The following is a 71,708-nucleotide window of genomic DNA, read 5'->3' as shown; positions in this document are numbered from 1 at the left end:
TTATGAGCTAAGAAGAGGATTGTGTGTTTGTATGCCAGTCTGCTTTACAGTGAAGTTCGCCCACTGTAGGCCTCTGTCTGTCGGCCTCTGTGTTCTGCCAGAACACAGATGCCAGTTTGTATGCCAGTCTGCTTTACAGTGAAGTTCCCCCGCTGTAAGCTCTGTGTCTGTCGGCCCTGCAAAAGAAGAGGATGACGTGCCTGTATGCTCACACCCGACTGCTTTGCAGTGGAGACCTCCAGCCCGTAAATTCTCTGTCTGTCTATGGGAGAAGAAGAGGATTTTGAGCCAAGAAGAGGATTGTGTGTCTGTATGCCAGAGGATTACGTGTCTGTATATTCACCTGTCTGCTTTGCAGTGAAGTTCCCCGGCTGAGAGCTCTGTGTCCGTTGGCCCTGCCAGTGAAGAGGTTACATGCCTGAATACTCACCTGTCTACTTCGCAGTGAAACCTCCAGCCTGCAAAAAGGAATGAAGTGCTTCAAATTCCCCCTGACTGACTCCTGGAGAAGTTGGCAACAGAGCAGCCCTGACCCTACATTCTTTTGAATAATTTTATCCTTATTATAAAGCCTTGTTTTACCAAATTCTTCTTGTCTGTCCTCCTTGCTCCGTCCTCCTCAGGCTCCCCAAGGGTGGTACGGGTCTCGAGGGACGGGTGCAGGTCAGATTGGCCCGCCCCGACCTGTGATACTATTCTGAATAATCAGTTTATCCAAAGGTTTCGCTTTTCCTGTAGCACTGACACAATTTACTACAGCTGATTTTTTTTCAATTCCACTTCCATTGCACCTGCCTGATCTGGTCACCAAGGCCATTCACTTTCAAGTTTGCAATTCTGGTTCTTTGACCCATTTTTCCTTTTTCATGGAGTTTTCCACTTAAATGCCTCTAGAGGCCATGTCGGAGGCCTGGGTTGAGCAAGATGTTGACATACGTCCACTGTAAGGGCTCAGAAGCTTTTCTGATGAAGGAACCCCTATTGCCAACAAACGTTTTAAAACATGAGGCTTCATTCTCAATGCATTGCAGCATTGTGATGCAGTCCAGAACATAGTCTTTGAGTTGTAACCAAAGCTCATATTTTAAAATGTTGTCATATTATTGCTGCTTTTGTCAAACAACTGCTGCAGTCAACTCCATCCTAGGCATTGTTATCTGCTTCAGAGGTGCAACTCTGAATGTAACCATTACGAATGGACAGTGTTTTTCTTGCTCATTTGTGAGTACTAGATAAAAAACAGTTATTAACAGTTAATATCCATTTTCACTTGCATCTGCAAAATTATGTAATTGAGCAGACTTAGTTGTTCCAAAATTGTCTGGCTTGATGCATCTAATTACACTGAAGTTTGGCTATTGTTTGTCCTTTTGCCACATGAACCATTTTTGTGCTTGATTTTCCTGCATGTTCTGATCCTGGCCTAGCCTGGATGCCAGCCTGAACTCCGCCCACAACATTTTTTGGTCGGGAAGTTCGGTCTGGACTCGATCCATTGAGGAGAAATTATGATCAGGCAAAAAATGATAGGGCCAATCAAATTGCCAGGGCGGGCTTTATAGGATGATGGACAGATGATCTGCAGGGACGTAATCATCACGTTATCAAAGAGCGCTTGTCAAAGATGGCTGCAGCTGGAGAATTGAGATGTATAGATTCCAAACAGAGAACTGCAATCAAGGCATTTGTCGATCGGAAAGATATTTTTGGCGTCCTTCCTACATGATTCTGGAAAAGTGTAACTTATCAGCTGGCTCTGACGGTCGTTAAGAAGATGGGACGTAATAAAAAGCCTGTGGTCGTTGTGGTTTCTCCTTTGGTGGCACTCATGGAGAAGTAAATAAAAGAAGCAACACTTGTTATTTAACTTCTAAAATAAATAAAGTAAGGCTACGTTCTGTATTTGAAAACTGCGCTATGCAAAGGAGTTGAATTACTGCATTGCTCTGACTGGTTGTAGGTCTACCGACTATGCAATTGAGTGCAGAGGTTGTTTTTTTTTCCTGGTTCGGTTAAGACATGCCTCATAATCAAAGCCTAATAGAGCGGTTTCAGACTCATATTCTCTCTTGAATATGAGTATGACGGAGTCAGGCTAATCCTAGCCTAATTTGTCTTTGCACAGTTGTCTCAAAATGAGTTTCGCTGGAAGAACACAGGGTGCTACAAGACTGTCACGATTTGGTCTTGTTTCTGTCACTTTTTCTTCTTCTTCTTCTTTCCGTTTCATGGCCGTTCACTCCTTTGGAGTATTACCGCCATCTACTGTATACCTTACGCACATGATTAATGGATTTGATTAGGAAGCAAAAAAAAAAAAAAAACCCTACCATCCTACAGTATCAGAGCCTGTGCATTACCTGACGCTGCGTGTTCAGCTCCTCCAGCTTCCACAGTGAGCTCTTCAACCTCCAGAATGATCAGAGCTACTTGCTCTTCCACCTCAGGCTCTAGATCCTGTGATCTAGCTCTGTATAGCTCTAAAAATGTAATCACTGCCTTAAACCTCTCTCTTTCACTCAAACCCTTTCCCAATAGGTCCATGATACTCACAGGCCTGTTCTTTATATTACTCAAAAGACCCCATACGCTGTTCTTCATATTTACTACACTTAAAAAACACATGTTCTACTGTTTCAACAACATTCATCACACATACCATTTCCATGCTTTCCCATTAATGCAAGTGTTGATTTTAACCATGTATGACCCATCCTAAATCTATAAGTCATGTCTTCCATAGCACAATTATTTTATCCCTACTGATTTTACAATACTATAATTCCACCTACGTGCACTGCTACTTACCCATCTTTGTTGCCATATTCTTATTATTTCTAATTACTTCTATATAATAACTTCATTTTTTCTAAAGGTATCTTAATATCTACCATGTCTTTCCTTAATGCTTCTAATTCTAATCTGTTTCCTACTATGCCAATATACCCAACAAAAGTATACAATTATACCCTCTATGTTCAGCCTATATAATAATGTATACATTTTGACTATCAGGTCTTCTCTGTCAGTTTTTGTTGACAATATACTTTTAAGTGCTGATGCAGAATCTGAGCAAATTACAGTTGCCATCCTATTTGGCTTAGTCTGCTCTAACCACTGCAATCCCACTATAATAGCAATTAGGGCTGATGAATTTACAGACGTTTTGTCACTCAACCTTAGACTTATTTTTGTCTCAAATTTTGGAATATATACTCCTACTCCCACTTTTTGTTCGATTGGGTCTTTAGATCCATCTGTATAGAGCTGTAAACAAGAATAAAATTTTTTTCTCATAAAACCATTGATTTCATAACCATTAGTATATCTTCCTTCTGCTTTCTCCCGATCCCCTAGCAGTCTCATTTCAACATTAGGCTCAGGAATATTCCATATTGATACCCCTTTTAATGGCATATTGGGACAAATAACTACATTTTCTAATTTTCTAACTACACGTTCCTTTAACCATTGTTTATACTTCCATTCAAAACTATTCCCATTATTCTTTTTATATTCCCAAAAGTCATTTAAAATTGCTTGTGTGCAATGACTCGGTAACACTTTACAGTAAGGGTACATGAATTATCATGAATTCATGTATAAATTAATGCATGAATTATGCATTCATTAATGCATTATTTGTCATAAATCATCAGGAACTAACACAAATTCAACGTTTTTCATTCATGACTTCATGAATGAACAACACCTTAATTAAAACATTAACTAAGATGAGCACATCATCATGAATTATGATTTATTACACATGATCATGATGTTTTCTTTGTCTAGGTCAGTCACCACTTTAGTTAAGGGGCCACACACATGATGAAGTCATTAATAGATTAATGCTTAGTTAATGATGACTATTGGACAGACACCATAATAGACCAATCACAGCTAATAGCACACACATTCATCAAATACAGAAGTCATCATTAACTAAGCATTATCTATCAATGACTTCATCATGTGTGTGGCCCCTTAACTAAAGTGGTGACTAGGTCCTTTGAAACAATGATGAACAATGCACTATTGAAAGGTGGCATAAATGTGAACAAAGAAAACATCATGATCATGCGTAATAAATCATAATTCATGATGATGTGCTCATCTTAGTTAATGTTTTAATTAAGGTGTTGTTCATTCATGAAGTCATGAATGAAAAATATTGAACTTGTGTTAGTTCCTGATGATTCATGAGATATTAATGCATGAATGAATGCATAATTCATGCGTTAACTTATACATGAATTTATGATAATTCATGTACCCTTACCGTAAAGTGTTACCAATGACTCCTATTACAAGCCTGCAAATTAACCCAGTACATCATTGTAAGCTTTTCCCTTCTTAAATCTAGTGGCATCTCCTCCATTTCAACCCTGATATAAGTCTCTAGGAAAGCACGACTTGATCATCAGGTTCATGAGAGGAGCGAAGAGACTGAATCCTCCTCGCCCTCCTCTCGTTCCCTCTTGGGTCCTCTCAGTGGTTTTAAATGCCCTGCAGAGGCCTCCCTTTGAGTCTGTACAATCAGTCAAGCTTAAATATCTGTCTATTAAGACAGCACTCCTGGTTGCACTGGCCTCCATCAAGAGGGTAGAGGACCTGCACGCATTTTCTGTTGACAAAGCGTGCCTGGAATTCGGGCCGGCTTATTCTCACGTGATCCTGAGACCCCGGCCTGGATATGTGCCCAACGTTCCCACCACTCCCTTCCGGGACCAGGTGGTGAACCTGCAAGTGCCGGCCCTGGAGGAGGCAGACCCAGCCTTGGCACTACTCTGTCCAGTACGTGCCCTCTGTGCTTACGTAGACAGAACACGGTGCTTCAGGACCTCAGACCAGCTCTTTGTTTGTTATGGTGGGAGACTGAAGGGAAAGGCTCTTTCAAAGCAGAGGTTGTCTCACTGGATAGTGAATGCCATTGCTTTGGCTTACCCGCAGCAAGGCCAACCATGCCCCTTGGTGTGATAGGACACTCCACCCGGAGTGTGGCTTCCTCTTGGGCTCTAGCGCATGGCGCCTTGCTAACAGATACCTGCAGAACTGCAGGCTGGGCGACACCCAACACATCCGCCTGATTCTAGAATCTCCGAGAGCAGCCTGTGTCCTCCCATGTACTCGCTTCAACCAGCCGGTACTAGGACCCGCTCAGGTGTAAGTAAGTAAGTAATAATTCTACTACTTACGCAAGTAGCACTCCATGGACTGGATACGTGCGATATTCTCCTCAGGTGAGCTTTCCTCTTAGAAACCCTGAGTTCCTCCAGCACTGTTGACGTTATTGCCTGTGCATTGGCTAGGTGCCTTCCGTGTGCATGGTTCCTCCTCTGAGTAACCCCCACATGTGTATTTCCACTGTAAGCCTCCTTGAGTATGTGTCTTTCCCCCGGCAAGCCACCTTACCACTCCCGGAGTTGAAAGTTGCCACCCCACGGGCTGGTTACTCCAGTGTCCATATGAAGCCCCCAATCGGGCCATATGTGTAGCCCTAAGTCCTTCCTGGGAGTAGGCATACTGTGGCATATTTCCTCTGAGATATGCCCCCCAGTGTTCCTTGGTATTCCTGTGTTAAGTAGGACTCCTTCGTTCATGCCAGTATCACGGCAGGGAGATCAGACTTTCGCAGGGCACTGGAAGACGGCTGTGAAGGTGGCGTGATTACACGGGGACCCCATTCTCGTCATCCAACATTACTCGGAGTGACTACGAAAGGGAACGTCTCGGTTGCGGATGTAACCCTCGTTCCCCGAGTAGGGAACGGAGAGGTTACGTCTCCCTGCCACTTCTACTGTACCTCTGGATAGACGCCTGAGTTCAGTCTCGGCTCCTCAGCGGAGACATAACTGCCTTTGCAGGCGTTGTGCTTTTATACCCATGAGGTGGGGCTGAGATACGCTATGCAAATTCTGCAGACCTATGGCATTTCATTGCCATTGGCTTGTTTTATAATACTCAGAGATGATAGGTTTTCTTGACGAAACCCCCATTCTCGTCATCTGACGTAACGTCTCCGTTCTCTACTCGGGGAACAAGGGTTACATCCGTAACTGAGACTTTTTGTGTCTTTGAAAGTTACTTATTAATACCTATGTATTAACAATGAGATCATGCTGGATCATTACATATTTCCCATTACATTAATAAACGTATTAACACTGATTATTTTGAGGTAGTTGCCAAAGCACATGAAATGTTCATCTTCAGAAGAGTTTACAGAATCTTGATCATTTTTTTAAAACTATAAAGTATTAGAGCAATAAAGTTAGCTATCAAATATGACATTTCAGTTCAAATTGTATCCATTAAATACTTATCTAATATCTTTTGATTCAAGTGATTTGAAATGAAGTGTGGATTTTTTTTCTAGAGTTTTTTTTTATCCTTTTCATTGACTGTAAAATACAAAAACACAACAAAGTTGACAATCTATTCCAAAATACATTTAAAATAGGTTTGATTTAATTAGGTCTGTTTTGGTTCTATTTTCAAAAATAACTGGAAGGTAAAGTCATCCCATTTTAAGTATTGTTGAGTGACTCAAAAAGTAAATTTTTATTTTGCAAATCATAAGAAACAAAACTGAAACTTAGCTGGCACATACTGTACAGTATCAGTTTCTGTCCAAAGGTCAACACCTCACGCTTTACCAGTCAAAGTAACAGAGATAGTGGACTATAGCAGAATAAAAACTTACGAATAAATATACAATTTGTATTATCACTATGATTTTTTTCATGTAAGCAGTAGTAATTTGAGGGATGAGCTTGCTAGACTGAATGTCTCATTCAGTCTTGGCTGATTGAAATTGAATGAAAACTGTCCAAAGACTATGAATATGTATCACTGCAGCCGTCACAACTGATCCAGTTTGTGACAGCCCAAATCACAGCAATGCAAGTTAAAGCTATTTTTTCACCCTCTATTGGACAACATGTTACAGAAGTACAGATAATGCCACCATGAAATGTAATACTCTACATTTCTGTAAGTACATTTGTAATTATTTGTTTCTAGTCTTAAAGGAGAACTCCGGCGCAAAATTAACCTTTGGTCTAATTACACATTGCTACCTAGTCAACCGTTATCTGAGATTTGTTTTCATGATTGCCGAATGTAAATAGTTTTATCTCTAAAAACAGTTTAGCCTATAACGCTAGTATAATGCTAGTATATAGGGCATAGAGTAATGAAAAATAAAAATCGCTTGTTATCACCACTAACAAGGCTCAAAATAGCCCCACACTAACACGACAGCATAATAAGGGTCCCTACATTCAAACCGAAGCATTGAGAACTTTGTCAGTGTCCAAACAGTTTAATAAGAAGATATTTTATACACACAGTCAACTTATTAACATCATATTAACAGATAAAAGATAAATATAACTTCCTTATATGTGATATCAGGCAATTTTAATTTTTCAAGAGGTGAAAAAGAAACAAACAGAAGAAAATGACAGAGCGTTTTAGAAGAAACAACATGGTAACATCCATCCATCCTTGTCATAGGTAGTGGGTAGACAGCGACAGTTAAATTATACAGTATTTTTCAAATTTCCAAACCATTGTTTATTCTATTTAACTCATAATATATCATAAGGTATCTGTAAACTACGAGGTATTATAGAAATACATTTGTGACGCGAATTTATTTCCAACAGCTCAGTATATATATATATATATATATATATATATATATATATATATATATATATATATAAACCCTTAGACCTAATAGGACTACACATTTATGATAATTTGAAATGTAAAAAAAAGAGAAACAAAAATAAATATAAAAGTAAAGAACTTTTGCAGAAAATATTCTCTATTAGCTATACAGCATTATTACATTCCCTTATATTTAAAGCAGCACTATGCAGGTTTTTTTTACCTTAACTGAATAGCTTCGGACTTATTGCAATGGTTATATCATAACTATTTTCGGGTTGAATTTTGGGCGCCTATGAGCAGAAAAAATGCACTTGCAACTTTGAGCCAGTGGTGCGCCGGCCGCAGCATCAGGAAGTGACGCGTGGTATCAGGTCTCGCGATGTAACGAATTGGCAACGGCATGAAAGATCTGCTAAAATTAGCATAACCCGGTGCCGTTCGAGGTGTTTGGTGGTGTTCGAGGCGCATACAATACAGACTGCCGACAGTTCAACAGGGCGCAGCTCTTAAAGGGGCCACGCCTTATTTCCACTCGTTACAGCTTCCATCCTACTGAACAGGTACCGGTATACAGGGGGAGGGGATCAGGCCATGAGAGCAGAGACATCTTTGAATGAGTGCTATTTACGACAATACAAGTACTCCACAGCGACTCTAGGGGTCACAGTTTGACAAAGTTTGACAAAAACGGAAATTCTTCATAGTGCTGCTTTAATGGTTGCTTTATTTTACAGTACGTATACTTACATTGTAGTTACCTAAGAAAGTAATGGTATACGTTACTGTAACTACATGGGTTATGGTTAGGTTTAGGGGTAGGTTCAGGGTTAATATCTAGTTATTTCCCAGTTTTTGTAATTACTCAAATAAGTACATAGTATGGGAAGCATGACTGTACAACAAAGTGCTACCGATTTAATAAATGGCAATATGTTACAGGTTCAGTAATCATGTACACTCAACACTTATTCCTATTTAGTTTCAGTTGGTTTATTTATATCAAAGATGCTTGTTTGTTGTACCAGTTCAGCCAGATGAGAAATATAGTGATGAAACTCACTGAGAGAAAGATAAGATACATCCCAAAAAGCAAGCGGTCAATGACTTCACTCAAATGGACCCACTCATCTACGCTCTCATCAGTTTTAAAATGTTTATCGACCTGCTGACGGATGGATAGTAACTCGTGGCTTATCCTTCTCAGTTCCTGAAGTGTAGGATTTGTGTTATGGACCGCTTCTCTCAGAGGGGTGTCATCTACAGGATCACAGTGTTTGGTCTCAGTACTGTGCTCTACAGGCACAAGAGAAGTTATTGAAATAAATACATTTTTATACATAAATGGATTACTCTTATGGCTCATTTACACAGAGATTCGGGATGGTAAACCCTGATCTGGCTTGCCTTTCCACTGCCAACAGTACCCTTACTTAATTGACGTAGTCTATACTAAAAAGAAATGATCTACGTAATTTTTGCCCGAAGAAGAATGCGTTCTTATTCTTGCTTCTCGGCATGTGGCTGTATGTCACAATAAGACAAGCAGCAACATAAGGCGTTTCTCAATACTAAGTATGCAAAGTTCGGACTTGCCAAGTTAGGGTTAGTCCCTGTCTCTTTTAGTTAAATTATAGTTTTATCAATAATAGCCATTATAAAAGTAAAGGTACAAGAAGCTATAAAATAAGAAATAAAGCAAAAAATTCAGTCAAACATACAAAGTCAGCACTCTAGTAGTCTAATGTTACAACGGTAAAGTTAAATAGCCTAAATATATAAAGTTATGAAACTTCACTTAGCCCTCAGCCATAACGGTTGGCCAGGGAGCCAATTATAGATTCACGAGACCAAAGATCGCCAATTACTTCTTGGTGCTCGTCTTAACTGAGGGTCGGTAGTGGCCCAGTGGTTCATGTAGGTTGTCTAAAAACTGGAAGGTTGGTGGTTCAATCCCGGTTCCACCTGGTCATGAGCAAGACACCCAAGCATAGCTGCTCCTTGTATGGCTGACACCACCGTCGGTGAATGAATGGATGAATGTGAGGCAAAATGAAAATGCAGTCCATTTACCATTCTACACTAGATGAATTATGCAATCACAATGACTAGCCGAGGAAAGGCTGTTCCATGCGGGGGACATGAGCGCTGAGCGCCCGGTGATCGCCTGGATTGGATCTCACAACCTGGATCAACAGTAGATTTGATCTAGGTTGTGAAATGTAGCCAAATATTTGAGCTTTAAACAACTACATTCAACTACAACCAATCAACGTTCTCCAGTGAGTCTAGCTCCACCCTTTTGGTACTGTACTACTGTAGCCAACAGGTACCGAGAAAGTAGTACGGTACGGTTCGGCATTCTGGTACGATTCACAACTTTTAACTGTAGAAACGGAAATAATTGCGTACCGTACTGTACTGTACAGTACCGCTTGGTGGAAACAAGCCATTAATGACATTTGGAAATGATTAATTCAAAACAATTGAATAAAACTTCAGCCTGTGGTGTCACCACAGTAGATCATCCGTACATTTATCTGGCAGGTTTTAAATTTATAAACAACACTAGACAGACATTTAATTTTGCATGTAGGACTTACCTTCAGGACCACAGTTTTGGTCACTGGGTTTCTTGCTTAAAAAAACAAGTTTAGCAAGGTAGTTGAGGAAAAACACCTTGGCCCATCGAGGTAACGGTCCATAGTTACTGGAGCCACACTGAATATTTATGATAAGAATTGTCTCCAGAAGACTGGCCACCATCAGTGCCAAGCAGAGAGAGAAAAACACATCTGGAAAGAGATTTAATGTAAAAGAGAGGAAATGTAATGTTGGCAAGAGAGGAAATATGCTTTAAACCTGTCATAACTAACAATGACTGTGACAAGTATCAAGACATTTTTGGGCCAGATTTATAAAACAGGGCACATTTCTGTGAGACTGAAATCCCAGAAAAGCGCAGACGGGTGTGGAAAGTTTTGCGAGCGATCTACTGACAATGTACAAATTAAAAATGCGGTCAGCTCGTTTCCACAATGACCATCACAATCTACCAAGAGTAGAGCAAACTTTGCCACGCCCTTTATATGGTCATATTTGACATATTTGGACATCGGATTGTAAAAGGATATTTTATGATCATTCCACAATTCAAATGGTTAAATCTGGATACACACTGGATTTGATCCAACAAACTTTAAACATGAAAATGATATGCAATAACAAACTAACCCCAACCACAATAGTCAATTACTATTTGTCAGTATTTACATGTAAAATTATAAAATTAAAATTATAAAATTATAAGTGTAACCATTATTTCTCACTGCATGTCCGTAGTAAGTCCTGACAGTATTTTTAATGCTAAAAAAGAGGTTTGCACGGGTGTAAACTTAACTTGAGCATTTTCTTTCAGTGCAGCCAGAATAAGTACTCGCCTAGTTATGAAAAAGTGTAACACTACAAAAAAAGCTCCTATACAAACTTATGAGAGGTAAGCTGTTTCCTGTGACGGGCAGCAGGTCGTTCATTAGCAGCAGGAACACAGTGTAACCCAAGATGAGGGTCATTTTGAAGGAAGATCGATCCACATTCTGAGTTGGTAGAAGAAAGCTGAATAGATCTACAGCAATGAGGAAACAGCTGGGAATCAGGAGGTTCACCACGTACATGGTCGGTCGACGCCTGAGAACGATCTGAATCATAAAATATAAAAACTGTAATAAATGTTCCAATAACAATGATTTTTCCTAATTTATATGCGTTCATACATAGTAAATGAGTGCATCATAAGATGTTTTTAGCTCTTCAGGACGTAATGCAGGTTTTTCAGCTTGCATGGTGACTAGCTCCCACTCTCCTTTAGTTTGCATTGCATCTAGGGAATATTTAAGTGTTTCCTCCACTGGTTCAATAAAAGACAATTGAACATCCGCCGCTGTAGAAAAGACCAAACAAATGAGGGGTCACAAATGTTTACTGAAAATCTACCCTCCAGTCAAGCCAACTTACCAAAGAGCGTGTAAGAATTAAAAGTAAATGTGCAGTTCTGAATATCGAACGGAAATGTGTAGATGTCCATGTTGCAGGAACTGATCACATGAATTGGAAGACCATCCGTTACTATACCAGTATTTTGGACATAGAGGTAATATGTTTCTGGGACTTTATTTTCATCCACGCTTTTGAGTAAAAAAAACAAAGAAACAGCAGCATTAGGAAAGGGTATATGCAAATGTTACAGGGCATTCCTTCTATCCATCACATTTATTAAAGCTTTTGAGTAGGCTTTTAAGTCAGATGTACTAAAGTGCAAAAAGTCTCGTAACATTTCATGATACATTTCATTAGCAATAATCAGCATTGACATACAGTTAATCAAATATAATAGTTTGATACTTTTGAACTCACAATTCATTGATGACAATATCGGGCCTCCACAGTTGTTTTCTTGGCAGTGAGATTCTGTCTGTTCCACATTCATCGGGATCCCAGCTCAAACCTTCAATATTCCAAACCTATAAAACAAAGTATCATTATAATAAAGGCTACACGAAATTGTGAGGGATCTCACTTCTTTAGATGAATAAACAAACGCTGCAGAAGGTCTTACCATAAACACCCAAATGTACGACTCAAATAATTGAGCTTTTTCATCCTGAAAGAAAATAATAAAATAAGAATGTACATCATTTCCAACCCCACGATTGTCTAAAGACATGCACCTTAACATTTATTTCTTAATTGATTAAATTCTAAAATATCATTCACAAACCAGCTCAATATGACAGCAAAGTGGCGAGCAGGAAAAGTAAGTGTTCTTTAAATGACCGTTACTGACTGTAAACTGTAATTTTATTTAATTATATAAATTATAATTTCTAAATTTTAGGGAATCCTTAGGGTTCAACTTGGCCAACTTTTTGAAATACACAACTTCACTCAGCCCTGTCTTCACAAAGGCACACTGGCTTTATGTTTCCTATTAATACAGATTTGGAGCTCTATTTTGTTCCTGCTAAGATCTGCTTGTATTTCTGCCCACTTTCAGATTCTTACCTCTGTTTTTTTTTTTGGTCTTATCGCAACACATTTGATTGTCTGTGATTAAACAAACTTACCACATCTAAAATTCCATACAGCGTGAAGGTCGCACTGATGTTTGTGGGAGTTTTTAGGTGAATAACTGGCCTAATCTCAGTTTTGCCAAAGACGTTCTCCTTCAGGGCTGTTAAAAGAGCATCTGTAGTCGGTTCGGAGCAGTTAATAGTCCCTGCAGGTTTCATTAATAGTGCTGTAAGAAGAAATTAATTTATTAAACAAAATAACTAGAGGTAGTAATAAGTGTTTTCAGTTCAGTGAAATAAGAATATAAATATCAATTGAACAACTTTTTGTCTGAATTAAAGACCGAAACTTAACGACCGAAATTTAATGTTTATTATAATGCTTGACAGATCATCAACTGATCACTTAACAATCAATTTATCACTTAAAATGTATTATTTATTCATCCAAAATAAGGGTTAGTTTGGACTGCTCAGTTCTTTGTCCCTTGCGAAGTCTTGTTTTGCACATGCTTCATTATCAGTGATTCCTTGTTTCCTTACCCGTTTCAATAAAGTGGATTGATCTGACTGCCTCCACCCAGTCATTACAGTTAGCAATGATGACAGAACTTTCAGTTTTGTGTGAAAAAACTCTTTAACTTATGATTCATGTATTTTCACTCATACAGTATTACAATCTACACAAGCAACAACAGTATTTAACCTTTAAGCATTACATAACTTTGTTAATTACCTTGTTAACTAAAGTGATGTGAAAATTATTTAATGTGTGTACAGCTTAATTATTTTTAATTATAATCTCATTTCTTACACTGCGTTAGGAGACTGTAGATAATGATGAGCCAGGATTGTGGAAGACAAGCTGTGGATTCAGAAGCCTGTAATGGTAAAGTTTTTTGTCAGATTAGCAAGTTCTTTTTACCACATCTAATAAAAACAAAAATGGCAACGTGTGATTTTACCCGAAATGTCACTACATTTAGCATTATAATGTTACTTTTATAAAATGTGATGAGAATTTTCATAAGATTTGTGAATATATGATGTCTAGTAATAGACATTTGAGCTCAATGAGTAGCATTTTACACTACAGTGTACATATTACATGTGATGTGTAACATGTTCATATATCATAACAAACATCTAAATGTGTAAACTGCTTCTGGAAATGATTACATATTAAATACATTAAACATCTTCATTTCAAATGTGATGGCAACACAAGATGAACCACAGTATATTATTAATTATTGAATCAATTAAATAAATCTCATAAACCTGACATTTACACAGTTTACATTCAGTAATGCATTAAGATTTTGAAGACTATGTCTTACCCACGAAGCCATCACGTTCTTAAGAATGTGAAAACGGTTGGCAATGCGAATGCTATAAAATTAAATGAATTAAACTTACAGTTTTATATCTGTGAGTCTGTGATTTAAATACTGTATCAAACTTTATACCAACACTGATTTGCCTAGATATTTTTGTGCATCCCATAAGTCCGAGAAGCCAACAATATGCAAAGCAAAGCATATGTCGTGTAAATCCCACTTTACAAATATGGTGGTTTCTGTGGTGCTTCCATGAAGACAAAGGGAATAACTGATTTTAAGGATTTATTTACAACTTTTATTAAAACAATAAAGAACAAATCAATAATAAGTTTTCTCCTATACAGCAACTGACAATATATCTATAAAATACACAAACACACAACATAAATTCACAAAAAACACTAAAGGTGATCTGAGCGTTTTTTCTTTTTTCTTCCTTTGCTATCTCTACAAGGGTGTAGCACAAAGGATTTGACGAGTGAATCCATAACCTGTCTTGTAAACTTTACTTTTTAGTTGTCAGGTTATATTTTAAGAGAACTCAAATACACACACACGCACACAAAAAGAAGTTTCCATTCCAATAACGTGAATTCGATCCTTTTCACGGTCAAAAGACAGTCTAGCACCAACCCCTTCTTCTTCAACTTATTACACATACAACGTAAAACTAGTAAAGTCCTATGATACCAGACAAATAACACAATATTCTTTTATCAAAAAACATAACTCTCAATAAAAAATATTACAAAACGATTAATGTAGCCTAGTTATGGCTCTAAAACTCCAGCCCCCAATCGTATATGTCGAAAGTGTAACAATTATCTGTTATGAGGATAGCAGATGAACCCAAGCGCTGACAGTAGACAACTCACACAATGTTTATTGTAACAGAAAACAGGGGAAAACAAAACCCACGAGGGGGCAAAACAGAGGTAATACAAATGAGATATAACTAAACTAGATAACACTTGGCAAGAACTAGACTATTACCTGACAGCAACTACAACACAAAGTACTTAAACAAAACTCTCTACTAAGACAAGGTACTCACGGAGAGAATCTCACAAAGTACAGTATGAAACAATGGACCAGCACAGGACAGTAGGGGATTAAATAGGGGAACACTAATGACGAGGACAGGTGAAGCGGACTAGACAATAATGACAAGAAGAGGATAACATGGGGGCGGGGTTATGTAACGAGAGACAACACAAGCACATGGCCCAAACAAAAGACCATGTGCTTGTACACAAAACATGGGTCTGTCATGATCCAGCCTCAAGACTTGGGGAAATGGATGACAAGAAGGCCGGATCGTGACATTATCTAAAGTGTCATAAAACTTTTCTTTTAAACAGTTATTTTAGAAAATTATAATTTTCAATGACATTTCCATTTGCAGTCTTTATGTCTTATTCTCTTTCTGCTTCTTGCAATAAGCAGAGTTTTGTTATCGGCCTTGAAATGTATAACACTATCAAAAACAATAGCATAATAGCCTACAGATGTTTCAGAATGAAATATGCCAAATACTGGCCAGTAGGAACACGGCAGATGCTGTTTAGTTAACCTTTCACAAAGTCATCATAAAAACATTAATTGAAGCAGTGTTTCTAGTAGTCCACACCATTTTCGTTTTTCTTCTGTGGATGTCCTCAGCTCCTGATTGGTCAAGTTCAGATAGATCGACAAATCGGCTCATTCAACAGCACACACCTCATGAATGCAAGCCGACAGCTCCCGATCTTTTTCGACATGCTTAAAAATTATCGGGAGGTCGAGAGGTGCTCGGCTCGGCTCGTATCTTCCTCGCACACCGTGACATGAGAGCATAACCGATTTACACGCGATTTCTCCCAAGTGAAAAAAAAATCATCTGTGAGCTCGTAAAAGAGCAAAAAATCACACCGTGTACGCCTGCCTTTAGTGTTTGCATAGAGGGAGGATTATCTGACCACACACAATCTCTTGGCAGATCTGCCCTTTTCTGTTTGTTGATTTAGGCATTTAATCTTCTGTACACTGTGCATTTAGAAATCAGATTCCGTTTGACTGAACTGGCAGCAGCAACCCAAAATGTGTTTTGCAGTTTTGTAAGGATTTGATTTCTGCCACTATGACCTGTGTTTTTATGTATATCCTTCAGAATCAAAGACGTTACATTCTGCTTTTTATCAAGAATTGCTGGATGCTTTCGCAGATTCTGGCATTGCGGACTGATTTAAATGACCACCTATTCATATTATACCATTTTGCACCAGTGGGTCCAGTTTGGACAGTGGACTACTTCTTTTGACATGGTTACTGCTTTGCAAAGATTTGAATAGATCAGGGAATGTCTTTCTTTGACTGTAACGAATCAAACTCAGTTCAACATTTCTACATGTTCTACTAAAATATTTTTTTTTGTTTTGATTATTTTCAGTTTGACTTATGGTAGCTTGAATTTCACGTCTCTTGTTTGATAGGTGTTGGAGTATTTCCTTCAGCCTTAACATCCAAGCAATTGCTCTCTTCAATCTGTACCATTCTGAATAAAACTCAATCAGTTTATCCAAAGGTTTCGCTTTTCCTGTACCACTGACACAATTTACTACAGCTGATTTTTTTCAATTCCACTTCCATTGCACCTGTATGATCTGGTTGCCAAGGCTATTCACTTTCATGTTTATAGAGGAATACTGGTCCTTTGACCCAATTTTCCTTTTTTCATGAAGTTTTCCACTTTGATGCCTCTAGAGGTCATGTATGCTGGGTTTGCATGAATGCACGAGCCTCTGAAAAAGTTTCAGTGGAACCACACTTTTGCCATCGAACTGTCTCAGGCAAGCCAGCAGTGACTGCGCGCGTGCGCTCGCTTGTAAGCTGCGCGGACATGGCGACCGAGTCTACATCCATTCCGAGAAAAGAGATCCTTGTTCCCGGAGGGCTGCCTCGGCGACCTTCGTGAAGACGCGAGGACACAGGGCTTGCCCGAAAGGGAGAACCGCTTACTGGTATGCCTGCCCGTTGAAAGCAAACCGTAGGAACGGTCTGTCGAGGGAGAATGGAGACATGGAAGTACGCGTCCTTCAGGTCGATCGCTGCAAACCAATCCTGGGGCCACACACATTCGAAATGCGTTTGGCGGAGAGCAGCCTGAACGGCAGCCTGTGAAGGGAGCGGTTCAGCATGCGTAGGTCCAGGATTGGCCATAACCCACCGGTTTTCTTCGGGACAAAGGGCTGTAGAAGCTGGAACTCATTTTGGCTGGAGGGTCAGTCCCAGTTGCACTCTTCGCCAGCAGCGTAGCAATCTCCGCTCTCATGATAGGGGCATTGCCACCGACCATAGTGGAGGGGACACCCCTGAAGTGGGGAGGAGACTGCGCGAAATGAATCGCGTAGCCGAGCCTGATCGTCCGAGCGACCCAGCGGGACAGGTTGGGAAGCTCTAGCCAGGCTCCCAATGACTGTACCAGTGGGGTAATACGAACCACAGACTTCCCATCAGTGGTGGAATGACTGGCCCAAACGTGGATAGCATAGCGGCCCGGTGAGGGGGCACAGTCATTGACAGAGGAGGCCAGGAAAGGTAGAATGTTCCACGGGAATGTTCTACTCTGTCAGGGGCTGGCGACAGAGGGGAATGAGAGCGGCACGGTCCGGGGACGGCGCTCACAGTCATCCGGCTCTGGGACAGAGGAGGACGAGGGGTGCATGGCTTGGAGACGCCGCACAGTGTCGTTCAAGAACTCTGTGTGCTCAGAGACGGGAGAGTCAGTTCTTTGGGAGAATTAGGGTTCTCCCCTGGCCCTCCTCCAGGGGAAGGAGTGGCCTGCTACCAGCTCCTGGTAAGAACTGAGTCCCATTTCTGAGCAGCCCATCTCAAGAGTGCCGCTTAACCCGGCATATAGCGGGGGGCGGGGCTCAGAACGGGCGGTGTGGGAACCGCAGGAGGGCGCCTTTGGCTGTGGACAGACTGAGGGATCTGAGCGACAGCGAGACCTTCGGGGCAGAATCTGCTCTTGGCCGGTTGAGAACTGTTGGGCAAAGCACTCAACCGCACCACCGAAGAGGCTGACCTGGGATAGGGGGGTGTCAAGCAGAAGGGTCCGCTCGACATCCTTCACATCGGACAGGTTCAGCCACAGAATGGTGGGCATCACCTGATCCAGGGAGCGTACGACCACTTTCATCACTCGGTCATGTTTTGAACATTCCTATTCGAAGAGTACATACCCTGCTCCATCACCGCTGTTCTGGAGGATGGGGAGACTGAGTTACTTGTATTGCTGAGGGCCTCCTCACTTGAAGCTCACCATACTCTGCTCCACCACGGTTGTCCTGAAGAGTCTTGTGTCTACTTGAGAGTGTTTTAGAGTAATTTATATTCAATAAAGCAAAATCTGTCCTTTTTACCTTGTTGTCCTGCCGCGTGTTGTCCCTTTTGGTGTAGCTCCTCAGAGTGGTAGTTGTTGGGGGTGTTGTGTTGGAGGGCCCGTAACATTTCCCTGTTTTACCGGAATCTATTTCTGAGTGAACATTTTTGGAAGTTCTATGTTGTCTTCACTCTCTAATCCACTTATTTCCAGGTCTGACAGAATGTGACTATGAACAGGTTTTTCTTGTCCCGTCTTTCTGCCTTTCAAGTTTAAACTTCCTTGATCAATGAAAGCATATGCTTTTACTAATTTGTCGCTTTTCTTTGACTTGATCTTGACTGGAACTGTAGCAAGAGTGCATTCACTGTTTCCGGCCCCAGTGTACCCACAAGTTTCATGTTCTATGGAAGTTGTTCTCCTGCTAGTTTTGTTCTCATCACAACTTCTGGATGTGGGGCTTTTCTCCTTTGTAATGTGCAAAACACAGAAATCCAAATTTAACCCTTTTGTCCAGCGATCTTTGTCTTAGCAGTGACTGAAACATCAAATTCCACGCTCTATGATGAATTCAAATTCAGAAATTGCCCCCTTAAGAAGCATTATAACATGTTTTAGGCAGTGATATCAGATACTCATTGGCTCTTGCCTGCTTCATCACAGATTGCAACATTTGAAATTGGGAAATGAGTGCATTCATGGTGGGAAGCAGGATTAACATTTTTTTATTAATAACTTCTATTCTGCTCTGTGCCTCATACAAAAATGAAAGCTTTAACATAGTACTTCTAATACTTGTGCTATAAAAGATAGGTACTTACACATCTCTTCCACTCACCTCCATCCTCCCCACCAACACCAGGATGGTCCTTTCCTGTACCTCACAGGGGGTCGGCTGCGCCCCCTGCCTTCATCTTCAGGCAGGAAATGCAGATTCCGGACCCTCGGATTGCGGGCTATGGATGGGGCCTATGCCAAAGAACTTTAAATCATAACATTGCTTGCTGGGTTGTTAATAAATGGTTAAGTATTTCTGGTAGAGCTATTATATACCACCAGAGAGGACTGCGAGTGCAACGCATCGTCATTTGAACAACTTTTAATACTGCTTTTCGACATTTTTGCAACAAATAAATTATTATGAATGCACTTGTCTGTCAGGGCTCAGGTTTGGTCTGTCTCTTTTGTCTGTGCTCCCTGACCAGTGGCTTGTTCATCATGATTTTGGACTCTTGCTCTGAATTCTTATATATATCCCTGGATCCTTCTAAGTTTGATAACCTGAGCTGTCATCTTTAATGACCCTCACCTTACTCTGACTATTGCAGCTGCTCGCCTGGTATCTGACCAAAGCCTGGACTTTGACCTTTCTTTCCATTGTGCCCTTGGATTACTGATCTAGAATTTAGCAGCTCGCCATAAAACTTTTTGATTGTGCTTCCAACTGCATTTGGGTCCTTCATTTCAGTGAATCCTGACACTTGTCGGTCTGTTATGCTTTTTTCATAACTGTATGTAGTTTAAATAAATGGTTAGGGTAGAAGTAGGATTAGCGGCTCAAAAAATCTTTTTAATGATATATTGTTACTAAATTTATTTTCCTACACAGACATTTTATTATTTTTATAGCCCTTTCAATATGGGTATGTTTAGGTTTGGGAGTTATGGTTAAGGGATCTTCTTACATTGATTTATAAAATGGTAAAAGGGAAATTAACAGTTATATTCAAGATATTATGTTAATTTAATAATGCTACGTTTAAATGTTGCTGATACGTCCATATTATATGCTTCAGAATCTATCAAAACATACAAAAAAGTTTTGTCTTTGAAAGTTACATATTAATTCCTATGTATTACCAATGAGATCATGCTGGATATTTACATATTTCCCATTACATTAATAAACGTATTAACACTGATTATATTGAGATAGTTGCCAGAATCCTACAGAATCCTGATATATATTTTTAACTATAAAGTAATAAAGTTGCCTATCAAATAAGACATTTAATTTCAAATTTTATCCATTAAATACTTATCTAATAAATCCGTGGACTCAAGTGACAAGAGCACATGGCTCAACATAACAAAACACCCATGTGCATCACAAGACAGGACAGACATGTGACAGATAGTGGACTATAGCAGAATAAAAACTTACAAATGGTTATAAAATTTGTATTATCATTGTGATTTTTATATGTAAGCAGTATTAATATGAGGTATGAGCTTGCTAATGTCTCATTCAGTCTTGGCTGATTGAAATTGATTGAACACTGTCCAAAGACATGAATATGTATCACTGCAGCTGTCACAACTGATCCAGTTTGTGACGGCACAAATCACAGAAATGCAATGTTACAGAAGTACAGATAATGTCAACATGAAATGTAATAATGTACATTTTTATAAATACATTTGTAATTATTGTTTCCAGTCTTAATGTTTATGATTATATAAAGCATAAATTGATAAATAGTTAAGTTAACAAATTAGAAATTGTGTCCATATATTTTGCTCCTCTGAAGCAAGTTTCCTGAGGAGTCAAAAAATCCTCCATATTAACATCATATTAACTGATAAAAGATAAAGATAACTTCCTCATATATGATCAGATGATTTTTAATTTTTCAAGAGAAGAAAAAGAAACAGCATTTTAGAAGAGAAACGACATGGTAACATCCATCCACCTTTGTCATATGTAGGATAGTGGGTAGACATCGACAGTTAAATTATACAGGATTTTTCAAATTCCCAAACCATTTTTTGTTATATTTAACTCTTTAATTAAATATTATCATTAGATATCAGTAACCTACAAGGTATTACAGAAATACATTTGTGATGTGCATTAATTTCCAACAGCTCAGTATATATATATATATATATATATATATATATATATATATATATATATATATATATATATATATATATATATATATATATGCATAAACCCTTGACCTAATAGGACTACAAATTTATGATAATTTGAAACGTAAAAAAAAAAAACTAGAAACAAAAATAAATATGTAAGTACATAACTTTTCCAGAAAATATTCACTATTAGCTATACAGCATTATTCCATTATATTTAATGGTTGCACTTTATATTACAGTACATGTACTTACAGTGTAGTTACCTAAGAAAGTACTGGTATAAAGTATCTACATGGGTTTTGGTAAGTTTAGGGGTAGGTTCAGGTTAATACCTAGTTATTTTCTAGTTTTTGTAATAACTTAAATAGGAAGTATGTACATGGGAAGCATGGCAATATGTGCAGGTTCAGCAATCATGTACACTCAACACTTATTCCTATTTAGTTTCAGTTGGTTTATTTATATCAAAGATGCTTGTTTGTTGTACCAGTTCAGCCAGACGAGAAACATAGTGATGAAACTCACTGAGAGAAAGATAAGATACATCCCAAAAAGCAAGCGGTCAATGACTGCACCCAAATGTACCCACTCATCTACGCTCTCATCAGTTTTAAAATGTTTATCGACCTGCAGACGGATGGATAGTAACTCATGGCTTATCTTCCTCAGTTCCTGAAGAGTAGGATTTGTGTTATGGGCCGCTTCTCTCAGAGGGGTGTCAACTACAGGATCCCAGCATTTAGTCTCAGTTCGGCGCTCTACAGATACAAGAGAAGTTGTTGAAATATTTTATACATAATTTGAATACTCTTATGGCTCGTTTACAGTGAGCAGTATTATCTTTGCACTAATTGTAAATAGTTGTTAGATGCTATTTATAATTAGAGCAAATAGTGGCACATAGCTTACTATTTGCACCCTAAGTGCATTGTTGTACATTATAAAACAACATGCAATTATAACAACATATTCAGTGTATATATTTATTAAAATCCTAAATGGATGTCGTCTTATTGGGACAGTACTTGTCCTTGCCCCTAAAGCCCTCTGTTCACCTACCCCTATCCATACCCTTAAAGGTTAATTATTATGCTAAATTCACTTTTACATGGTATTTGAGCATAAATGTGTTGGGAATGTGTACACAATCATCTTATAATGGTAAAAAAATGTTGTTTTTACTTTTTAATTTTCCTATAAATCAATAATAGTATCTCAAAATTAGTCAATCACATTTTTGCCCAATGTGACTTCACAATGTTACATGCCGCGCCCACGACGGGACACAGTCCGCCATGTTTATCTCCTCGCTAGAGCAGCTCGTGGAAACACAAGCATGTAAATCATGTAGCTGAGACAATCTTAGAACAGGAGAGTCACAAAGGCGCATCACAGAACAGAGAAAGGCGAGCATTTGTGCTTATAAAACTTCAACTTTTTCATTTATTTTTGAAATGACCAATCGTTTCGCTAAATAAGACCCCTATTCATCGTCTGATGTCGTTTAATGTACATTTGCAGTTTTGTTAATAGTTTTCTATCTTGAATAGCTACAGCTGGTATGAATGGCAGTTGAACAATATGTAAGGTAGTGTTGGAAATTAATCCAGTTATTGTAACCTTAGAGTAGCCTAGGTCAGACAGGCCTAGCAAAAATAAGTATCAGGCCTTGAAATAGGCTGGAAAAGTCAAAGTAACTGTAGAGTAGCCTTATACATATTTGCATTTAATTAAGTTCTACCATTTAATCATGTAAAGTTAGTTCTATGTTTAATTGCAATTGTCCAAACTGTGGCCCTCAGTTTACTTTGCCAAAGTAACTGTAGCCCTCAGACTTCAACTTTGGTCCACCCCTGATCTAATGTATGTTTGCATCGAAAATTATGGAAACGGAGCACAGTGGAATGCAAAAACGCGTTCTGTGGAAATGGTCTCATGCTGTTTCTTCTGTTTTGTTGTTGTCTGGAGTATCAGAGGCATTAGATGTAAAGGCTCCGCCGTCTTCTGAAAAGGGAAAGGGAGCAGCAGATAATTTTCATTTAAAGTTACACACGTGAAAACATCGCAGTTACGGATGTAACCCTCGTTTCCTGAGTAGGGAAAGGAGACGTTATGCCGTGATGACGAATGGCGTTCGCTTCTTTGCTGAGGAGCCAAGACTGAACTCGGCTGTTCCAGTGGTACAGCCGAAGTGGTAGGGAGATGTAACGTCTCTGTTCTCTACTCAGGGAAGGAGGGTTACATCTGTAACCGAGACGTTCCCTTTCGTAGTCAATACGAGTTATGTCGTGACGACGGATGGGGTTCCCAGTCCAATCACGCCACCTCGGCTCTCTTTCAGTGCACTGCTTAAGGTGTACTGGACAGAGCAGTGCCAAGACTAGGTCTGCTTCCTCCAGGGGCAGTGCTTGCAGGTTCACCAGCTGATCTAGAAAGGGAGTGTTGGGAACCTTGGGCACATATCCAGGCCAGGGTCTCAGGATTCCAGGCATCTACAGAAAATGCATGCAGGTCCCCTACCCTCTTAATGGAGGCCAATGCAACCAGGAGCACTGTCTTAATCGACAGGAACTTAAAACTCCACTGATTTCAGAGGCTTAAAGGGAGCCCTATGCAGGGCAGTTAGAACCACTGAGAGGTCCAAAGAGGGAGCTCCTTTCAGGAACCTGATGATCATGTGCTGCTTTCCCATAGACTTACCTTCAACTGCGTCATGATGTGCAGCGACAGCAGCAGCATTCACTTTCAGGGAGGAGAGAGACAGTCTTCGCTCCAACCCATCTTGCAGGAAGGAAGGCACAACTCTGATTGGGCATTTTCTGGGGTCTTCTCGGTGAGAAGGGCACCATGAAGAGGTTCCACTTCCACGTGTAGGCATGTCTAGTGGACGACACTCTAGCGGAAGTGATGGTAGCAACCCCCTCTGGTGGTACGGTACTCAAACCTACCTCCTCCCGTCCAGGATCCACACATGGGGGTTCCAGAGATCGGGACAAGGGTGCCATAGGGTGCCCCGTCCCTGACAAGGAGGGATTCCTTCCTCAGAGGGATTGGCCAGGGAGGTGCTGTCGCAAGGAGTTCTAGTTTGGAGAACCAGGCCCGGCTGGACCAATAAGGTGTTGCGAGTTGCACATTCTGAGTTGGAGCAATGTGACCTGCTCCTCGTCCTCCCTGATCTTGCACAGGGTCTGTGCAAGAAGGCTCGCTGGGGGAAACGCATCCTTGTGGAGGTCGCAAAACAGGTCGCAATGGGACGAGTCGTGGGAGGCAAACAGGTCTACCTGTGCATCCCCGAACTGATCCCAAAATCAGCTGAACTGTCTAGGGATGGAGTCACTATTCTCCAGGAAGCTGCTGAGATGTGAAAAATCGTCAGCTGCACAATGGCTCGAAGTGACCTCAGATGCTTCTGACTCCATAAGAGGAGGTGGCGAGCGAGTTGCAACAAATGACGAGAGCATAGATGACCTTGACGGAAGATGTACGCCACTGTTGCGGTATTGTCTGATCGGATTAGTATGTGCTGGTTCTTGAGCAATGCATGGAAGCGGTGCAGAGCGAGACGTACTTCCAGCATCTCAAGGCAATCAACATGCCAAAAGGCACTGGGGTCCATACCGAGATAAGAGATCCTCTGCACAGGGCAAATTTTGCTCATTTCCCAGTTGACCTTAAGGCCCAGAAATAGGTGCCAGAGCACTAGGTCTCTGTTTTCGCAAACCTGGTCTAGAGAGTGAGTTAGCATCAGCCAGTCGTCGAGATAGTTCAGGATGCAAACCTTGTGTTCCTGAGTGGCACAGGGGCTGCCTCGACGACCTTCGTGTAGGCGTGAGGAGACCACTGCAGCTGCCGTTGTGATCATGCCACTGCAGATGCTGTTAGAAGCTCCGGTTGCTACAGTGTTCTTATACTCGCATTTAGGACTGACTTTTTAACGCTATTTTGAGCATAAGAAACACCATTTTGAGTTTGATGGTGATTTTAAATATGTTATTTAAATGCGTGTTCAGCAAGCAGTTTTTGAGATTTCAGGATTCCGCCATTCAGATAGATAGAACTTGGTCTTGTATTCCTGAAACAGCTGTCCGGAAGCTTTGCAAATATGGCCAGAGTGAAAAGAAATTCCGCTTCATTTTCACAATTTTCACTTAATGTAGACACCTCTCTGAGTTGAAATGCGATGGTAAAAGGGAGAAGAATGAGTTCAGTAAAAAGTGAATTTGCGTCGGTCACCTTACTCTCCGGACCCCTGATCCTGTTTTCAGATGGGTCTCTTGTGTAATTTTGTGAGGCTCAATCAGACAATGGTGGACAGAGTTACTGTAAATAGCACTCCGGAATACACTCCGGAAACTATTTACGCTTGTTGAACATAATTGTTACATAGCTAACTGAATACTTGATTCTGATTGGCCAATCGTGGCATTCATGGCAATGCTGATCAGGCTGCTTATTTTTTATAGAAACACTTCTTTGTTGTAGTATTACATTTTTCAAATCTAGGATAATATATATTCAGCGATTCATTATCGCAAAGTATAATAGGTGAATCAGGACCCCAATAGGAGTGAAAATATTGCATAGACTTGCATTGTAAGACTCACCTTCAAGATCATAGTTTTGGTCACTGGATTTCTTGCTTAAAAAAACAAGTTTAGCAAGGTAGTTGAGGAAAAGCACCTTGACCCATCGAGGTAACGGTCCATAGTTACTGGAGCCACACTGAATATTTATGATAAGAATTGTCTCCAGAAGACTGGCCACCATCAGTGCCAAGCAGAGAGAGAAAAATGCATCTGGAAAGACATGGTTGGCAAGAGAGGAAAAAGGTGATTTAAAACTGTCACAACTAGCAGTCACTCTGAAGAGTGACAAGACATTTTTGTCACTTAACATTGTATTGTTCTTTCAGTGCAGCCAGAATAAGTACTTGACTCTTTTACTTTTACATGCCTAGTTATGAAAAGTGTAACGCTACAATAAAAAGTTCCTATACAAACTTATGAGAGGTAAGGTGTTTCCTGTGACGGGCAGCAGGTCATTCATTAGCAGCAGGAACACAGTGTAACCCAAGATGAGGGTCATTTTGAAGGAAGATCGATCCACATTCTGAGTTGGTAGAAGAAAGCTGAATAGATCTACAGTAATGAGGAAACAGCTGGGAATCAAGAGGTTCACCACGTATAGCGTTGCCCGACGCCTGAGGACAATCTAATGAAGGACAAAATTAATTTAAACAATTTAATTTATAATGCAGATTCATTCAATTAAAATACTAACAAAGGCTAATCTGACATCTTAAGCCAACACACTGATATCATACTTTGGTTACACTTTACATTAAGGTGATGTAGTTACATTGCACCTACTCAAGTGCTGATTAATATTAATTAACTACATGTACTTACTATAGAGTTACGGTTAGGGTTAGTTACATCTTTTACTGTTATTAATATCGTAAGTGAATGTAGTAAAGTGTAACTAGGTCACCTTAAAATAAAGTGTTACCCCTATTTAAGCTTATTATTATCATTATTCTACGGAGCCCCCCTAGTCCCACTTTGGCCAAAAAAAATAATTATAACTATCTCGTGGCCTCAAGATAGTAACTCGTGGCCTCAAGATAGTAACTTGTGGCCTCAAGATAGTAACTCGTGGCCTCAAGATAGTAACTTGTGGCCTCAAGATAGTAATTCATGTCCTCAAGATAGTAACTCGTGGCCTCAAGATAGTAACTCGTGGCCTCAAGATACTATCTCGTGGCCTCAACATACTAACTCTATCTTGAGGCCACGAGTTACTATCTTGAGGCCACGAGATAGTATCTTGAGGCCACGAGATAGTATCTTGAGGCCACGAGTTACTATCTTGAAGCCACGAGTTACTATCTTGAGGCCACGATTTACTATCTTTAGGCCACAAGCTACTATTTTGAGGCCACGAGTTACTATCTTGAGGCCACGAGTTAGTATCTTGAGGCCATGTGTTACTATCTTGAGGCCACAAGATAGTTATAATTAATTTTTTTTTTTGCCAAAGTGGGACTAAGGGGGCTCCGTATTATTCAACTTCAGAGAGCAAATGCCATGAGAGTATGTTGGTTTTGATTAACTTTATTTTCTTGTATATAGCTAAGTTTTTTATTTGATTTTAATTGTGATAGAATTGTAATACATAGTAAGTAAGTGTGTCCCGTGAGATATTCATTTCCTGGGGAGGAATGTCATGTTTTTGAGCAAGCATTTCGACCAGCTCCCACTCTCCTTTAGTTGTCATCACTCCAAGAGAATATTCTAATGATTCATCCACCGGTCTACCAATGGACAACCGAACATCCAGCACTGCAGAGGCGACCAAACAAATGAGAGTTAATGGAGTCACACAAAGGTAGTAGTTACTGTAAAAGTGATAATTTACTCATTAGTCAAGCCAATTTACTGGTGTGTTGGTATGAATTAAAGGTAAATGAACAGTTCTGAATATCGAATGGAAAGGTGTAGATGTTCAGGTTACAGGAACTGATGACATGAACTGGAAGATCATCCACTACCATACCAGTATTGTCGATGTAGAGGTAATATGTGTCTGGGACTTTATTTTCATCAATGCTTCAAAGTAAAAAGAGGTTTATGTTAGGGATGGATGTTACATTCTTTTTATTATCCATTCAAAGCTTTAATAAAAGAATTAAAAATAAAATTCAAATCAGTCTCAAGCCACAAAAAATCTAGCACCCAGAGGGCTGAAAACATTTTATTAGATGTGTGATAATGACTGCAGCATTATATGCAATATATTCAAGGATAATGGTCAGATAATCACAGAATTCAGAAATACAGATACTTCTGAACTCACAATTCATTGATGACAATATCAGGCCTCCACAGTTGTTTTCTTGGAAGTGAGATTTTGTCTGTTCCACATTCAACAGGATCCCAGCTCAAGCCTTCAATATTCCAATTCTTCAAAACACAAAGTCAAATGCAAGTATTAAAACCCCTTAACTGTCACCGTCCCGCTACCACGACGCCTAAGTTTACTTCACTATTACAATTAAATCCTAATCTAATTATGACAAACTATATATCGTTGGAAAGGTCTAAGATTAATAGATATTTTAGCACTGCTTTTTTGTTACAAATTATGTAGGAACAGTAATAGATGAATTAATAACAAGGGTGCACCTCAAAAAATCTACATCATGACAGGAGTTCTGACCTTTGTCACAAAAAGTTGACGCGCACACTTTTAATAATTTAAAGTTTGCTAGAAGTTCATAATAAATAAGTGTGAAGTCCGCATATTTTATAGCAATTAGCCTTTTAATCCTTCCCAAGTGTATAATATGCACGCACCCCACACCACTAATCCTACCCAAGGGTATAATACACACGTACCCCACACTACTAATCCCACCCAAGCGTATAATATGCACGCACCCCACACTGCTAATCCTACCCAAGCGTGTAATACGCATGTACCCCACACTACTAATCCTACCCAAGCGTATAATACGCACGTACGCCACACTACTAATCCTACCCAAGCGTGTAATACGCACGTACCCCACACCACTAATCCTACCCACGGGTATAATACGCACGTACCCCACACTACTAATCCTACCCAAGCGTATAATACGCACGTACCCCACACCACTAATCCTACCCACGGGTATAATACGCACGTACCCCACACTACTAATCCTACCCAAGCGTATAATGCGCACGTACCCCACACCACTAATCCTATCCAAGCGTATAATACGCACGTACCCCACACCACTAATCCTACCCAAGCGTATAATACGCACGTACCCCACACCACTAATCCTACCCAAGGGTATAATACGCACGTACCCCACACCACTAATCCTACCCAAGCGTATAATACGCACGTACCCCACACCTCTAATCCTACCCAATCCAATCCACACAACTCATGAATTTCACAATAAATACAACGATAATTAGTCATCAGATGTCATGTCCGTAATTTATAAAAAAAATATCTGGCACTAATTAGATTTCCAACAGATTAATTTAAATAAATTAATTACATTTTAAAGTCAATAAAGTAAACCAGACTTGTTAAAAGAGGCCAATAAAACTTACCAAATTCAACCAGAGGAATGTGTTAAGTTTCTGTGCTTTTTCATCCTGAAAGAAAAAAAAAATACGATTTTTTTTCATGATTACCAATAAGCAATTGCTATTCATAAACAGGGATGTGTTTCCTGAAAGCATCGTTAGCCAACTATGGTCGCAAGTTCTGTTGTTATCAGCATAGTTCAATGAGTCGATGTTTACCAAGAACATAGTTTCAACGAACATTCACAAGCAGCATCGCAAAGTTGTGTGGTTGGAACGACAGCTCTCGAGCTGTGATTAGAAGCAGAGTTTCTTGCTTACATGATATGTGGCCTCCAAAAATCATCACCTTGAGCCAAATAAGCAAGCTGACATTCAGAACAATCTTTAGCTTTTATTTAGAATACACACAAATGTCATTTACATCTTTTAGTTTGTCAAGAGATTCAAATCACGTTTTTTGAAGATTGCACGTGTGCGGGTGTGCTCTATTTATTCAGGTGCCATGTCTGTAATTCATAGCATAGCATCTAGCATTAATTCAATCTCAAAGCGATTCGTTAAAATAAGCTATTAACTAACATTAATAAAGCTTTAAATACTACAAACTCTGAAAAATATTTTTTTAACCTATTGTTTTATTATAGACCCTGTGCAGATGTGTTTGGAGTGCTGGAAATTTCCATATCACAACAACGCAGCTAGCATCTTGTCTGCAAATCGTAGAGCACAGTTTCTAATGTAATGAATAGTGAATTTGTATGGCCATAATTGAGAATGGCTGGAATCATCACAACTTACCACATCTAAAATTCCATACAGCGTGAAGCTCACACTGATGTTTGTGGGAGTTTTCAAGTTAAAAACTGGCCTAATCTCAGTTTTGTCAAAGATGTTTTTCTTCAGGGCTCTTAGGAGAGCTTCTGCGGTGGGTTCGGAGCAGTTAATAGTCCCTGCGGAGTTTATTAGTAGAGCTGGAAGAATAAAATTGCAAATGAAATATTACAAGGCTTGTCAGTTGTATGGTCAAGTTCTGTTTAAAGGGAACCCCACACATGACATACAGGAGGAAAAAACATTGTGGCCACAAATTACCGAATCTGTTCCCACGACTTACTAATTGTCACCATAATTCGACAACGAGACCCTGAAGTCCTTGTTCTGGATCGTGGCGATTGTTGTCCTGGAGAGCGTCCGTCCCTGATCCAGAACCCAGCCAGATACAGAGCCGAAGTTACCACCTTCGACTTTGGAGAATGCACGAGCGACCCCACAGACATCGAGGGACCACTTGCCGTGCAAGTGAGCCAGACCCCGAGGACCAAGGAACAGAGTTCACCATCCCGCCAGAAGTAGAGCCCCCCGAGTGAGTCTGACCAGGGGTGTGAGCCTGTGACATTAACGGACGAGGGAACGTGAACCAAGAACAGGCTGATAAATTTCCGGAACTGTCGACTCCCACCTTTACCCACCTAGTATTTGAACATTTATCGGCGTTTAAGGAGAACAAAATTACCGAAATGGACTGTAATATGCATATATTTGACTTGTGTGGAAGTTACCCTACTCACCATTGTTATGTCCAGTCTCCTGTCACTTCCATCACCCCAGAGCTCAGCGAGTCCTTCAGCCCCGGCGTTACTGGCAGTTTACTGTCCTGCTATGTCCCTGAAGATGCCAGGACACCGAGCAGCAGGTCGAGCAACCATCAGCAGCGCCGGTAGTTGACGATCCTGCGTCTCCGCCTACAACCTCAGACACCCCGTTTCTTCTCAGTGCGTTGACCTGTCGGCTCTGCCCTGGCTCCTCAGACCTTTGGCTCCTCCAGGATCCCTTGTCCATGTAACTCCACTGGGTACCCTCGTCCCACTGGCTCCCCCTTGGTCGTTACTCTGCCTACTTTCGGATCTTCTTGCAGCATCTTCAGCGTCACCAAGTGTCGCCCATGTCCTCGGGTTCTCTGACTCCACATGTGATGCTCGTCGCCGCCTGGGTCTCTTTCAACAGCGATGTCTCTCGGCTCCTGCAGTCGTCCGTCTGCGCCTGTGCATCCATCGGCTTTGTCTCCCCCAGCTCCCCAAACTGTCATCAGCCATTACACCACCTTGGCTCTTCCCTCCCTCGACTCCGCCGTGGACTGTCGGCTCTGGGTCTGTGCCATCAGGCTGCTCCTTTTTGTATTTTTTTTTTTCGCCTTTGTCGCCATTGGCTTTTGGCTTGCTTAGTTGGGGACATTTAATTTAATATTCAACAATATTATTGATCTGCCTGCATTGACACCATTATATGAGAACTGAATTGACCTGGGGTGCGTTTCCCGAACTATGGTCGCAAGTTGGTCGCAATTTCCATTGAACTCTATTGATCATATTGGTCATTCATCATATTGGTTTCTTTGTCTTTGTTTTCCCACCACGATATCACTCACCGTGGACATATATTTATCACAGCTGTTCGTCACTGCCTCATCACCACCATGTATTTAGGTTCCCCCTTTTAATTCAGATGTTGTTGGTTATTGATTGTGCATAGCACTTCTACTCGCATGTTGGCTGTTTGTGCGAAATATTATTTTATATAATCCTCGTCTTCATCTTCTATGGAACCTAGTGTTACACCATGTCAGCACGCTTTACTAACTCGTTCCCTCGTTTTAAGTAAATTGTGCGCACAATATAATAATTAATTCCCTCAATTTACTAAATCATGGCCACGTTGTAATAATTTGTTCCCTTGTTTTTAGTTCAATCAAATGTAGGGAACGAAGTAGTTCAACGTGGCTATTATTTACTAAAACGAGGAAACAAATTAATAAATTGTGGGAACTAATTCTTAATTTGAGAGAATTAATTATTTTGTCTATATGTCATGTGCGGGGCTTTGTATTATTAAACAATTTAAAATATCTGTAACATTATTATTACAAATAAAATTTAAGGGGGTTACCCTTTATTTTAAAGTGTCACTGTTACAGTGTAATTAATATTTAAGTACTGAATAATAATAATTAACTACATGTACTTGCTATAGGATCAGGGTTAGGGGTTGGTTTAGGGTTAGTTGCATGTAATTATGCATGATGTATAGTTATTACAATAACTACATGTAACACCTGTAACAAGGACACTGTAAAATAAAGTGTTGCCCGAAAGAGTCATGAGTCAAATTACAATATACTACTGTAATACATACACACAAAAGATTGTTAGTTGTTGATTGTTGGTTTTACATAGTCTATGAACTTGTATTACTGAAAATTAATTTTCTTCTTACACAACATGATGAGACCGCAGATAATGAGCTGTAACTGTAGAGGGCTGGCTGTGAATCCAGCAGCCTGTAATGATATTCACAGACACGACAATGAACACTTTAATAAACCCGTAAATCACTACAACAACCCTAAACAATGCTGTAAACTTTACCTGACATCTTTGCATTACTGGTTCATGAGTCTTACCTGTGATCTTGCCATCAGCTGAAGAATGAGAAGGCAGATTACAGAAAGAATGTTATAAAATATATTTAAGCGTTTACCTCACAGTTCATGATCACTGCGAGGATTGAAATGGACCATCAGACAAAACTATATACTGCAAAAAAGATTTGGTTAGGTAAACTTAAACCAACATAGACTTAGTTTTTAATCCCATGATACAAAAGTAACAACATGCAAAGCACAATATGTGTGATGTAAACCCCACAGTAAAAAAATATTGTGGTTTGGTTTCTGTGGTTGCACGCTTTTTTACATTGGCCTACAAGGTTGGCAACGAATTTGTATAGTCAGTAAATAGTAAAGATTAAGACTTTGTAAAGAATATTAGTCCATTAATAAAGAGCAAAATTCATCAGTGATGAATATATCATCTTAATTTTGCTGCAGTAACAGGTGTGGCTCCACTAAGTAAGTGCCAAACAACACAATCAACACACCAACCTGGATAATACCTATTTATACATATAAGTATGTACTATTATATATGTAAATACATATTTATAGAGTTGTATATACAGTACTGCAAGTCTGTGCGTATGCCTTCTGCTTAACATTTAAATGTATATTACTTTTTTAAAAGTCCACATACTTAAGTCTTTCTCTCTATTCTATTGTGTTATATGTAGGCCTATACAAGTACCTAAAGCACATTCTGATTTCTCTAATTTGTACTAAATGATTTGTGGCCTATATGGGATGCATGGCACGACACTGATGTTTAGACGTCTTGACCATACTATTTACAAGCTTACTTACTTAGTTTCAAACAAAGCCACAACAGCAACACATAGATGATTTTTTTTCTGGACTGAATGAACCGTCTTTTTAAACAAATCGGCTGAGTGAACGATCAGTGAAAAATCCATATCTAATGCACAGACTGATACACAAACACTCTGATATCAATGACTCAGTGTTTATTGCACAATATTACACATATTTTCGGAAATATAGAATAATATAAAATAAAATATCATATGGACTGCTATTTTCTCAAGGATTTATTAGTAGTCGACAACCCTACTCTATGCAAAAGCCTAGTCCACATTGGATACATCATCATTATTTGCTGAAACAAATTATGAAAATAAATAAAAATGAACCATTTATTAATTCTGAGCAGATCGATGAAATCATTCTCAGTTGGCCTGAGTACAGACGCCAAGCCGACAGGCTTCACAGTGAGCGGTTTCATGCGGCCCGTTCACTATGCCTTTGAACACTGAGGGTCTGTTCTTTTCTCCCAGGTCTTCTTTGTAGCATCTCATGCGGATTTTTTCTACTAGTCTCTCAATCAGTACGTCAATGTTTTCCACTGGAAAGTTCGGATCCTCCATCCGAGCTTCATTGCACCTCCTGCACTTCTGTTTGAAGCGTCGCAGTTTAATGGTTCCCTCTTCCTTTGCTGTGTCCAAGTGGAAATGAAACACCACCAGCACTCTTTTAGACATCCAGCTTTTTTTACAAAGAGAACACGTGAACCTACGTATTGAAATGGAGAATAGATCAGTTTTTTTCTTCATTCATTACAAATACTTTACATATATACATATTAGTTTAATATATACATGCTGTTTGATTCACACTTGATTCATGCTACAACCACTGTTTATATATAAATAGAGTGAATTTTGAACAGAGAAAAATCTATAACATTGTAGAATGGAACATTGTTTAATGCATTCTAAAAGCATTTTGAATGGTCACATGAATAATTGTAACCACACTTAAAATACACGATACTAGACAATTACTAGACTTTAGACAGTATAATGCATTAAAATACACAACAAACAGACAGTTTTAGATGAAACAAGGAATATGCAAATATTATTATTTATAATGCGTTTTAAATTTGGTTACAGTTATTTATGGAAAGATAATGCATCGTAACACATTTATAAGACATTATACATACATATTAAAACATGTTTAACTCATCATTACCATTCTAATGTGTGTGTTTGTAACATGCTTGAACATGATGTGTGTATGTGCAATAGAACTGATAACAGGGTATGACTGTGCATTTTTATACTAGATTATACTAGATCCAGGCTAGATTCTTCCAATATCATGAAGGGTTTTAATAAAAACGACTCATCAAAACATCCCCATACAGCATAAAGCCTATATAAAACACATATGTTTGGACTATTAGATTGTGATAAAGATGAGCACTTACCGCGCAAACGAGCCCGAGATGTATTGGAACCAATCACGAGCTTGTTTGTTTGGTTCAATAGAGTCAGTAATTGTGATGTGCCATGTGTCCTCATGAAGCTCGCTCGCCTTCTCCTGTAAAGAACTTTCCCACAGATCTAATGCCATGTCTTTGTCCTTACAGTGATGTGCAGAAATGATCTTACCTTGTTATTACCACTGAATATATACTGTACGGGCATGGCTCGTCTCTCAATTCATAAGAAACGAAACTGAAACTATCAAGCAAGTATCTGTTTTCTGCAACACAAAAGTAAACATTGCTTTACAATGCTTTAAAATTCAAACTAGGTGCTTTACAGGCTTGCCATAAAATTACATAACTCTATTATAATGCACTTAACCTGAAATAATGGCTAAATGTAAATATAGTAATAACATCATATTAAATAGCTTCAGATACCAGACAGTAGTCAAAGCTTTTACCACTTTGATACTTGATTTTTATTATGAGTTTTTTGTGAAATAGAATAAAAATAGTTGAAAACAAATTGTCTGATTAATATGAACAGCTAAGCAACTGTTTGAAGAACGTTACAGAAAGAAATGGTTGTTATTGTTTTGCCTCCATCTACTGGACAACATGGTTGCCTACACACGGTGTGTGCTTGTTCTTCTCTGTTGATTTAGGCCTTTTCTCGTTTAAATTGGCGAAATCTGATATCAAGTATTAGAGTCTCAAATGTCAATATGTAAGAAATGAAGAGTTCAGATGCAAAAGCCTCTAAATGCCATTTGAAATTTTCTTCTAGAATGATCATTTTTATCAAGCTTGTATATTTAAGTTCAGTGATTTCACTTAAATGGCATTGATAATTACCTATTAATTGTTATTTAAGTGAAATTACTGAACTTAAATATACAAGTTTGACAAAAATCATCATTAAAGAAGAAAATTTCAAATGGCATTTAGAGGCTTTTGCATCTGAACTCTTCAAATAATGCACAGTCAGCTAGTCAATATTGCAAAAAAAAAAACAAAAACAACATCAACTGCTAAGGTGATATGGGGCCTGTGCCATGATGGTAGTTGAACAAACAGGGTGGCAGGATTAGTTTCGAGTTAACAAAACCAAACCAGTCCAACCAGGCGTTGTTGGAACCATGATGCTGATCATCAACTTTTTCTGTCAACTCAGGCTTGCTTTGATCTGGAGTTTAGGTGTGACATCAGCAGCGAACAGCCAATCACATGCTAAGAAAGACTGAAACTGCGATTCACTTCTCTCTTCTGCAGATATTACGAGATTGAAAAATATGAAGAATTTGTAACAAATTTACAGAGCAAGAAGAAAATAGCTGTCTATGAAAGAGGACAACTAAAAGAAAAAGTCTTGCTATATCAGTGCAAGTATACATTTTGAAGTTTGTTTATACAGTTGATAAAGGTATAGAGAGAATTGAACATTTAAGCTAATTTTTGAGCGAATAGAAAACACCACACACTATCAGGGAGAATTTAATTTTACCATGTGTTACTGCAATTGTGAGATAATTGTTTGAAATCTACCTTTTGAAAAAATAAGAAAGAAAAAACAAAGCACATCTCCCATTTGAACAAACATGTCTAGTCAATTGCTAAAACCTTAACTTACTTTTATTCTTGATTTATTAATTATTATTTAAAGCTGCAGTCCGTAGCTTTTTTTGGGTTAAAAATGATCCAAAATACATATTTGAGAAAATACTTAACCAGCCAGTGTTCAAAACTCTCTGCTTGCAGTAGTTCGATTCAAAGCGGTAAGCTTGTAATAATGTGTTTAATTCCAGAGGTACTGGTGGATTTCCGCGGGAGATTCGAGCATGTCTTTGCTACCCGGTGGGTTCTTCTGCTGTTGTAGCCCATCCGCCTCAAGGTTGTGTGTGTTGTGGCTTCACAAATGCTTTGCTGCATACCTCGGTTGTAACGAGTGGTTATTTCAGTCAAAGTTGCTCTTCTATCAGCTTGAATCAGTCGGCCCATTCTCCTCTGACCTCTAGCATCAACAAGGCATTTTCGCCCACAGGACTGCCGCATACTGGACGATTTTCCCTTTTCACACCATTCTTTGTAAACCCTAGAAATGGTTGTGTGTGAAAATCCCAGTAACTGAGCAGATTGTGAAATACTCAGACACCAACAACCATGCCACGCTTAAAATTGCTTAAATCACCTTTCTTTCCCATTCTGACACTCAGTTTGGAGTTCAGGAGATTGTCTTGACGAGGACCACACCCCTAAATGCATTGAAGCAACTGCCATGTGATTGGTTTATTAGATAATTGCATTAAAGAGAAATTGAACAGGTGTGCCTAATAATCCATTAGGTGAGTGTAGATTTATGGTATGGTATGGTAGTACGGCCTTAAGTAATAAATTGAACATACCCGCAGGGATGGATGGTGTTCGCAAATTCGCCTCCTTTCGCAGCCAATCTCAGTCCAAATTTCTGGACTCAACTGCATATCAATCTCCCCTGAAAACCCTGCTTTCGATTTTCGAATACCCAAAGTATTTCCACACTGCAGATTTCAACTTTTGTTCGGCGGGGGATCGAGATTACAATTCGCAGCCTCTGTCTCAGACATTTTCTCCTCTACACATGTAAAGGTGGAGTCTAAGCGTCAAGTGGAAGAACGTTGCGTGAGATCTGGTTTATTTTTTTTCCCCAAACCGTTGATAAGCAAACGCTCACAATGTGATAATCGTACATATCAATATCGTGATAAACCTTACAACCCTAGTCCAAAGAACAGTGTTATGCGAATCTGCACAGGAATGTCTTAGCTATACAGATAGAAGAGTTGCACAGAAATGCTCTAGCTACACAAGATATGGTACTCTTCACGTTCTACAGCAGGCTACAATGATTGTTAATGATTGTGGCTGCTGAAAACCACTCAACCAGAAATGAGATGGTTATCCCGAGGACGAATGCTGACACGCGTCTTTAAACTAAGTGGGAAGCTTTGTTATTTCCTTTCAGACAAGAGGTCTGTCTGAGGTTTCTGATTTCTTTAAAGATAAAAAAAAATGTCTTGCACTACTTGGCTACCTTGCAGACATACAGTATTCAATGAAACAAATAACTTTATGCTTCTCAACCTCTACGATAAGACGAGTGTCGTCCGTTATTGGTGCATCGTCTTTTACATTTTCATTACATTTACATGTATTCATTTAGCTGACGCTTTTATCTAAAGCGACTTACAATTGCTACTTTATATATGTGAGAGGTCGCACGCCTCTGGAGCAACTAGGGGTTAAGTGTCTTGCTCAGGGACACATTGGTGTCTCACAGTGGATTCGAACCTGGGTCTCTCATACCAAAGGCATATGTCTGATGAGTGTTTTTTTTTTCTTTTTAAATTGCTGAAGGTCATTTGATTGACTGTTTAAAACACAATAGATATCATCAATGCGTTTTTGGGTAAAACTGCTGTGTAGTTTGGCCATGATCATTGTGTAAAATTGACCTGCCTGAATGACAGTCACAGGATGCAACTGTCTCAATGAGCACAATCAATGGAAAATGAGATACAGGGTTTCCTCATGAGTAGGCTACGATAACTGCTTAACCAGCACTACTGTGGTTATCTTAATGATTAAAAGGAAAACATTTTGCTGTAACCTTGCTGTAAACGTGCACCGGCCCACAGTTTTTTAATAGGCCTCTTCTCATCAGATATTCAGGACAAGCCCTGTGTGGGTGCTGGAAAGTGTTCGACATGCAGGTTAGAGTCACACTTCTCAAGGTGTTTGCATGTTTTGCGGTTTGAAATGTTAGGTTTGGCTGTTCGCAGAAATTTCAGAGAGAAAGAAGTCTACTTTTTCTCCAACTCTCGGTTTAAAACGCAGTTTATGACTCCATCAAAACACTCCTACTCACAACTGCCAACACACACAGCCACATCTGATGGTTATCTACGTGGCCATGCTTATGTGAACCTTCTGACAGAAGTAAACAAAAGCAAATGCTCTGAGGCGTTCAGGACTGTGTAAAGAACAACTGCAGTTTTTCTTTTGTTCTTAAATCAGGATTCAGAAATGACAGACTGTGTAAACATGCCTATATTTTGAAGTCCTTTAGCATTTTTACAAATCTTATTACAATACTTTATGGCAATACATTCATATGTACTACAGAAATCATTCAAGTACAATATTTACAGTACAAACATAGTGCAATAATCAGCATGTTAAATTTACAAAACTACACTAAATAGTCACTTATATTTTTAACATAACTACATAACTATATCACATAACATTAACATGAATAGTGTTAGGAAATACAGAAGCATTTTAGTAGGGCGTAGGAAAATAACAGCAGGTGTATTACAAAACCATAACTAATTTTCATGTTTTCTGATGAAAATGTAAGTGATGTTTGTCAATGCAAAACTTGCCACCACACTCTCAAGTCACTATGATTTCCAGGTCTTGATATGACTCAGGGCATATGACTGGGGATTTTTTGGCCAGTTTTATCAAATCGTAAGTCTTATTCTAATAAATTTAATAACATATAAACCTCTCTTTATAAGCCCCACAGTTTGAGGTATCATTCCTGTGTATACCACAGATGGTGCAAGTATGAGCAATAATATGCTTGTGGTTGCAACATAGCCTCTGTGTAAAAAACGTGCCTCTACATACATTTTTGCAAAACTTTAAAACCGTGCCAATACAGACAATTCACTGCAGTTTCCTGCTGAAATGAACACTAGTGGCAGTAAAACACCACAAAGTCAAACAGACAACTTTTATTCCAGTTGATACAAATAATGATTATGGGGTAGATTATATCATATTTTCATAGTTCTACTAATAATACTTAGTATGTTATGACTTCAAAACTATTTCACAATAGTAGATGATATACAAACATATGTTGATGTTTGCGTCACATAACCAGATCCATATGGCTTTTCTGATGTAGCCCAGCTAACAAAAATAGGTTATTTTTTTCTAATGTTCCCATTAAGTTATAAAAATATATTTTCTGAATCCCCAAAACATTTAAAAAAAAAAAAATGTTTTCCCTTGGTGACATTTCATTTTATAATTTTGCAAACATTATGGGAACGTTACTTTTGAATGTGAACATTCAGAAATAAACAAACAATTTAAAACAAGTAGTAACATTAAAAAAAAAAAAAGTCCGGCGAACATCCAACTAAAAAAATTCAGTAAGCAAACTATGTTAAATAATTTTTTTTGTGATGACATTTGGAGAATATTAGTAAAGACAAGAAAACTTTGAGCAAACGTTCTATTAAAGTTACTGGAACAACATTTGACAGAAACCTACGAATGTTCCCTGTTAGCTGGGAGTAAACTTGCTCAGTAGCTCACCGGGGACGGGTACTAATACAGGTAAGCTACTGATGCTAAGCACCTGGGTGCAAGTCCCGTGAAACTCACGACAAAAAGCTCAAAGACTTGTAGAAGCGAGTGTAACCCTTCCTGTTCTAAACGCACCGCTCTGAATGGGATTTGAACCGGTGTTTCTGGCATGGGAGGTTAACAAGCCACAGTCTCTAGTGTCTGTTGCAAGTGCACCTCTTGAGGCCAGGGGAGTGATGTTTACTCGCACAGCTCTTTACTAGCTGAACTCCATTACACTCACTCACTCACTCACCCAACCAAACCAAACCTTCCTCCCATCCGTGCCAATGTAACTCCTGGTTTACTCTTACAGCTCTTACTAGCTGGACTCCGTTACACTCACCTCCCTAAACCTCACTCTCACCCGGGTCACGGCACCAATGTAACCCCTGGTTTACTCAGACAGCTCTTGCTAGCTGGCCTCTGTTACACTCACCCCCCTAAACCTCACTCCCATCCAGGTGAAACCACCACTGTAACCCCTGGTTTACTCACACAGCTCTTGCTAGCTGGCCTCTGTTACACTCAACCCCCCTAAACCTCACTCCCATTCGGGTCATGGCACCAATCTAACCCCTGGTTTACTCGCACAACTCTTACTAGCTGGCATGTGTTACACTCACCCCCTAAACCTCAGTCCCATCTGGGTCACGGCACCAATGTAACCCCTGGTTTACTCGCACAGCTCTTAATAGCTGGCCTCAGATACACTCACCCCCTTAAACCTCAGTCCCATCTGGGTCACGGCACCAATGTAACCCCTGGTTTACTCGCACAGCTCTTACTAGCTGGCCTCAGATACACTCACCCCCCTAAACCTCACTCCCATCCAGGTGAAACCACCACTGTAACCCCTGGTTTACTCACACAGCTCTTGCTAGCTGGCCTCTGTTACACTCAACCCCCCTAAACCTCACTCCCATTCGGGTCATGGCATCAATCTAACCCCTGGTTTACTCACACAGCTCTTACTAGCTGGCATCTGTTACACTCACCCCCCTAAACCTCAGTCCCATCTGGGTCACGGCACCAATGTAACCCCTGGTTTACTCGCACAGCTCTTACTAGCTGGCCTCAGATACACTCACCCCCCTAAACCTCACTCCCATCTGGGTCACGGCACCACTGTAACCCCTGGTTTACTCAGACAGCTCTTGCTAGCTGGCCTCAGTTACACTCACCCCCCTAAATCTCACTCTCACCCGGGTCACGGCACCAATCTAACCCCTGGTTTACTCCCAGAGCTGTTACTAGCTGGCCTCAGTTACACTCACCCCCCTACACCTCAGTCCCATCTGGGTCACGGCATCAATGTGACCCCTGGTTTACTCAGACAGCTCTTGCTAGCTGGCCTCAGTTACACTCACCCCCCTAAACATCAGTCCCATCCAGGTCACGGAACCATTGTAACCCCTCCGTATCTACTTGCACAGCTCCAAGCGGGATTTGAACCGACATTTTTGGCATTGGAGGTGGGTGCATTTACAAGGATGCTAAAGACCACAGTCTGTAACATCAGTCGTAAGGGTGATGCTTGGTTGCTTCAGCAAATGTATTTGTATCTCATGTTAACAGTATCGGTTAGGATTTAGTGTAGGTGGTACATTATTTTCAAACGGGATAGCACATTAACATTTAGCACCACACACTGGATATTTTCTTTCAGAACTGCCGCAATATGTGTAACAACCAACATAGTAAAACATTGCTAGATTCACGTTCTGTTTCAGATAAAACTGAGCGGTTTCAGTGCCACTAAATAGACATTTCACCTTGAAAGTGTGACGAAGCGTGCAAGAAGCTGCGAAATATCATTTTGGAAAAATGTCACCACAGGCACGTTTTCAAGTGAGCCTGTGTAGCATAATCCTAAACAACAATATTCAAGTACCTCAAGTTTCCTCATGGGGGCTTCTGTGGTTAGCACCTATGACTCAGTGTTAAACTCTGGCACATTTACAGTAACAGTTTGAACTAGTTAACATGAGAGGATGTGGCAGTTTGTGATCATAATTATTATCAAAAAGAGTCCTAAACTGTTCGTGATTTTCTCCCAAATAGTATATATTAGGTTTACATGATCAAATGTTAAAATAGACTAACTTTAGTGGACAATGCGTGATATGATTATGATTTCACTCTGTCTATCACTTAATGGCAGGTACTTGCTGTTTATTTCTCATTCGCCCACTCGGTGTCTGTTTTTGCTGAGGGAAAATGATGGCAGCATATTCCACTCCGTCCTGGGCCTTTGATGTCGCCTCGGCAGGTTTTACTCTGTCATCTCTTTCAGGTCTATTTTGAAAGTCTAACTCCCCATACTCCACACAGCTGACGACCACAGCACCGGATCTCCCACACTGCCCCTGCAAACAAGCCCAAGCCATAAAACATAAAGAGTGACGAAAACAGAGCTGAAATGGAATTAGTGTCCAAATGTTATTGAGTAGCTTTGAGAGATAAAGAGGTCAAGATCATACCTGTTGTGTTGTTCTGTTGTTCTGAACTGCTGGGTTTTCTGCGTCTGAGAAGCCGTGCATTTACAATTAGCATACAGTTAGCACTGAACGATTTCCACAAGCAAACTAACTGCATGATCTTATAATGGGCTACAAAATGGCCACTAACGGTATATACAATTATTTAATTAATAGCTGATGTCAACTTTAGCAAATGTTAATATAAAAAAAGCTGAAAGACGTTTAAGACTATGACAGTTTCTTTGCCATAGGATAGGTTTTAGCATTTCCCCAGCCCAGTGTTATAAATCTCTCGCTAACATAGGAAATCTCCAATACTTATTTTAATTTAATATTTAAAGCTGTGTCCCCAAGTTATGTTAAATCTATTTTCGGTCTTAAAGTAATGAACTATTCCAAAAATAAATAAAAACAAAGAGGTGAACTCTTTCTGGATAAGTTACTGTATATTTAGCAGTAATGGATGATCTCGATCTGTAAAACCTCAACCCTGTTATCATCAATGCTTTTATTAGCGCAATTGCTGAATGTGCAATTATGTCCCAAAATACTATTCAAAAGTCTTGATCCATAATATTTTATAAAATGTTTTAGAAAGAAGTTTCACCAAGGCTGTATTTATTTGATAAAAAAACAGTAAAATACAGTAAAAATAGTAATATTGTAAAATAAATAAGTATTTTAATTTAAAATAACTGCTTTCTATGTTAATATATTGTAAAATGTATTTTTTTTCTGCGACCAAAGCTGAATTTTCAGTACCACTGCTCCAGTCTTCAGTGTCACATCAATTCAATTCAAATTTATTTGTATAGCGCTTTTCAGCAGAAAGTGTATCCTTTAGAAATCATGCTAATATGAGGATTTGAAGCTTAAGAAAAATTTCTGATTATGTTTTCTGGATTCTTTGATAAATAGAAAGTTCAAAAGAACAGCATTTATTTGAAATATAAATCTTGTGTAGTATTAAAACTGTCTTTACTCTCGCTTTTGATCATTTTCATGTGTCCATGTGGAATAAAATAATTAGTTTCTTTCTAAAACAGACCCACATTTTTTTAAAATGCACACCAGAAGTTATGAATTTAGCATGAGATGGCACAATGCACTTAAAACATGAATTGTCTGTTCCAACTTTGAAATCTTTCAAACATTTAATTGTTAAAATCAGCCTATATCCAACTCTTAAAGCAGCTGTTTTATAGAATAATAAAATAAACCTATTAGTATCAAATATTAATACTAGCATACATTACCTGTTTTTCTTGGATTGGTCATGTAAAACCAGCACAATATGCCCACAAATATACATATAAATATTATGAGTGATGCAGAGAAGAAAATTATGAATGATTTTTGTTCCGATGTCTCCTGTTTAGGAGTCGTCGTCACTACGCCTTCAGGCGGAGGTGTGAGGACAGTTTCTGAAAGGAAAAGCACATCTTTATAAACGGCTAGTTATTATGAATAAAAACTTTCATTACAATTATCTAAAAATACAGACCCAATGGCAACAGCACATAATGTTATATATTTTATAGTTATAGTATTTCACTGAACAAAAATAATACAAAATTGAGGTTTTAAGAAGAAAACCCACCTGTTGTTTTATTCCATAATTTGACTGTAATATAGATTTTGTTGCTCTCTTTAAGAGGGTTTTGTTTATCAGGAAGTACCGCAATTTGGTACAGTCCTTCATCTTCCAGTGAGAGATTTGTGATGTGTAGTGTGACAGTACTGTTTTTCACATCACTGAGTACAAATCTTTCTGAGCAAAAAGAGGACGTTTGTCTACAACTTCCTTTCCTGTTGTCATTTTTGTACAGATTGGGAAAACTGCTGTCAACAGAATCTAGAAAAGTGAATTTAACCGTGATGTTTTCTTCCGACGTCCCATTGACTGTATGCGTTGATTCCACTGAAATAAAAAAAGCACACTGTCACTTTAAAATGTTTAACTGCTTAATGGCAGGTTCTCATTGGGACAATTAACCCCAATAATCAATAAATATATATATTTTTGGAGCCAAAGCATGAATTTATGGTAAAACTTTTCAATAAGGTTTCATTCATTAGTTACAACAGGCTGTCAAACGATTCATCATGATTAATCGCATCCAAAATAAAAGTTTGTGTTTACATAATATATGTGGGTGCACTGTGTATAATTATTATATATATATATATATATATATATATATATATATATTTATAAATACACACACATGCTTGTATACATTTAAGACATATTTTCATGTATATAGACTTATATATAATTTATATTATATATAAATATTTCATATATAAACAATATTTTTTTTCTTAAATTTACATGCATGTGTGCGTATTTATATATATATATACATAAAATAATTATACACAGTGCACCCACATATATTATGTAAACACAAACTTTTATTTTGGATGCGATTAATCGCGATTAATCGTTTGACAGCTCTGTTAACAACATTAGTTATCATGATCTAACAATGACAAATACTTTAACATAGGGGTGTGCAATTGTTCGTAAACGATTTTTCATTGAATTTTTTATGGCTTCCAACGATTATGAAAATACTCAAGGTAAAATAACTATTTGTTTTCCACGGCGCACATTCCTTTTCTTTACTGCGACCCAGACAGCAACACAGTGTCGGCTCAGATCCGGCCCACTTCTGGTACACATGGGTTCAATCTGGGCCGAAACTCTGACACTGTCTGGGCGTGCTCTTTCGTTCTTCCCTAAAAGCCTGGACTTTGTTTCAAACATCCAAATCAGCCAAATAAGTGAGTGTTGTAAAAGACGAGAGCCGAACGCTGACATGCAAAGTATACGTGGCCTTCGGATACACGCCTAAGCGGTCAAATATAGCCTACACATACACAAGTGTTCTCGTAAACACAGTCGATTGTATCTTAAGTGTCTTTTGTGTAACAGCATATGGCATTTGTGCATTCGGTCTTAAAGGGACAGCAGCCTAATAAACCTGCTGATAATCACACAAAAAGGATATTAATTGACTAATCTCGACTAAATAAATCAAGTACAGCTTAAATAAGGCTTAATCGATTAACTACACAGTAAGAAAATGCAGTGCTATTTTACATTTGACTTATTCAATTTTTGTTGTAGGATATTACTTATCTGAATGCCACTGTTCTGTACATCTTCCTGAACAATATGCTTCAGATATATTTGTTTTGTCTGTTTAGTTTGTAATTAGTTTTTTGTTCTTATTGTATTGCTGACTGTTGACCCGTCTTCGGTTTTGACGACCTTTTACGCTCATTAGTTGAAAAAAAGTGAAGTACCGATTGCTGAAATTTCACTTATAACTATATAAAAATTATATATATAAAAATTAGGGCTGTCAAACGATTAATCGCGATTAATCGCATCCAAAATAAAAGTTTGTGTTTACATATTATTTGTGGGTGCACTGTGTATAATTATATATATATATATATATATATATATACACACACACATGCATGTACATTTAGGGAAAAAAATATTATTTATATATAAAATATTTATATTTATATATAATATAAATTATAAACAAATGTACATACAGTAAATACATGACATTATTTCTTAAATATATAAAAGCATATGTGTGTATATATATATATAATTATACACAGTGCACCCACATATATTATGTAAGCACAAACTTTTATTTTGGATGCGATTAATCGTTTGACAGCCCTACTAAAAATGTATCAGATGTTTTTTTCTCATATCGTGAAATAAGACGTTTTATCGTGCACCAAAAATCATGTGAAAATAATCGCGTTTTTAATGTTAACCAAAATAATCGTGATTATGATTTTTGCCATAATCAAGCATCTCCACTTCATCAGCATTCATAAATCTAAGTTGATCTCAACATTTCCGAATACATTTTTAAAGATCAAAAGTTGTATCTGAACATGAATGCGAAGATTTGCATTAACAAAGGTTAATAAATGCTGTAAAAAATATTGCTAGTTCATGTCATGCCTACTAATGTTATCAAATGAGACATTAACCCTTTTGCCCTACATCATAGTAAAAGCAAGTCTGTGTCATGATGTTTCTTTTCATGTTAAATAAAGCAGAGTTATCTCATTATCAACATGACGGTACAATAAAGGTCTGAAACTCTTCAAAAGGTTGTTTTGCAGATCTCTGGTTTGGTTTCTCACATTTTCCATGAGTCAAAGGAAATTTTTCGGTACTTCGTTTCTCTCTTTTTTTGTACAATACTACAAAACCTTTTATGTAATTACCAGTACAGTGAACAAAAAAAGGACATTATTTGAAAATTTGAAATATCAAATCAAGTGGCATTTACTTTTTAAGAAAACATTTCAAGCACGCTTGTACTGTATATCAAATACTGTTTGACTATATATATGATATTTATGCAATTAAATGGATAGATTTAATGGATAGTTTTCACCAACTTGAGTGTACAAAAATGTTCAAATTTCATTGGTTTTATAGTGCCTTAATGTAGGAAACATGTTTGCAAAGCTGAAGTGAAAATGCTGTATAAAACAGCGAACTCAACAGACAGGAAAAACAACCCCCCAAAAAATGATCGTGACCTCTTTTACTCACCGCTAAGAATCAAGTACAACATGAACGATACAAGTAAGAGTTTCTTCTTGAGGTCACACTTCATGCTGCAGATGGAAGAGAGCAAGTGGCAGCCACCAGAGATGTAGACGCCTTCCCGTTTCTGCTGATTTATGCTAGCACTAACATTCTGTTTATAAGAAAACCTCCTGTTTCAGTGGGAGGTACAGTCATCGCATTCAGCCTTTTTTTCCTCTTCCTTTCATTCACTTTCAGTTCTCTATAAACCAATAGCATGAGGCAATTAAACAAATCTAAAGAAATTGCTAATGCAACAGCGAGGGTTTTTAAATGTGGTCTGTTACATATTTGTGATGTGATTTTGGATCCTACAGTTTTGTCAAATCATTTGATCTTATTGCTCACACATTGTCACCACAAGACCACCACCGAGAGACCACCTTGAGTTTCACAATCCCACAGAGGAAGTGTGTGTGTGTGTGTGTGTGTGTGTGTGTGTGTGTGTGTGTGTGTGTGTGTGTATTCATGCACAAACAAATTTTGGTTTGTTCAAACAACCCAAACCTAAAGTTGGTGGACTACTTTGACGGCACAGTTTAATTATTAAAAAAAATACTGGGTTATTTCTGTTAATTTCCTAAGTTGCGTTTTTGGAGAAGCAAGGTTTCCGCTCGACAGCGACAATTAGTTTTACATACATAAGTAATATACAAAATAAATAGGGCTACATTTGATTAGAATAAAAGAATAATACAAACTGAATATTACTTTATACATATTTTTTTAAATATATTTCATGTATTTACACATTATTATACAACATATAGCAGCCTTTTAAATTTCAGGATGAGGGTCGACCTCACTATTTTGATGGTCTATGGCATCCAAAATGTGACCCTTCCTTAGCTAATGTGTGGTTTATTGTGTTTAACGTAGGCTATTATGTCTTCCACGTTCAATATGAATTAACGTAGGATAGTTTTGTTTTTCCAGAAATCAAGACAACACGAATGTATGGCTCTGTCGAACACGCCGAGCACGTTTCCAGCCATGACGTACGCATGTTAGGTTTTGGACCGAACGCATCCGTGCATTCGTGACGTCATGACGTCAGACCGTTCCCCGGATGAAACCGAGTTGTTATAACAACGACGGTAAAGCGAAAGGACGGCTGCACACCAAAAGTACACGGTGTAGCTGGAGTTTTTTCACTCATGGATGCCGGAGCCAACACGTATCTCATTAGACCGAATTATAAAGACAAGTAAGATGAACTGCTGTTCCTTTTCAACGCTTAAAACTAAACTTAGCCGGTTTAAATGGCTGCTAGCTAAGCGTAACATGAATTAAAACTGGACACGCACAGAACTAAACCGCATTTATGGAGTATTAATTTGCTAAACCTGATCCAAATACATTTTTTTTCGTTCGTTTTTCCTGTCGTAGGTTCAAGGCAGGGGTGGCCAAAGAGTGCATCAGAGAAATCCTCAGGGAACAGCTGTATGGAGTGCAGTATAATCCAGACGAGGTTCCCACATTATCCAGATCTTTAGCAGACTCTATTAAAAACAAGCTGAAAGGTAAGCTGTTCTTTCTGACAGGGACACAGTAACTTTACTTCATTGCAGTGCTTGAGGAATTTAGGTCGAAAATAAGGGGAAAAGGGCGTTTATTGTGTTTAAAAACGGGTTGATATTTTTTCGCGAATTAAATGAATCAATACTCAGATCACAGTTAACAAAAATATATTCTATGAACGTTTCGCTAACGTTGCAATTAAGCTAGATTTCTGCATACTGAACGCTCAAAAACGTCACCAAAAATAATAATTTCACCAAAAATAAAACGTTACTTTTGAATGTTCTCTGATCATTCTGAAGCAAATAGCAACCTTAAAAAAATAAAATAAAACACGTTCAACCAACGTTTTGTGAACATGATTAAATATCGCTCTGAACAAACTGACGTTAATGGAATATTGTTTGTTCATAACTTTGAGAGAACTATGCCAAAATGTTAGCCAAACTTCTTGAGACTGTTCCCTGTTAGCTGTTTTTTACAATTTCAACATTCACAATACCTGTTTTCCAGAGTTTTAATTGGCACCAGGATTTTTGTTAAAAAAAGAAAACAATGCCAATATTGAGTTTGCACAGTTGACAGCAGCATTAAAAACATTACAGTGCTTCTATCCTGAAAAATAGCTTTGTTTTCATTTGTGAAATATGGCGTATACTGTGATTAAAGCCGGGTTCACACTGTACGATTTTAGCCTAAAAGATTCCCATGGTCTAGAATCTGTAGTTTGATGCTAGTTTGACATGTTCACCAACAGCTGATTAATGGCCATTGCCTGCAGATTTGACCTCTGATGAAATTCTGGCAGTTTCAGAAAATTGAGGGACAGTCCTGCAGTTTTGCTTCTCCTTCGACAGCCATCAAACCAGAAACCAGAAGCGCATAACCTGATGACGCAATTAGTGTGACATCTACACACAGTTTCATTTTTTTCCCCATTTTTTTTAAAGAAAAGCCATGACCAATATTAACATTAGAGATTGTTTTTTTATGCTAGCCACAATTTCAATCCTGTATGTAAATGCAGCTCACATTTACTGAAAGTGTCACGGATTGAGTTTTCGTCCGTTCGTCCATTTTCAACGCATCTTGACTGTCGTAGTCTGACATTATTGAAAAAACTGAGATCCTAAAGTGTGACGTGGCTTACAACGGGATCATGATCGCACAGTCTGGCAAGCAACAGTCGTAAAGGACTATTATAAATCATTCAAGAATTCATATTGTTTGTGCATTTATTAACTATCCACTGCCTCAGGATTCCATCAGTCAATTTACAAAACCTATTAATAAATATAGAAATACAATTGAATGACGTGGAAACCTTTTTTCTCATTTTTTTTAGAATTTTTTTTTTAGCTGAAGTATGTTTTTGGCTAGAAATGTTGAATTATTTTGATACTTAGAGTATATTATAAGCATAAAGTGATGATATTTGTGCTCTTTTCAGATGTGGGCTTTGACAGATACAAGCTCATTGTGCAGGTGGTTGTTGGAGAGCAGCGTGGAGAGGGAGTCAAGTAAGTGTAACGCCGCCTTCACACTGGCAGTTGAAATCAGCTCCGATGCGGCTGCGAAACGACCGGAAGTCATTCATTTCCTATGGAGATTCGCAGACCGCATGCGAATGGGTCTGAAACGGGTCCGACCGAGTGCGGTGCGAAGAAAATCGTGTCCGTTGGTCATCCGGATACGTTCAAAAATTTGAACTCCTGCGAAAAGCTACGGACGGTTCCTATCCGACAATTCCAGCGGAAGTTGACCGTTGCTATGGTACTGATAAACAAACCTGAATTATTAACTTTTAATAAAATAAATAATGATTTTATAACGATAAGTTGTCATGTCATTTTTTATTTTCATGACTTTCTAACGTTTATAAGGGCAATTAGAAGGTAGACATTGAACTATTGACCACTATATCACATTTTTTAGCCGACCTGACATGTCAACGTCCTCAGCAACTTTCCTCACGCAGCATAACCCTCATCAGAGAGAGATCATACAGAACTGACAGAATCAAACTTTAATCTCTCCGCCATTTTTGTTCTACCCGCGTCCGACGCTTTTCACTGTGTAGTACGACGTCCGTTGGGAACGTATTGCGTATTACGGAGCTGATTTAAACTGCCAGTGTGAAGGCAGCGTAATACTTCCTAGAAAAATGAATGAATTGTGAAAACAGGATGGTCTTTAGCAAACCCGAGCACTTGCTCTGCATTCTTCTTACGGCATAGACCCACAACCACAGACATTATCACATGCAAAACATGTCCTCAGATGTTTAGCTGTGACCTTTGGGGTGTTTGCCACTTAGATGAGGTTTCTACTGAGAATACTGATCTTTCTAGGACACCCACATCGAGTAAGGTATAATCTGACTCACTGTGGTCTCATGTTATGAAGCTAATATCGCAGGGCATCTGAAACCCAGTGTTTAAAGTATTTGCAGATCTAATTGTAAAATAATTCAATAAGGCCTTATCCCAGATGTTTACAAACTGTACTTTATAGATCAGACCCTCTAGGATTTCACGGGCCTTTTTTGTGATTGTTGCGGCCTAAAATGCCTGATGTTGCGGCCGCTTTTTAAAAATGTTGCGATAAAAGTTGCGATGTTCTTCTGCATGTTTTTATAGGTTAAAACGGCAAAGATATATCGATTTTTACTTAAAATGGCCGTATTATGCTTTTTGGCTTTTCCCCTTTCCTTTATTGTGTTATATTTTTTGTGCATGTTATAGGTTTACTAAGAGAGAAAAGTCCAAAGTCCACCCCAAAGGGACTTATTATGTCCCACAGAAAACACTGTTCATCATCTGCATCTGCTCTATTGTAGTCCAGAATTGACTTAAGAGACAAAGTCACACACTTTGTAACACACGAACAAACTAACTAACCATTAGTAACAGTAAAGGCAAAACAAACGATTTAAATACACAGCAAAACCTAACAAACTAAGCTTCCTCTTTTTTTTTTTAAACAAGATCTGCACCTGCAAAAAAGTCAATGTGCAGAACCTCACAAACATTAAGCAGCATTTATGTTGAAAGATGCCAATACTAATAAAGTGCAAAATACAGTTTTAGGAATAGCCACTAAAGTTAAATGGTGGAAAAACCAAATGTTTGATAATGTATTTTAATATAGCTAATATAATATAATATAGCCGCATATCCAATAAAGCTTAATTTTTTTTGTCAGACAATAGAACGAGTCGGCTAGCTATTTTTTATGTGTAAAATTTTCTGAATTGAGAGAGTTCGGGAACTGGGTGAACTAATGCACTGTGATAGTGAGTAGCCTATTACAAGTGATAAACACAAGAAAAGAAAGGAAAATAAAATGGTCAAACTCAATTCTTTAAATATAAAACAAAAGAGAAGCAGATAAGTGATAAGTCCGTGGAAACAACACTGCTCATTCGCGTCTGTCAGCTGCCGTGCTGCTCCTCTACTGCAGCCGTTCACTGAACAGGGACGCAGAGAGAGGTGTGACGGCAGGGAGAAAGCAAACCTCGCGCTCGAAGGATCTTGCTGGCAACATTTGGTTACTGAGGTTTGTCCAAAAAGCCGCTAGATTTGTCTCTAGTCGCTTTTTTATATCACTAAATATAGCGACAAAGACTAAGTTGGCAACATTGGCCTTTTCTGTTATTTTTGTAGGTAGCCTAAATGTGAGACGTTGGCAGTCCACATCTGCTGCGTCTTCTGAACAAAACAAGTGAGTTTCCTGACGTATGACGACGCTTTGCAGGAGACCGCGGCGCGATGATTCCTCAAAGTTGCAGAAAAGTTGCGGTGATTTTTCAAAATTGCAAGGCGCACTGAATTCACGTGGATTTGTTGAAGTTGCGTTAATAGTTGCGATCGCGACATCGCGAAATCCTGGAGGGACTGAATAGATCATCCATTATCATCAACGGAAAAAGTGCAGTGTTGTCATTTACATAGTTGTATATACTATACATATTATAGCATATTGAAATTTAGTAATTTTTTAGATACAATTCAAGTGTTGGTTGTAGAATAAGTCAATATTTTTCACTAAATATATTTTGATAGGATGGCTGCACGCTGCTTCTGGGATGCAGACACTGACAGCTGTGCTCAAGATATATATTTGAACGTGAGTGAGGAATTACTTTTACTGTACTGACTTTGCATTAAAATTACTTTTTTAACTCTTAGTTTATCTTTATTTTTCTGATAGGACAGCTTGTTCTGTGTGGCCGCCGCATTTGGTGTGTATTATTACTGAAGACAGAAGATTGAGATTTTGTAGAGGGCTTATTTTTGTGATCTTTATTGAAATTCAGTTTTTAATATCAATCGCATTCATGTTTGTTTGTTTGAATACCTCTGTATGATATGCCGAAAATGTTAATATTACAGCAGATTTTGACATGCAATGCAGTCTGTTTCTTATACATTAAAGACACATAATTCCATTCCTGAATGCCGTCTTAATGAAAAATATCTACATAAATTGGTTAAATGTGAAAGGTTCCCCCTACTGATTGTTTATGGAAGTTACAAGAGTCAGATGACCCAGTTTCATCTTGCAAATGGTAATTTTTTTGTTTTGCCGCTGTGTGTGTTTAAAAATCAGTCAGTGTGATTGTTGAACTGACAGTGATGGACAAGCAGAGAAACCCCACGGGTGTGAAAATAAACAGATACAGATCATACTCTTACCAACAAACACTGAGAGGGGGCACTCAGATTGCAGATATATTTAAGAGGTCAGATATTAGAAACATACTAAAAAAGGCTAACATTCCTGCCTGTGGATGTTTAAGGAAGCCTTATGTTTTTTTTCTTAATTCTTTTACATATTGGCATTTTTTTTAATAGTTAATAAATGCATACTTATTATTGACAATGAGTTATGATGACATTTATTGTATAATAATAAAGATATATTTGACTGAAGACATACTGCATCTACAATTGCATACTGTAGGGTAGGCACTACATTTGGTTTGAAACTTAATTGCGACTTAAAAATGATGTTGCATATAGTATATCGCTGTAAAGAGTCCATCGGATGCACACTTCAGAATCTTGCAGAAGTAGTAGGTCACCCAGGAACTTTTCGCTTTCTGTTCTTTGAACACTATTCATTCAGACCATACTTCTCAGTAGGGATGGGCGATATAGCCTAAAAAATTTATCACGATAATTTCAGGAATTTATTGCGATAACGATACAAATGATGATGCACTGTTTTCTTCTTAAACAAAATATACTCTTGGCTGACATGAGCATGTCTGGTAGTGCAAGTTGCAACACCCATACTAGTGTGATTCAGTAGCTTTCAAAAAGAGAACAGGGCTCACACCTTAAGATTTTTGGTCAAGAAGACCAACATATTCGCTGTAGCTGGTTTCAGAAGAGACCTTTGGCATGTCGCTACATTTCCAGCAGCGCTGAACACCCTCTCTGAGGGTGTATTAGTGGCAGATGCACAAGTACTTTTTCACCAAACGACTGATTCACCTCACGTACCTTCCACTACTTAAGGGGATTGCTTTCATCATCTTCTCAGCAGCTGGTTTCCAAGACTCTTCTTCTGCCTTTTAGATGCACTCTGAGGTTCTTTTGTTGATTCAGATGACATCACAGGGGTAAGAGCCAGCATCACTTGGCATGACAGAAAGAGATTCCACCTCTCTGATTACTCTGGTTTTGATGACCAGGATCTCTTCTTGACTCATGTACTGAGTATGGAAGTGTGGATCAAGAATTGTTGCCATGTTGATCAGTTCCTGAACCTCTTGGTCACCATATTTGATGTTCATGTAGTCCAATATTGAACTTTTAATTGTCCTGGTGAGATCGGTGTCTTCATCTTTCCCTCACTTTTGAATAGGTGAAGAGTAGGCTTCAAGCATGACACTGTGACATAGTTTTCAGAAGAGGGGGGATATGTAAAATCAAGAAGAGGCCCAAGTGCTTTACTGACAGCGTCTAGAAAATCAATATCCTGCCAAGCAGGTACTAGATGCCTGGTTGACCTGTCAGCAGCCAGGACTTTCGTAATGGCCTTCTCTTGCTCAAGTATCCGGCCGATCATCTTATGCCTTGATCCCCATTGTGTTGCTGATTCAGTCACAAGTTTTTGTGGTGGAAGGCCAAGTTCTACTTGAGCATCTTTGAGTGTTCGTGGCTTTTTCCAGCTGTGCAAAAAAACACTGACAATCGTTTTACAGACTCCCACAGCTCTGTCAATCCTGGTATACCTCTTGCTTTTCTCTGCAAAACAACAACAAACCTATTTATTTTTATGCATTTATTTGTTTCTTTTGCACAAGAATAAAATTAATAAAAAAAAAAGTTTAAATAAAAAAGTTAAAGTGAAGTTAAAATAGATGAAATTGTCAAACAAACGCCACTGCTTCCGTCAATTCGTTCCATCATTTACTTTGCTTATCATAAGGGACGCAACTAGCACGCCTTAAGACACGCCTCATAATCAAAGCCCTATGGAGCAGTACAGACTCATATTCCGACAAGAATTGAGTCCCTCCATCTCTCCATCTGCTCTTATGAGTCCCTCCATCACTCCATATGCCCTCTTGAGTCCCTCCATCACTCCAAATGCCCTCTTGAGTCCCTCCATCACTCCAAATGCCCTCTTGAGTCCCTCCATCTGCTCTTATGAGTCCCTCCATCACTCCAAATGCCCTCTTGAGTCCCTCCATCACTCCATATGCCCTCTTGAGTTCCTCCATCACTCCTTATGCCCTCTTGAGTCCCTCCATCTGCTCTTATGAGTCCCTCCATCACTCCATATGCCCTCTTGAGTCCCTCCATCACTCCAAATGACCTCTTGAGTTCCTCCATCACTCCATATGCCCTCTTGAGTTCCTCCATCACTCCTTAGGCCCTCTTGAGTCCCTCCATCTGCAATTATGAGTCCCTCCATCACTCCAAATGCCCTCTTGAGTTCCTCCATTATTCCATATGCCCCCTTGAGTCCCTCCATCTGCAATTATGAGTCCCTCCATCACTCCAAATTCCCTCTTGAGTTCCTCCATCACTCCTTATGCCCTCTTGAGTTCCTCCATCACTCCAAATGCCCTCTTGAGTTCCTCCATTACTCCAAATGCCCTCTTGAGTTACTCCATTACTCCAAATGCCCTCTTGAGTTCCTCCATCACTCCAAATGCCCTCTTGAGTTCCTCCATCACTCCAAATGCCCTCTTGAGTTCCTCCATTACTCCAAATGCCCTCTTGAGTTCCCCCATCACTCCAAATGCCCTCTTGAGTTCCTCCATCACTCCATATGCCTTCTTGAGTTCCTCCATCACTCCTTATGCCCTCTTGAGTCCCTCCATCTGCAATTATGAGTCCCTCCATCACTCCAAATGCCCTCTTGAGTCCCTCCATCACTCCATATGCCCTCTTGAGTTCCTCCATCACTCCATATGCCCTCTTGAGTCCCTCCATCTGCAATTATGAGTCCCTCCATCACTCCAAATGCCCGCTTGAGTTCCTTCATCACTCCTTATGCCCTCTTGAGTTCCTCCATCACTCCTTATGCCCTCTTGAGTCCCTCCATCTGCTCTTATGAGTCCCTCCATCACTCCATATGCCCTCTTGAGTCCCTCCATCACTCCAAATGACCTCTTGAGTTCCTCCATCACTCCATATGCCCTCTTGAGTTCCTCCATCACTCCTTAGGCCCTCTTGAGTCCCTCCATCTGCAATTATGAGTCCCTCCATCACTCCAAATGCCCTCTTGAGTTCCTCCATTATTTCATATGCCCCCTTGAGTCCCTCCATCTGCAATTATGAGTCCCTCCATCACTCCAAATTCCCTCTTGAGTTCCTCCATCACTCCTTATGCCCTCTTGAGTTCCTCCATCACTCCAAATGCCCTCTTGAGTTCCTCCATTACTCCAAATGCCCTCTTGAGTTCCTCCATCACTCCAAATGCCCTCTTGAGTTCCTCCATCACTCCAAATGCCCTCTTGAGTTCCTCCATTACTCCAAATGCCCTCTTGAGTTCCCCCATCACTCCAAATGCCCTCTTGAGTTCCTCCATCACTCCATATGCCTTCTTGAGTTCCTCCATCACTCCTTATGCCCTCTTGAGTCCCTCCATCTGCAATTATGAGTCCCTCCATCACTCCAAATGCCCTCTTGAGTCCCTCCATCACTCCATATGCCCTCTTGAGTTCCTCCATCACTCCATATGCCCTCTTGAGTCCCTCCATCTGCAATTATGAGTCCCTCCATCACTCCAAATGCCCGCTTGAGTTCCTTCATCACTCCTTATGCCCTCTTGAGTTCCTCCATCACTCCTTATGCCCTCTTGAGTCCCTCCATCTGCAATTATGAGTTCCTCCATCACTCCAAATGCCCTCTTGAGTTCCTCCATCACTCCTTATGCCCTCTTGAGTCCCTCCATCTGCAATTATGAGTTCCTCCATCACTCCAAATGCCCTCTTGAGTCCCTCCATCACTCCATCTGCTCTTATGAGTCCCTCCACCCCTCCATCTGCCCTTATTACCTCAGATTGTGAAGCACAACGCTGCACAGCAACAAGCTCTGGCATGAAGGTACGGCTCACCTCTGGTGAATTCATCAGAATAAAGCCATAGAACGGGAACGGGTGTTGAGATGGCAGTAGGGTTTGGGGTTCAGTGCCTGTAAATACATGCTTGTAGTTTGAATAAAGCTTTGTTTCATGTTTTGTTGACTTTAATATTTAATATTATTATTTTGTTTAGGTTTTGGGGTGGGCAAACAATGCAATTCATTCTGAGGTAATATTAATTTTTAGGGGGCGAAAGCAGAGATCTTCGAGCAGCTACCCGTCACCTTTGTGCAGATATTACAAACGCAGAGGAAAACTGTTAGGTTGTGCTGACAAGTTACTGTTGTTTTGAAGTGTTAGTGCACCTGTCGCTCATATAATTTAAACTGTAACGCTTCCTTTTACAGTACAGTACTTACAGTTTACTCACCTAGAAAGTACTGGCTAATATAAGGTAAGTACATGGAACAGGGGTAGGTGATGGGTTACACCTACCCCTTGGTACAAGTTATTACCCAGTAATTGTAGTTACTAAAATAAGTACATAGTATTTACATGGGTAACTGGACTGTAAAAGGAAGCGTTACCATTTAAACTCATAAACTTATTACATACAAGATCATGGAAAGATCCCATATTTGTTTCTAACAATCATAATGACAAAACAGAAAACATAAAGATCATTGGTACATCATAATATGGCATTTATACACAGGAAAAAAGAATAATAACAAGGCTAAATATCTTTAAATAGTTCTTCATAATACCTAAACATTTTTTTTTCACATCTGAACAAAGTCCTCATGAGATGGCCATTCAGAATGATAACTACCAAACAATTGCTTGTGCAAGTTCGCCCCTGTGTTTGGTTTTTCATGGTGGACCTGAAAGATGCTACTTTCACATTCAGATAACACCCAGCCACAAGCCATTCTTGAGATTCACCTTTAAAGGGCAGCCTCATCAATACCCGGTCCTGCCATTCGGCCTGTCACTAGCACCCCATAAATTTAAGAAGTGCATGGATGCAGCGCTTTCTCCCCTGAGGCAACGGGCAGTGCACGTGCTGAACTATCTCAATGATTGGCTCGTTATGTCTCAATCGAGGACCGAATAATTGACACACAGATTCATGATATTCAGCCATTTGGAATGTCTGGGTCTCAGAATCAATTATTCCAAGGGCAAACTGTTCCCCAGCCAGATTGTAATCTTTTTGTGCACAGTTATCGACTCTATAAAGATGAGAGCGCAGCTCACTCTATGCAAAATCTGATAGCCTCCTTCAGGGTAGGTGCATCTGTGCCCCTCAGGCCGCCTGCACATTATGGTGATCCAGCACTGTGTGAAAGCTCTGGTCCTTTGGAAATCCCAGAACTGGTACCAGTCAGGTAATTAATTATGGGTGTGGCGTTCAGGAGAAAAGTAATATTCACAGACGTCTCCAACCAAGGTTGGAGAGCACTGCACGAGGGCAAGGCTGTCTCCACTCTCTAGCTGAGCCCGGAGAATTGCTTACATATCAACTGTCTGTAAATAAGAGCAGTTTGGTGATCCCTGAATGCTTTTCTGCCAGACCTCAGGTGAGACCACGTCTTGGTCAGCATGGATAACATGTCAGTGGTATCCTATATAAATTGCCTGGGTAGCCTCAGATCACAGTCTGTATGTCATGGCCAGAAAGCTCCTCCTTTGGTCGCATGCCAACCTGTGCTCCCTGAGAGCTGATGATGTTCCAGGAGTCCAAAAATGTGCAATACTCGTTTCCTTAGTCTCAGGGAACTGAGGTTATGTTAGTAACAGTGTACATTTCCATGTGTGGAAAACAAAAACCTTTTCTATAGATTTGGCTTATTTTATTAAAAAAAAAAAAAAAAACATGTTGAGATATTGTATTGTATGTTTCATGGTAACTGATTTGTTTGCCCCACAATAAATCATGCCCCCATAACTAATGAGACACCGACTGCGTCTATTATTGGAAACAATATATTTTTACTGATAGATTTTCTTAGATGCTTTGATATTACTACCGGTAAGACCCCATGTGCCTCATTATGATTGAAGAGACTCTGAATTATGAATAAACCTTCTGAAGCGCAGTTATTATTCAGGTGGGAGGACAGGCTATTGATTTGTGGCTTTTAGCATCTCCTCAATAAAATTCTCCGGGATGAAATGACTAATGTAATTGGCTTCACAGACTTCATTTAACTTTCCCTGGAGGGACCAGTGCCATTATCCATCTCCCCTTTATCTGGATTTTACCAGTCTTTCTGTGTATATATATATATATATATATATATATATATATATATATATATCAGCAAACTGTATGAAGACATTCTGCTGTGGTTTGCAGACCAATACTTTTTATTTTCAAAGCTTGTCACACGAAGAGAGATTAGCTGTAAACTCATTTTAGATTATTTTAGAGATACCACACAACATTGGACATTAGACATAAAATACAAAACATTTCATCATACATTTTTTTTTCTCATAAACATTCATGTGCACAATAATGTGCACTGATGAATCATCAACAATAAGACTAGGAATATGATTTAAGAATTTAAATAGGGCCACTTTTGATAGCTTAAACTAATACAAATTATGCTAAAACAATGGCATATGCTTCAATTATCAATTCCACAGTGCATGACAAAAGCTGAATGTTACATTCCGTCAAGGTTCCTAGGCTTGAATCTCTTTGTTTAGTAGATACATTTATTAAATTTACATGTATAAATGTGAATTTCACAATTCGCATACATAGTACAAACTAAATGATCTATGTTTTGAATTGGTGTTTTCCATATATTATGTGTGTGCATGGTTCAGGGCTGCAGTACATGGACTTTACCTTATGAATGAACTTTCTGTCTTATTCCTCTTACTTTAGCCTGTAAAAGAATGCTTATTGTTCTCATTATCAAATGCCATATTTTAGGTCATGCAACTGCACAGCAAACATGCCGAAAGAATTATGTATGCAGCTCGCACAATAAAGGCAAAAGTATCAAAAGCTAGCCTAATATTCATCTGCGAAATCACAAACATTGCACCACTTTAGACGTTTTCACTAACACTATCAAGCTCAATTAACTTTTATTTTTATTTTTGGTCAGATATGTTGTATATCTGAATTTCACCAACAGCTAGTTAGTTCGTTTCTGCAGGTCTTTTGAGTGAGTTATTCGTTCATTCAACCAATTTGCTCAAAACACTGTTTCGTGAGTGACTTCACGTAGTGTAACAGCGCAGCGGTACTTCAGAACGTAGGCTCACTATTGGCCAGCATCACACTCACTACAGTTTCATTTAACTTTTGGTGCGAAACGGGTTTTTACATTTGCCAGGAACAGAACTTTTTTGTTGTTATTACATTTCAAACAAGCAAGTCCAGCCCAGGTGAGATAAAGTAACACAAAAGCGACATAACCCATTACTTGCCATAAAAAGTAACTAAGTAACCCATTTTGTTGCTTTTTTAGGGAGTCGTGCAACATTGTAATGCATTACTTTTAAAAGTGATTCATTGAACCATTCACTCAACCATTTTGTTCACAAACACACGTATTCATTCTGTAACAAACACAGCGACTGTATAGCCGTTTCCATCCAGCAACATGGTTTCCATCCCATGTATTCAAGAGAACAAAATGGTCACTTCCTGGGAAATTGGTGCAAAATATCTGTAGAAATGGAAGTTATTCCAATCGGGGAAGCCATTGTGGCTCTTCATTGGGCACCAAACGGTTCAAGGTCCAAATGAGAGTTTCAGTGCAGCTTCAAGGGGCTTTAAACGACACAAGACGATGAATAAGGGTCTTATCAAGCGAAGCGATCGGTCATTTAAAAAATAAATAAAAAACTTTAAGGTTTATAAGCTTAAATGCTCGCCTTGCTTCATGACTTTCCTGTTCGAACTCGTTCATCAAAATGAACAAATCTTTTTTCAAGTCATTTCGTTCATTGAATGAAAAAAGATTCGTTCATTTTGATGAACGAGTTCGAACAGGAACAGAGCAAGGTGAGCATTTGTGCTTGTGAAAAGTTTTTTTTTATTTATTTTTTAAATGAGCGATCGTTTCGCAAGATAAGACCCTTATTCATCGTCTGGAGTCGTTTAAAGCCCTTTGAAGCTGCACTGAAACTCTCATTTGGACCTTGAACCGTTTGGTGCCCAATGAAGTCCATTATATGGAGAAAATCATGGAATGTTTTCATCAAAAACCTTAATTTCTTTTCGACTGAAGAAAGAAAGATATGGACATCTTGGATGACTTGGGGGTGAGTAAATTATCAGCAAAAGTTTTTTTTAAAAGTGAACTGCTCCTTTAAGAGTAAGAGGGAATCCCAGATTCTTTGTTTTGTTAGAAAATCACCAAGCCATGAATTTTTTTGCCCAGTGTTGCCTAAACATTTGTATACCTACATACAATTTATGTTTAAAAATGTATGATTACTGATCCTTCTGTAAAGCCGCGGCGTTAATTTCAACTTCAAGCATTGACAATATAGTGCAAAATGTACAAGATGAAGTTTGTTTCTCAGGAAAAATTGGTCTTATTTTCCTGGCATTCATCCATATCATAATCTTCTCCTTCAGTAGTAATGGTGCCATTGCAGGGTGGTATTTCACTCCCAGTGCTGCGCACGGTAACCCTCGTCATGCTTAGAGAGTATTTTCTTGGCGCGGGATGCCATTTGTGGTGGCACATCACCTCTTTAAACATCTCCCTGAAGCGGGTGGACATAAGGTTGTAGAGAATTGGATTAATGGCTGAGCTCAGATAGAAGAAGACCCCAGAGATGACATGGACGTACTCATAGACCTGGAAAATGTTCATGTGTTCACCGTTCTTCTGGTCCATGAAACTCCACATGAGACGATCGGTGTGGAATGGAGCCCAACAGATGCCGAACATGACCACTAGTACAACTGAGGAGAAAATGTGTCACAGATAAACAAGTTAAATATTATTGAGCATTTCAGCCTGTTTCTTTTGACCTTAATGTGTCACTGATTATGTGGAGTAATAAGGGGAAAACAAGTATGAATTGTCACTCACTTTGAAGAGTGATGACCTCCAATTTAATGTTAATAACAGACAAAAATAGATATGACTAAGAGTGCTTGAAGGAAGCACACACAAACCAAATTGTATCTCAAATGCAATGTTACTCTACTGCTTGCCCACATTTCCAGCAGTTTTAAATTGTCCTGCTCTATGTGACTTAAATATGTAACCTTATGGCTGCGGAAGACTTTTAATTAATTCGATATATTTTAATAATTTGTACAAGACATTCAGAGTCTGAACATTATTATTATTATTTTTTAAATTTAACACTCAGTATTATAGGATCAAGGTTGCTGCCACAGAATAATAAAAGTTTCACAATTGACCTATGGCTAAGCCACGCCCCCTCCACTCACTCGCACAAAGAGTCAACATTCGGGGTGAGGCACTATGGCAGCTGTCACAGTAGGAGACACAGGAGGCAATTAGCCTTTCGCCGAGCCCCGCCCCCCTTAGTTACTGCTGCTACCTCCGTCAAACAAATGGTCAAACACGGGCAGCGTGACAGATTGCCATGACGGCAAAGGGTATTCCCTGCGTGTCAGTGACCTTTTTTGGAGCAATACCTCCGCGATATCAAGCAAGATCGAAGCAAAAGGGGTTACGGTATGCGGTGGAGGGATTTATTCCAAATGTAAAATTAAGAAATGAATGAGACACGACTACTATTGATGCTAATGCTTACCAGTCTCAAGAAAAATCAGAAAAACCCCATGACCATGCTAAGTTACCTCAAATGCAACCAGCACAGCCTTGAAGATTTTATAAACTGGTTCAGTGGCTAATTGTTTGGAGTTCGAAATATATAACTTGCGCTGCATATTTATTCATTTTGCCTCCGATACAGGATACAGGAGTAGCACGTTCGCTTTAACAAGCAGGTTGTTCATTAGGCTACCACAGCAACCGATTGCGTGTCATGCTCATGCTGAATGCAATTTTCGTGTTTAAAAAGTAACTAACGTTATGCATAAGAGACGGAAAGAGGCAGAGAACCATACGTTATTTAAGGTTATTTCTATTCGTTACGATATTGATATATGAACTGATGTTGTCATGTAAGCTTCATGCTTTCCCCGTTGCGAACGTCCTCTAAACTGTAGTCTACGGTGCTGCACTGCTAACTTAGCTGACTGCAGCTCGTTTTCCCAGATAATATCATGGTATGTTAACAACAACCCTTTAGAAAATGTACAGTAAGTCCTTTGTGGATCCTCTTGATCTTCTTTCTCCGTGCTTCTTTGACTAATCTCAGTCGCACGCACGCTGCACGCGAGACGAGTTAACCATGTTCGACACATTTAACTGGAATTGGGGCGTCCACACTGTTTAATACATCTTAGGCACCGCTCGCGTTGTGTTTTGGGCTTTGGAAAGGGAAAAAACACAACTTCTCCAGACAATCTCTCGGGGTATCATGTGTCCGATTTACTAACGCCGTGGGCGCACCGCTTACTGTTTGACGGAACAGCTCACACAGTAACGGTTGCTATGATGTGTGATTGGACAATGGCCATTTTGTGGGAGGGGCCGGCGAAAGGTCAATTGGTGATTTTTGGAGACAGAAAGATTATATATCATCCCGAAGTCATCCAAAGGACCTTAACTATGCATTGGAGGGTTATATTAATAATTTTATTGATGAGAAGGTCGATGAAAAGCTTCAGCTCCAGACAAATATGTACAGGTCACAGTGTAAACGTGATAAACCGCGTATCGTTGCCATCAGTGGTGCTACAGTATTTAATGAATCATTCAGCACAACATTGTTAACATTTGTTATCTTGGTTATTTACAGATACGTTAATGAAACTAAGTGACATGATGTACAAATGTTAACATTTTGTAATGCTAGGCTAACGTTAGCCTAATGTTACGTTAGAGATTTTAAAGGAGAACATTCAAATACGTTGTTGACATAATTTAGAACAGATGTGGACATCCTTGTTCAATTTATCCTCGTGTTGTGGTCTACCGCATAACTTAATCCAGAGCAGACACTTATCTCCAGGCACGTGCAGAGGGGGGGGCGTTGGGTGCTCGAGCACCTGCCCTTTTGCCCCTTGGTGCCCAAAGTGCCCTTTTGTCAAGACAAAATTTCCTCTCCTTTTTTGTATTTAAAGGCACTTTTGTGGATTCCTGCCCCATCTAACTAGTAGTAAAATGAATGAATAATAATTTAGCCGTAAATAAAATGACCCACATGATGATCTTTCACCTGATTCTTCACGCTGCACGCGCATTTTATAATTTCGCGCGGCTACGCGCAATCGCGCATTCCCAGAGGATATCTTCAATTCTTGCGGCTGCTGGTAAGTGGTGTTCTATTCTCAGCGAAGTGATTTTGATGTTTGTTTACTTATTATTATTATTTTACTAGAACGACGTGAAGAGAGCATGCAGAGAGATGTTGTTTGTATTGCTGTGTGTAGGCTGTAGAAGTAACGTTAGCTTGCTGTTTGAGGGAGAAAAGTTTCACGGGCGTGGAGGGGTGTTATTTGACTAAAAAATATTATTTTTACTTTAAACTATTATTATTATTACAGTATTTATTAAAAAAAAATATTTTCACATAAAAATGATTATCACAACTCTGGTAAGTTATCACATAGGCATACCAGTTAGTGTCTTATGTTTTGTGTGCAGAAGCCTCTGTGAACATCTGCCCTAGTAACGTTACTATTATATACTATTATTGTATTATATACTTTAGCAGCCTGGGCAGAATCTGTAGCTTTAGCAGGTCAGTGAACTAGTGAGCCAGTTCCAAACACTGTCAGCAATCTTTACATCTTGACATGGTCACATAAAAATGGTTTATTCAGCTAATACCCTATATCTCTGTTTATTTTAATGTCTACAGTCTCAGATCAACTCCAGCAGTATCAGCAGCAGCAGTAACAACATCAACAGCAAAGGCAGCAAACTCACTTAAGGACTTAAGTAAGAATTTACCTGAACAGGCATCACATTAATGTTAAAATTCTTGTAAAGTATTAATTGCTGTTTCTGTTTGCTTTGTTTTTTATTTTCATTGTATAAAATGTAACTCTTGTATTTTTGTAAATCAGTTTTTGCCATGAAAATAGCCACAGATGCTGATATGCCATTAAATAAACTATACTGTACTGCACGAAACATGGGCCACGTTGATTTTGTCCTACACAGTTCACTATAACAGCTGTTCTTTATTATTCTGTATAACAGAGAAGAAAAAGCCATCAGGTTGGAACAACTTAAGATGCTTCAGTTTCTAATCCCAGAGTTATATATAGAGCACATCAATTATTTTTTTTTAATTTTAAACTTTAAATTTGTCTTTTCTGTTCTGGTTCTTTTTCAAAACTGCATCAATGCATTTGCTGCTGTATCGATCAGAAATTTTGTACAGAATCATCTGTATTGATATATTACTGTATTGATATTTTGAGCACAGCCCTATAAAGCCTTGTTTCCATGTGCTCCCTTTTATACTTTGAGCACCTGCCCCTACAGAGGTCTCTGCACGGCCCTGCTTATCTCGGTTGAGATGTGGCTTCGGAAAGGCCAAAAAAATACACCATCGCCCAGCCTCTCGGTAACCTAGTGTATGTGCATGCACACCGTTTGACCAATTTAAACTTATAATGACAAGAAAAAACTAATGAAAACTGATTAATTGCAATGCATTTCAATGGACGTGGAAGCAGAGAACGTCCGAGTGTATTGGGTTAGCTGCACAGTTTGATTGGCTCATCGGGTTTGAGGGCGTGGCTTAGCCATAGGTCAATTCGGACTTTTTTTTTCTTCTTTTTGAACCATTTAAATAAAAAGTGATGTACTCTATCGCTAAAGTCGTTAGTCGCAAAGAACCGTTTGTGGAGAAATGCGATTGTAAGTAAAAAAATACATCAATGAAATTCATACAATAGATTTTTGTTTTGATAATTTTTAATATATAATTGTTTTGATAAAGTTTTGATAATTTTTAATATGCTGTGACTCAGTTCAGCAGTTTTAGGGGGGGGGGGGGGGGGTTCAGCTCAGTATTTTGCAATGAATAAATTGTGATTCCACTAGTTTTGTTTTTCTTAATAACTACATTTTTTTCAGAAATTGGTAGGTTTAGAGGTAGGAGTGGGATTAGCTGCTCAAAATATCATTTAAATTCTATATCGTTACTAACATTGTCATTTTCCTACACGTTTCTGTCCATTAAGTTGTATGTATCCATTTTATATTCTCTATAAAATGGTAAAAGGGCAATTATACAACATATTAATAATATTTATGTTTAAATGTCACCAAAACGTCCATTTTGTATGTTTAACCATCTACCCAAATGTACAAAAAAGTAAATGTCATACCCTTAAACGTTATGTATTAATACCTACGTTATTAACAATGAGACCAGGCTGACTATTTAAATGTTTATATGTCAGCAATGACTTATGGGTATTATATCATACTATATCACATATCATATCATTAGAATGCAGAGACCGCAGTCTATTCAGTGCATAAAACTCAAGATGTGTTAAAACGACTCAAAGTACTGGAGCAGATCACATATGTTAAGAATACGCTTGAAGTGTAAAATGATTCAAAACAGCCGTGGCTACATCCATAAGAATGTAATTATTGGCCGGCTGGCCTACTCACACAGCATTTTAGTGACCTGCTGGCGACGTTTTTTCTGCTGCTGACTGTGCACATTAGATGAGCTGTCCAGTCCCAGACTGGCTTTTGCCTCCAGGACCTGCAGCATCTTCTCTTGCTTCAGCCGCATGCCGATGAGCAAATACAGCACACTGATGGTCAACATGGGCAGGAGGAAAAACAGCACAGTGGTGATTTGGATGATCAGGTTGTACATCCAGCGTGGCTTGACCAGCATGCAGGTGGCGGATGTGAGCATGACTCCCGTTCCTTTCCCCTTGGGAAGAGGGAGGGTAAAGATGCCATGGAGGCTGGTGTTGGGAATGGCGCACAACACAGACACGCTCCACACGGTCAAGATCACGCGCTTGGCGTGAGTGCGCGTCACTACGTATTTAGCCCTGAGCGGATGGACCACGGCTATGTAGCGCTCCACGCTCAGCGCCGTCACGTTGAGGATGGAGGCGAAACACACGGTCTCAAAGAGGAAGGTCTTGAAGTAGCAGCCACCCTTGCCCAAAAGGAACGGATAGTTACTCCACATTTCGTAGAGCTCCAAAGGCATTCCCAGGAGAAGCACCAGCAAGTCCGACACCGCCAGACTGAACAGGTAGAAGTTGGTGGGTGTCCTCATGACCTTGTTGCGAGCGATAACAATGCACGTAAGTATGTTTCCCACCGCTCCCACCAAGAAGATGAGCAGGTAGGTGATGCAAACTGGCAGGAACACCGGGGAACGTCTAGGGCCCAGATATTTCTCCAAATACTCGTCTTGGTTGAGGCAAAACTCTTCCATCTCCACGTCACTGAAGTTCAACACAACACTGGTGTTGCACAGCAGATCTTGAGCACATCTTGAAGCAGAGGAATCCATCAAAGAACAGTTGGGTATGGCAATCATTCTGAACCTAGTGAATGAAAGGATTGGACACATCAGACAAGGAACACATTTCATGGCAAGTGGATGGATTGAGGACTTTTTGAAGGGAAACCGATGGCAGAAGGAAACAGGGAAAGATAATATGGGACTGTGGGAGATTTCATATTAAAACTTAAGTTTTTTTTAATCTCATATAAATAATGGGAAGTTGATTCTTACACTAAGCTCATGAGGAAAGCTTTATGTGCCAATGGTCAATCTTATTATAGCAGAATTGACGCCCTGAGGAGAATCTGATTGTGTCTTCCAGAAGCAATGAAAAACTCAAGAAAGCATGAAACATTTTTTAAAGGCTGCCATTTGGCCATAAATAATTGAATTAATTTGGAAAGAAAAGAGGAGATATATGTAACAGAATATGGAATAGAATACGGTCGTGTAACAAACACTGCAGACTTTAATGAAAAAATTAGGAAAAAACACTTATGCCTGGTTCAGATTACACGATTTTAGCCCGATCCGTTTGACGTAGGGTGTCGTGGGGATTCGTAAACGACAACGGGCATCGAGACGCAAGATTTGATCGTATCATCTATAGCGGGCGACAACCGTCGCGTCTGCGATGCTTCACAACATCACGACAAAAAGACTAGCATGTGTAATTTTTTTTAACGGTCGTCCACGACGGTTCCGTCACATGTATGAGGTTGACCAATAGGAGCACAGAAGCTTTTCCGTACACAACTTTCAAAAATGGCGAAACGAGAGACGATGGTGCTAACGTTAAAACTAAAAGTAAAAATATATAAGAAAACAATATTTTACCTCAAGTTCTCTTTGGAGGATTGACAGCCCATACTGTCCTCTTCGAGCAATCCATTGAACACAGGACAGCCAATACAACACTCACCGCTTCATCCATCGTTTGTTTACGTTCATTTCCGGAAGTCACTCGCTACTAGTTACGCCTTCTCGTGTACCGTTAAAGACGGCGTGCGATGACTGGTCAGGAAGCAACGTGTAGTCTGACATGTGTCTTGTCCACGACACGACAAGATTTTAGGAGTCAAAATCGCGTAACCTGACACAGTGACTATCGTAACAGCCAAAAAATATCGTGTAATCTGAACCTGGCATTAGGGGTATCTTATATAAATATATTTTATATTAAATATAAAACAACCATATAAACTGAAACGACATGGAACAATGAGCAGAGGAAACTAAGGGGCTACATCCCAATGTGATAATTTATATGACAGTAAAGCCCCTAATGGATATAGGTGGAAGTGGATGGAAAGAGTGAACCGCTGCAAGTGAACGGAAATCGTTTAAATTTAAGAAGGACTGCTGATTGCCCAGCAGGATCTGACCTTATGGTTGAGAAGATGCTATTAGTAGAATAGTCTTTGGTGAGTTGGGGGAATGAGACATCTTTTATTTCAACATGCGGGATTATAGTATACTACTTTTCAAGCCAATGTGATGGTTATACAAATATGAAAGCATAACATTTCACAGAAAGTTGATGATGTAACGTTTCCACACACTTAACCACAAATGAATTATATTTTTAAACTTAGATTCAATGCAATTAGCAATTAGCAAAAAGTACTGACTAACATTTATAGTAAACTAAAATATACTTTAATGTAATTTCTATCAAAATTTCATGTATTGAAATATACTTGTAATTACACACTTGTAATTACACACTTATAAGGATGAAGTTGTGTTTAAGTACACTTAAAATATATATTAACCAACACAGTTAAAGTTATAATCAAGTACTTTACATTTGCTTTAGTATGTTTGTCAAAATATCAAAATAAGTGTACTTTGTATAAAACTATACAATTTGAAGTGTGCCACAAATGCACAGTCAATACAATTAATTTGTACAACATGTATGCATTAAACAGCAGATAAATTCACTCCTGGCAACAGGCTGATGTATATGCAAGTAAATACAATAACATAATATTTAGTCATTTGTTTATCCCAAAAACGAGTAAAACCAAAACCTTACAAGCCTTAAAATACTAAAAACTTTATATTTTTCAACATACTGTAGTTATTCTGAGGCATCAACAAGTGTGCCAGACATTTTAAAAAAATATAAATGAAATAAGCTCGTCATCTTCAATAAGATTTAATTGAGTCTAAAACCTAATTTACACATTCCCCAAGGCATTCAATCAAGAGGAAACCACTAAAATCAATTGTCATTCCAATGTTTCTCCAGTATCTGACAAGACGCATAGTAAGAAATAAGGTAGGAGAGGTGGTGATAAATAGAACCGTTGGGTGAAACGTTCATAGCCATGTTTTATCATGAATAAAGCACAGCTATTGACCAATCAGAATCAAAGTTTGGAACTAACCGTTTTATAAGTAATAATAATAAAAAAATATTTGAAAAGAATCTCACATACACTGAATAATTAACAACATTAACAAAAAGCTTACCTTTTGCAATGACCAATCCAGGATGTTAAAACACCAGTTGATGGTTGAATTAAAACTGATGGTTCGGAGGGTTCTCATCAGAAGTCCATAGCTGCTAGTCAACCGCTATTCTTGTTTTAAAGATTATGGGAGTGTTTCCTTGGTTTTACAGAGAAACACCGTTGTGCTCTCTCTCTCTCTCTCTCTCTCTCTCTCTCTCTCTCTCTCTCTCTCTCTCTCTCTCTCTCTCTCTCTCTCTCTCTCTCTCTGCCCCTATTCTGTGTGTCATCACAAGTCTTGTTTAACCCTATATAAGCATTGAGCATCTCTTTTCATCTTCCAGTCTGCCCACTTACTATTGGCCACATACATACAGTCATGCTCAAACATAGTGATTTTGCATGAGGGACTAAGAATCTAATTTAATTTATGGTATTGTACCATCAGCAGATCTGTTTAATTAATCTGGATAACTAAACTGAATTTAGCTAATTAGATTGAGGTCCCTCTTCACAATGAAGCATACCTCTGGTTTCCCTGATGATAATGATTCTCAAAAGATAATGAGCTGATGCCATTGTCGCCTTCATTCTTGTCTGTCTGTGATGTTATCAATATCAATGGCATTTTGAAAACTCATGATGTGAAATGACTGAAGAAGCCACATGCAAATAGAAAAACACCCGCAAATTAAGAAATCAACAGTTTCACAACACATGGGTGCTCCAAATTAGCCTGGTCCTACTATTTCATTTGTGCAGAGAGTCTGGCCTCTGTCCATTGGAGCACGATCTCATGTAAGCTATAGCACGAATGTCATTTCTCGTGCCATTTATATGCCAAAACTAGTTTTTGCGTGTATATGGTACGCATTTTTGGCGTGCATATGATACACCAACCCGGTCTCATCCCAAGACGTCATATAACTGACGTT

General features: G+C 39.0%; 6 protein-coding genes across 7 annotated transcripts; 1 reads left to right on the top strand and 5 right to left on the bottom strand.

Moving 5' to 3' along the window:
* Window positions 1-8,677: 8,677 nt before the first annotated feature.
* LOC120491843 (5-hydroxytryptamine receptor 3E-like) lies at window positions 8,678-12,968 on the bottom strand. Its single transcript, XM_039689823.2, has 8 exons — window positions 12,804-12,968; window positions 12,296-12,340; window positions 12,094-12,200; window positions 11,695-11,864; window positions 11,454-11,620; window positions 11,168-11,378; window positions 10,284-10,475; window positions 8,678-8,976 (listed from the first exon to the last, which is right to left on the bottom strand). Exons 1-8 carry the CDS (start codon window positions 12,966-12,968, stop codon window positions 8,678-8,680), a joined length of 1,356 nt encoding a protein of 451 aa, XP_039545757.2.
* An 8,829-nt stretch (window positions 12,969-21,797) lies between these two features.
* Window positions 21,798-32,903, bottom strand: LOC148995844 (5-hydroxytryptamine receptor 3A-like). Its single transcript, XM_089132202.1, has 10 exons — window positions 32,889-32,903; window positions 32,702-32,765; window positions 30,230-30,402; window positions 29,453-29,497; window positions 28,194-28,300; window positions 27,777-27,946; window positions 27,513-27,679; window positions 26,339-26,549; window positions 25,943-26,134; window positions 21,798-22,096 (listed from the first exon to the last, which is right to left on the bottom strand). Exons 1-10 carry the CDS (start codon window positions 32,901-32,903, stop codon window positions 21,798-21,800), a joined length of 1,443 nt encoding a protein of 480 aa, XP_088988328.1.
* Window positions 32,904-33,827: 924 nt separating this feature from the next.
* LOC120491861 (receptor-transporting protein 3) lies at window positions 33,828-35,348 on the bottom strand. The gene is made up of 2 exons (XM_039689850.2): window positions 35,113-35,348; window positions 33,828-34,409 (listed from the first exon to the last, which is right to left on the bottom strand). Exons 1-2 carry the CDS (start codon window positions 35,256-35,258, stop codon window positions 34,067-34,069), a joined length of 489 nt encoding a protein of 162 aa, XP_039545784.2. The 5' UTR covers window positions 35,259-35,348; the 3' UTR covers window positions 33,828-34,066.
* A 3,781-nt stretch (window positions 35,349-39,129) lies between these two features.
* On the bottom strand, window positions 39,130-47,872 carry LOC120491860 (uncharacterized). Its single transcript, XM_039689849.2, has 5 exons — window positions 47,614-47,872; window positions 44,602-44,922; window positions 44,258-44,425; window positions 43,002-43,045; window positions 39,130-42,887 (listed from the first exon to the last, which is right to left on the bottom strand). Exons 1-5 carry the CDS (start codon window positions 47,675-47,677, stop codon window positions 42,669-42,671), a joined length of 816 nt encoding a protein of 271 aa, XP_039545783.2. The 5' UTR covers window positions 47,678-47,872; the 3' UTR covers window positions 39,130-42,668.
* Window positions 47,873-48,699: 827 nt separating this feature from the next.
* On the top strand, window positions 48,700-53,620 carry dynlt2b (dynein light chain Tctex-type 2B). Of its 2 annotated transcripts, none has more exons than XM_089117627.1 (5): window positions 48,700-48,856; window positions 49,039-49,172; window positions 50,621-50,690; window positions 53,235-53,298; window positions 53,361-53,620. In XM_089117627.1, the coding sequence occupies exons 1-5, from the start codon at window positions 48,807-48,809 to the stop codon at window positions 53,442-53,444; spliced, it is 402 nt and encodes a 133-aa protein (XP_088973753.1). In that variant the 5' UTR covers window positions 48,700-48,806; the 3' UTR covers window positions 53,445-53,620. The 2 variants fall into 2 exon arrangements, with proteins under 2 accessions (XP_088973753.1, XP_039545785.1); XM_039689851.2 differs by having other exon boundaries at window positions 48,741-48,856; window positions 53,383-53,620.
* Window positions 53,621-61,866: 8,246 nt separating this feature from the next.
* Window positions 61,867-68,377, bottom strand: nmur1a (neuromedin U receptor 1a). Its single transcript, XM_039689804.2, has 2 exons — window positions 67,450-68,377; window positions 61,867-62,666 (listed from the first exon to the last, which is right to left on the bottom strand). The coding sequence occupies exons 1-2, from the start codon at window positions 68,345-68,347 to the stop codon at window positions 62,275-62,277; spliced, it is 1,290 nt and encodes a 429-aa protein (XP_039545738.2). The 5' UTR covers window positions 68,348-68,377; the 3' UTR covers window positions 61,867-62,274.
* Between the last annotated feature and the right edge of the window lie 3,331 nt (window positions 68,378-71,708).

Source organism: Pimephales promelas, chromosome 2, assembly GCF_988280905.1.
Source record: "Pimephales promelas chromosome 2, fPimPro1.hap1.1, whole genome shotgun sequence".
NCBI classification, from domain to species: domain Eukaryota; kingdom Metazoa; phylum Chordata; class Actinopteri; order Cypriniformes; family Leuciscidae; genus Pimephales; species Pimephales promelas.
This window is presented reverse-complemented; position numbering and strand designations above follow the sequence as displayed.

Excerpts from the sequence above, each read along its gene's own strand:
- dynlt2b (XM_089117627.1), top strand. The coding sequence starts at position 48,807 with ATGGATGCCGGAGCCAACACGTATCTCATTAGACCGAATTATAAAGAC. Across the intron at positions 48,857-49,038 it reads AGACCGAATTATAAAGACAA|GTTCAAGGCAGGGGTGGCCA; the intron begins GTAAGATGAACT and ends TTCCTGTCGTAG. Across the intron at positions 50,691-53,234 it reads CAGCGTGGAGAGGGAGTCAA|GATGGCTGCACGCTGCTTCT; the intron begins GTAAGTGTAACG and ends ATATTTTGATAG.
- nmur1a (XM_039689804.2), bottom strand. The coding sequence starts at position 68,347 with ATGATTGCCATACCCAACTGTTCTTTGATGGATTCCTCTGCTTCAAGA. Across the intron at positions 62,667-67,449 it reads GCAGGTCACTAAAATGCTGT|TTGTACTAGTGGTCATGTTC; the intron begins GTGAGTAGGCCA and ends TTTTCTCCTCAG.
- LOC120491843 (XM_039689823.2), bottom strand. The coding sequence starts at position 12,968 with ATGAAACCTGCAGGGACTATTAACTGCTCCGAACCGACTACAGATGCT. Across the intron at positions 12,201-12,295 it reads CGTACATTTGGGTGTTTATG|GTTTGGAATATTGAAGGTTT; the intron begins GTAAGACCTTCT and ends TTTGTTTTATAG. Across the intron at positions 11,621-11,694 it reads TAATTCTTACACGCTCTTTG|CGGCGGATGTTCAATTGTCT; the intron begins GTAAGTTGGCTT and ends TCTTTTCTACAG.
- LOC148995844 (XM_089132202.1), bottom strand. Across the intron at positions 30,403-32,701 it reads CTGCGGTCTCATCATGTTGT|CTCTACTAATAAACTCCGCA; the intron begins GTAAGAAGAAAA and ends TTATTCTTCCAG. Across the intron at positions 26,135-26,338 it reads AAACACCTTACCTCTCATAA|ATGCATTTTTCTCTCTCTGC; the intron begins GTTTGTATAGGA and ends ATGTCTTTCCAG.
- LOC120491860 (XM_039689849.2), bottom strand. The coding sequence starts at position 47,677 with ATGAAGTGTGACCTCAAGAAGAAACTCTTACTTGTATCGTTCATGTTG. Across the intron at positions 44,923-47,613 it reads GTTGTACTTGATTCTTAGCG|TGGAATCAACGCATACAGTC; the intron begins GTGAGTAAAAGA and ends TTTTTATTTCAG. Across the intron at positions 42,888-43,001 it reads ACAACAGAACAACACAACAG|GGGCAGTGTGGGAGATCCGG; the intron begins GTATGATCTTGA and ends GCTTGTTTGCAG.
- LOC120491861 (XM_039689850.2), bottom strand. The coding sequence starts at position 35,258 with ATGGCATTAGATCTGTGGGAAAGTTCTTTACAGGAGAAGGCGAGCGAG. Across the intron at positions 34,410-35,112 it reads ATCTCGGGCTCGTTTGCGCG|GTTCACGTGTTCTCTTTGTA; the intron begins GTAAGTGCTCAT and ends TTCAATACGTAG.